Below are 72,089 nucleotides of genomic sequence, written 5' to 3' on the forward strand. Positions count from 1 at the left end.
GCGTACCATTAATTTGAATGTAATTGGTCTAAAGTACCAAAGTTGTTTTTCAATTCAAATATGGTCTGCGTACCATCAAATAGTTGTAATTAGTTATAGCTTATCCTATTTGAAGAAAATGTTGCCTCCCACGGAGATTTTCAAGACGGACTTTGAAGTCAAAGCTTCAAGATGAAGTCGGGCCATACTAGATCACATTTATCTTATGCATGTTTTAAGTTATTTATTGCTTTTAAATATGTCTTAAAATGCATGAGATCAAAAGCTTGATTATGTTGCATGATTAAGGATTTTAGTTCACTTAAAAGCTAACCAACATAGTAAGAGCCTTAAGTTCCAAACTTAAAAATTGAGTTATAAGGTGCCATGCCAAAATATACACTTGCTTGGATATCCTTTACATCAATCTAGTAATAGTTTTCGCTCAGCGAGGTGTTACTTATTGGTCCTAAAGGGGAAAGGTACACAAATAATTGTGAGTACATGTTAGTTTTGGTGAAACTCAACGATATAAGTAAGGAGTCCTTTTATGTCGTGGCAAAATCGATAGGTTTACCTAATAAGTTCTTAGACGTACCTATCAACCAAGAATAGTTTCTAGACTATTAGCAAAAGGCTTTTGCTTACCTAAGATGTTTTAGGATTAAGTCGACAAACTGTGCTTAGTTCTTCAATGATTTTAGGATCTTGGAATCATTTTATTCACACCTGCCGGAACAATAAAATCGAATAAAATGCTAATAACTTGTTTGAATTGCATGGTTGCTTTAATTTCAAGTTATTATTCATGATAAATGTTTAGACTTTGCATGCTTCAATGTATGTTTTAATTATTGTTTATAATTAAATATCTTGCACTGCAATAAATCCTTTTAGAAAGGTAACAGTAAATTTCCTCGATTGGTAGTGAATCCAAGAACGATTCACGGAAATGAGAGAAAGTGAGCAATTTAAAATGTACGTTTCTTTTAGCGACTTTTATGGTTGTTTTCGAATATCAAAGTCGAATGGAAAACCGATTGGTGCTTGTGAATTCAAAATACAATGTAGTTTTGAGATCATAAAGCATTGAGTTTAAACGCTCAGCTTTACCAATGGTTAACAACCTAATATCCTTGTCCATTTAATTCTCGAATGAGTCTAGTCCCTAGACATTCGAATAGATCGATGCTTAGAGAACTTTAGACGCTTCTGTGAGATCATCTAGTTGAAACAAAATATTCAACATAAATTAAAATGGTAAAGAACCTTGTTGGTGACATTGGACATGTCTAACAAAGTATAAAAGTCAACACTAAAGAATTCAATTCTTAAGACTATAAGAAAGGGTACAAGAAATAGGAAAACGAGGAACAAATGAAAGGAATTTACGATTCCGTTTCTACCTATAAGTTTATGTTTAAAGAGAAGTCACCTAGCAATCAAACTTCCTTGGTATCATATACCGCTTGAGGTTCTTACTTCGGTAATAACTCAAACAATGGAAGCTAGGATACACTAATGACCTACAAGTGGGAAATGAAGCATGGCAATGCTACATTAGTTGTAGGGTCATCTAGTTTGTTTTAAGTCCTTTCAAAGGCTGGAACTAAATGGCTATTTTGTTCCATAATCAGCATACCTAAATTTCTGCTTCAAACACAGAAAGACTCACATTCAGAAGAACAAAAACAATGCTTGTTTGTTTGTTTATTTGAATGAAATGGTCATTTACGGAATGAGTCAATATGCTTGATTAAAACAAACAACTCTTTAAAGAACTTTACTAGGTTCAAATCAACCCCTTGATTTGAGTTCCACTAATCTTTGGCATTGTTGCTTAGACCATTATCAACAAGTTAACATTCAAAAGCTCTATTTTAATGGACTTTTGAAAGTTGGTTGATTTCTAGATCAACTTAAGACAAGCTAGTCTTACTTGTTGAAAGTAACAAAAGATATGAACTATTGTTAGAACGCCTAGACGATAGAGTTCAAAGCTAAAGAAAAATTTTATGACTTTATTATTTCATATGGATTTGAGTGAATATAGGTTTATTGACTCAAATGTGATATAAGTTGAATCTGTTTGGGTAGTTCCAAGATTCAGAAGTATAAAATCCACTTGGCAAGAAATCATAAAGATCTAGGTTAGATCATGTTGATGATTACTTGAGACCAAATATGATCATCAATGATTGTGTGTTGTAATTTCACAATCTAGGTCCATAAGATATGGCATATCGTAGTTGGAATAATCGAAGTCAATTAGTACTTGATTCGATCAATGATGAATCATAAAGACTTTTTCCTATAATTTCTAAAACAAAATGCTCAACTACCACCAAACTAAACCAAATTCGTCAAAGCTATTGAAAAGTAATTTCAGGATATCTTTTCAATTATATATATCTAAAGAGTTGCTTAACTCAGTGGGAGCTTAGTGTTTGTTATTCAGCAAACTAAGGCCCAAGTCTAGATATATGTTTCATTGTGATTTATTCAAATGAGACACAAGGGTATTGTTTCTACCACGAATTTTGAGAACATAATGTTTGTTTGCTCGAAATAATGTCCTTTTGGAGATTTGTTTCCAAAATGACAAGTGGGAGAAAATAGACCTCGAAAGTCTTCGAGGCGAACAACAAACATAAACGGACATTCCGGAGGCTTTTCGAAGTGCTTCAGAAAAACCAAACTTATTCTTTAAGGACTTTAGAAGTGGCTTTAAAGAATAGACATCTCTTAGAAGACTTTACAAGTGCTTCAAGGAGAACAGAATATTCAAAGGACTTTCAAGTGGCTATTGATATTCTATTGTTTGATGTTCTATACCCAAGTAGGCATAGAATTCAAGTCACTGAAACTATGAGATTCTTCTATTAGATAGTGAAGAAACATAGAGATCAGGTCAATGAAACTATGAGATTCTTCTATTAAATAGTGAAGAAACCTACAACTTGCAGTCAAACTATTATCATATAGATTAATGAGTTTGTGACTTGTAAGAAAGCTATGACGAAATATAGATTCCCTAAAATGGTTAGAGGCCATATATAGACTATATGTTTAATTGGTTAAAGGCCATAAAACATACTCAATGTTTTGATGACAAAATTGAAATTTTGTTGATTTGCAAGAATAGTTTCACACCTATTGGTTGCAAGTTTGTTTTAAGGATAAAAACCATCAAACATGGAATTGTGTTCACACACAAAGCTAGATTAGTTGCTAAAGGTTACAAGCAAATTCATGGTGTGAATTGTGTTGAAACCTCATGCATAATCGTAATGCTCAAGTCTATAATTCAAGCAATGATTGCATATTGGTACATATAGCAATTGGATGACAAAACGTATTCCTCAATCAAATGTTGGAATAAACTATGTACATGGTATGTCATAGGATTTGTGGATCCAAATAAATGCTTGAAAGAGAAAGCTAGCTTATAAAATCTAAGTACAGATTTAAGCAAGCAATTGGGAATTGGAACTGTATTTTAAGTGAAGCTAATAAGCATTTTAGTTTCATAAAATATACATGATTCTTATAGATATATAAGAAGTTTAGTGGGAGTACTTAAAACTTAATTGGTCCTATGTGTATTACACACATATCTCTCTATTGTGAAATAACATTCAAATGCTAATGACTTAGATTTGAAATTATTCATCAATTATGGACCATGGCGAAACTTAGTACATACTGGGTATTAAGATCTGGTTACAAAGATCTTATAATATTGTTTTAGATTAAGTAATGGAATTTACTAAATCAAACACGAAAGACTCCATTGGAGATATTCGACCCATATGAATAAATCTAAGTAAAGGATGTTTGAACTATGTATAAGCATTTACTAAGTTAAACATCAAAGGATCTAAATAAGATTCTTAACCTATATTATATGTCAAAAGAATTTAGCTGAATTTAGTATCTACTGAAACTAGATAAGCTAAAGTTACATGAATAGAATTCAATTGGGAATTATTCTGCAAAAGAATTTATCATGTATGATATAATATGAGGATCGCCAAAAACGTATCGTATGACTTTAGCCATGACGAACATATACCAATCTCTATTGATCTAAGTAAAGATCAACTAGATTGAGATCAAGAATACTTATGGTACTTGAAAAGGTACATAGGAATAGTTCTTGATTCAAGGAAATAAAGATATGCTAAATATTGATGCTACACGCATAAACACTGGCAAAGGATCAAGCAAGACCCTTTGGAGTAACCATTGATAAGGACGAGCTATAGAGCATCGTGTTTTGAAATGGCAACATGGATTGGAGACCATGAGTTGTTGCGTGGGAAATTAAAATAATAATTTCTATGTTCTAAGATATAGTTGGAGAGTCTTCCACATATCTATGAACTGCTTGGATAGGTAAATCCAAACAAAGCATCACTAGCAACCTATACAGTTGAAGTAAAAGTGATTATTGCCTAAGAAGCAATAAAACAGGGTTGTTTAAAGTTCTTCACTGAACTTGGGTAGATCACCTATCTGTTGGCTTGATGGTTCTTCATTGAAAAATGCGTAGAACCACTCTTGAAGCAAGAAAAACGTCTGCTAACTTGATGGTTCTTCATTGCAAAGTGAGTAAAACCACCATCGAAGTAAGAAAGACTAGATCACATAATAAACAAACTCGAAAAGATCTTATCATCATATCTCGAAGAACATTCGATGAAAAGGATATTAAGATTGGCAAAGCATGATAACTAAACCTATGCAACAAGTGAGAAGCAACACTCACGTTGTAGCACTGGAAATCAAGCATAGCTTTGAATTCCATGAATTGTTTTAGAAGATGGGTTTGAGGCCCATGGTTATAAAACATTGGGGTTGAACATTTATCATATATGAAATGTATTTTCATATTCCATTTAATCTTGGTTTAGTATTAAATGATGAGTCCCTTCAAATTTGACGATATATTCAAGATAGACTGTCAGGACCAGTCCTGTGACTAAGAAATGTCTATCAAGTGAACTTGAATGTCAAAGGTTGAAAATGGTCCCGAGTCGGAGTTATCTATAAAATTGGACGCATAGAAAACGTTAGACGATTAGAATGCAAGATGACTAGTAGTTCTGTTTCTTGAACTATGTGGACATGGCAATGTCATAATCATTTGCATAGATACTTACTTTGGGAAGACTAGTATCGGACAAGACCTATGAAACTTTACTGTAAGAGATGAAAACCTGTCATAAGTAAATTTCATTAAAATTATTAGACACTAAATCCTCAATACCTGAGTGATTTGAGATTACTTGTTTGAGAACTGGTTGCTTTGACGTTGACCAACCGTCGCACCGTAAAAGGAGGCTATAAAGGCAACGCTCAGGTAATCACCTATCAAACGAAGTCTAATCTCAAGATCGCAAGATTGGGATTGTCCTCCCATAAATCGGGATGAGATGCTTAAAAGTTGTACAAGGCCACTCGGAGAGCTAGAAACTGTGAAATGCATGGCCGTGCTCGGATGAATCATAGGCTATGATTATCTGTTTATTTGATCAGTTGAACTCTGAAACCGAGGAACACCTCTGGACATAATAAGGATGACAACTCTTACCTTATGTTCAAGAGCAAGCATCGAGCGACAAAGGAATTAGGAAATGCACACTTGTCCCTAAGGACAAGTGGGAGACTGAGGGAAATAATGCCCTTGGTCCAAGTATGCATTCTATGTTAAGTCTAATAAATGCGGTTCAGTATTAATTAACAAGTTAATAATTCAGTGAGATCAAGTGAGCTGAATGCCTAGCTAGAGGCCGCTTCAGTTCAAGTGGAATTAATGATATTAATCCACAGCTTACTCTTGACTGAACCCATAGGGTCACACAAATAGTACGTAAACGGATCAAGTATTTAATGGCATTAAATACTCCATCTATGGATATTCGGAATCGACGGATCTTGGTTTCGGTGGGAGCTGAGATCGTCACAGGCAAGAAATGAATACTCCGGAAACGATGATATTGCCGGAAACGGAAATATGGATCGTATCGGAAATATAAATATTATCCAAGTCGTAGATGTTGCCGGAAACGGAAACATGGTACGTATCGGAAAATATTATTGGAAATGGAAATATTACCAGAATCGGAAATATTGCCGGAAACGGAAATATTGTCAGAATCGGAAATATTGCCGGAAACGGAAATATTGTCAGAAACGGAAATATTGTCAGAATCGGAAATATTATCGGAATCGGAAAATAATTCCGGAAACGGAAATATTAAATATTTGTTCGAAACGGAAATTGATTCCGGAATCGGAAATATTAAATATTGTTCGTATCGGAAATGAATTCCGAAACCGGGAATTTAATCGGAAGCGTATCGTACGAATAAGCATCGGACGAGGCCTGCCGGACGAGGGCCCAGCTCGAAGCCAGGCCATCGCCCAGCAAGCCAAACGCGCGCCACAAGCCCAGCCAAGGCAGCGCCCAGGCCTACCGCAAGGCAGGCCCAGCGCGCGCCAAGGCCACGGCTGCGTGGGCTGCTGCTCGCACGCACGCGCATGGGCGGCCCATCGAGGCTGCCGTGTGTGTGTGTGTGTGAGTTTGTGTTCATGCACGATTCCTGAAACGTGCAGAGTTCGGTTAATGATTAAATTCCTAATTCTATTTGATAAATTAATTAAATAAGAGTTTTATTATAATTCTAATTTAATTAATTCGTATCCTAATAGGATTCCAATTCTCTTTCCATACCCCTATAAATATGTGGCCTGGGTTCACAATTTATAACGAGTTTTAAAGTATTCAAAGTGAGTTTTTGAGAGAAAAATTCAGTCACACATCTTGCTCAAAAGTGCCGAAAATTCTAGTACCTTAAGGGCGATTCTAGTTGGTCAATCTTAAGGCGGATCCGGACGTGCTGTGGACTATCTACGGAGGGACGACACTTGGAGTCCTAAAGACTTGTTCTTGTTCGGTTCGGGCGCAGCTAGGGAGGGCACGCAACAAAGAGTATGCATCTAAATTATGCTATATGATTATGTGTAAATAATATGTATTCCTGGGTTAATGGTTGTTTCCGCATGATTTATGTAATATCATATGTATCATAACCTAACACATGTATCTTCTTGTACTCTAAACCAAAGGGACACATGAGCTTCTTGGCATAATAGTTCGACCTAGGAAGTTCATTGCCAGCCGGTAACATATCACTTAGCGCCACCAACAACTCAGTGAAACTAATGTCAGTCCATCCTCCGCTTGTCTTGATATTGTAGAGTGTGCACACAGCGGAAAGCTTGCTATACTTTGTACAACCAGGATACAGTGGCGTTTCAGCCGCCTTAGACAAGCACTCAAAAACACGATCGCGAACCTCATCCTCGACCTCGTGTAACATGTCCTCCACACGATCATTATCATCATCAATACTATTTTCAACCTCATCGTCATCCTCAAAACAATCGGATTCCTCTTCCACATAGATAGCTTCTTCTTGTTCATGCACAACATTCTTACTAGAATTACCTACGTACACTCCACTCTCACCATGATAAACCCACACATGGTAATTAGGTCTAAAACCACGCATAAATACATGATCTCTAATCACCAAAACATTATTGACCGTGTTCACATTCTCACAATCGGAACAAGGACAAAAAAACTCTTTGACCCCCGTACTAGCTTGATGTTGCAAAGCACTCATACAGAACTCCGAAACCCCATGCATGAAATCCTTTGTGTCACGTCTACCATACATCCAACTACGATCCATCTCTGGGAACTTCTAAACAAACCAAAACCCCCGTTTAATTGGCATAGAAAAACAAAAACTCTACCACTTTAGCATATGCATACAGAAGTTGATTTATCGAATGAATGCATGCTTCCAAAGGTCCTTATCACTCCAACCTAACCCATCCTTGAACGTCTAACCCCACTAGTGAATGCATGTCAACTATTCAATTCTAAGGAAAATCCGGCAACATTTCCCTACTGTTCACCAAGTACACGATGTAGGTAAGTTATTACCTACATATGTACCCAGAGAACAAAATAGGGAAACGACGAGCCAGTATATTCCTTAGAATCAAAAAAAAGACATACATTCACTTCCTAAGTGAGATTAGACGTCCAAGAACAGTCCCAAACCGGGGACTATTCAAGACTTACTCCTAACGAGTAAGTCTTGAACGGGTATCTAGGCATATGATGATGATGCATTTACTTCTAGCCAATAATGTAAACAGTAAACATATATGCATAAATGCTCGATAATAAAGTGTAAAGGGAGGAAAACTCACCTAAAAAACAATCGACAATTGAATTTTCTACTGAAAAGGGTGGGGAAGCGTCTAGCCTGCACATAGGAGCAAAAAGCTATTAGATTACAAAAAAGTGAATTGTGTTCTTGATAATAAAAAGATTTTAGGCCGCATACAGATGAGATCAACAAATTAAAAACAAGGAATTGTGTTCTTGATAATAAAAACATTTTAGGCCTTATTTTCATAACTCATTTGTTTTCTTCGTTTTTATAAAATTTTAAAGTTTAATTAGTTTAATTAGTTTAGTTTTTAGTTTTCATTATTTATTTATAATTATATTTGTACTTCTATTTGTATTTCTAATTATTTATTTATTTATTTATTATTATTATTATTATTATTATTATTATTATTATTATTATTATTATTATTATTGTTGTTATTGTTATTATTATTATTATTATTATTATTATTATCATTATTAATAATGTTATTATCATTAATGTTATTATTATTATTGTTATTATTTGTTATTATATCAACGTTATTGATGTCTATGCCACGATGCATATGCTCTACCTCCCTCCCACCACCTCCCACCACCACTAAACCATCTCAAGCCACCACCTCCCCCACCACTGAACCGACTGTGCATCTGCCTCACTCGTCCCACTCGTCTCCCTGCATCATCCAACCCCCTCCAACAACCACCGAATCACGACGACCAACTCAACCTCCTCAAGCGCAACCTCCTCCATTTTCGCACAAACCAAGCAAAACAGAGAAAATAAGGGAGTAATTTAACTAAATTATGCAATTACACCATACCTAGGAACATCAACCACCGAAAATGGAGAGAATTGCGTGGTGAGTGAAGAGAATTGCGTGTCTCGTCGCCGGAAAAGAAGGAACAGGAGTCGTAACTGCCGGAATTACTGCGAAGAAGAACACCTCACTGCCGGAACAGGGGCTGCGGCGAAGAAGAAGACCTTACTGGGCCGGAATCTGCGAAGAGGAGGGGCTGCGAATTGAACACATGACTGCTGGAATCTGGAGCCGCGAAGAAGAAAGGTAAATGCGCCGGTTGGAGGTGAAGAAGAACGGAAACACGGTGGTGTTGGTGGTGATGGTGGGCGGTGATGGAGAGAAGAAGAAGGAGAAGAGAGTATGAAGTACGTACGGTTTAGCTCTACGTGACTGCTGCAGGATGGAAATGAAATGTTAGGGTTAAAAGTTGCGCTTGTTTCAGTTGGAGGGAAAATGATTTTCATTTAATTTTTTTTTTTTTTTAACCATCAAAAGTTGCTCTTGTTATTTAAGGGCAACCTTTGATGGGCATCCTATAAGCATTTTTCCTCTAGTGCATCCAGCTAGGTTCGGTACGTAAATTGCATACTGTGGGGGTGGCAAATCGATGCTCCTTTCTTGGTGAACCTCCACGTGGACTGAATTGTTTAGGTCGATGAGCGTTGAGCTTGCGAGTTTTGACAGTGCGTCAGCTTGCGTATTTTTTCCTCGGGGAATGAGGATGACTTCAAAGGATCTTAACTTTGACGTTAAGGATTTGATTTTTGCTAGGTAAGCTGTCACGCTGGGCCACTTGGCCTCATACTCCCCTCGGATCTGGTTGGCTACAAGCTGGGAATCAGTTTTGAGACAAACATGTTCGGCCTCCAGAGATAAGCAAAGCTCTATCCCCGCGATCGCGACCTCATATTCGGCCTCGTTGTTAGTTTCTTTGAAGCCGAACTTCAATGCATACTCTATGCTTTTCCCTGTTGGGGGGATTAATACAACTCCTGCTCCCGAGCTGTTTACTGTGGAAGATCCGTTAGTGAAGACCTCCCAAGTGCTTTTTGTATCATCCAACATCTCTTGGTATGAGCACTCAGCCAAGAAGTCTGCGAGTGCCTGTGCCTTGATGGCTGCCCTCGGCTGATACTTGATGCCGAATTCTAATAGCTCGAAGGCCCATGCATCCAATCTTCCCGACCTCTATATCTTGTCGAGTACTTTCTTGAGCGGTTGGTCGGTCAATACTGTGATCTGATGAGAGTCGAAGTATGGCCTCAGTTTCCGTGCAGCTACCACCACTGCATACGCAACTTTCTCGATGAGTGGGTACCGGGTTTCGGCCCCTGTGAGTGTTCGGCTGGTGAAGTAGATTGGCTATTGCTTTTTCTCTTCTTCCCGAAGGAGTACTGCACTGACGGTCCCGAGGCTGACTGCGACATATAGATATAGGGTTTCCCCTTCTTTTGGTCTGGCCAGTGTCGGCAATTGGGCTAGGTGAGCTCGGAGCCGTTGGAAAGCCTCTTTTTGCTCTTGTTCCCATACCAGCTCGGGATCCACCTTCCTCGGGATGCCCTTTTTCTTGATTGGATCTGCTTCTCCTCCAGGGAGGTATTTTGGTTTTAGCGCTTTGAAGAAAGAAGCTCCTTTGTCCGAGGCTTTTGATATGAACCTTGTCAGTGCGGCTAACCTGCCGGTTAGCCTCTGCACGTCTCTCTTGGTCCTCGGCTCGGGTAGATCCAATGCTGCTTGGACTTTGTCCGGGTTTGCGTCGATTCCTCTCTCGCTTACCATGAATCCGAGGAACTTTCCTGACTTCACCCCGAAGACACACTTTTTCGGGTTCAGTTTCATGTTGTATTTCCTCAGATTTTCGAAGGTCTCGGCCAAGTCTTTGACATGGTCCTCTTCCTTGATGCTTTTCACGATGGAGTCGTCCACATAAACCTCGACGTTCCTCCCCTTCTGATCGGCGAAGACGTGATCAACTAGCCTTTGGTAGGTAGCGCCGACATTTTTCAAGCCGAAGAGCATCATTTTGTAGTTGAACACTCCTGCACTCGTGATGAATGTTGTCTTCGCCCTGTCATCGGGGTGCATGAATACTTGATGGTACCCTGAAAAGGCGTCCATGAAGCTGAGCAGTGTGTGGCCGCTTGTAGAGTCTACCAATTGGTCTATCCTTGGTAGGGGATATATAGCAGTCTTTGGGGCAGGCTCGAATCAGATCTGTGAAATCTACGCACATTCGCCAAGAACCGTTTTCTTTCTTGACCATTACCACGTTGGCCAACTATTTGGGGTACATGCATGGCTCGATGAATCCAGCCTCTTGCAACTTCTTTACCTCTTCGGCGATGGCTTTGTTTTTCTCCGAGGAGTAATTCCTCTTTTTCTGTTTGACTGGTCGAGCTTCAGCGTTGACGTCCAGCTTGTGACAAATCAACTTCGGATCTATCCCTGGCATGTCTGCTGCCGACCATGCAAAAATGTCTTTATGATCCCTGAGCAGTTGGATCATATCGATTTGGAGCCCCGAGCTTAGGCCCTTGCCTATTCGCACGCTCCTGTCTGAATCTTTTTCGAGGAAGATATCCTCCATTTCTTGATCTGGCTCGGGAGATAGGGTTTCGGGACGAGCATCAACCTCTGCGGGAGACAGGCTGCTCGTGCCTGCTTTTCTCCTTTTTGCCTCACTCTCCTCTTTTGGGGAATCTTTCCTTTCTTCCTCAGCCTCGGAACCGTCTCCTAGTTTAGGCTTTCGGATGGCGGTGTGGCAGGTTCTTCTTGCAACCTCTTGATCACCTCTAATTCGTTCGGCAAATCTTGCGTCCGAGACGTATATCATCAGCTGATGGTATGTGTATGGGATTGCTTGCATTTTGTGAATCATGGTTCTCCACATGATGACATTATATACTGAGTCATAATCCATCACTAGGAATTCATCTCGGAGAGTTTTCGTTGCTTGGCCTTCGCCAACCGTAACTGGTAGGGTGATATTTCCCCGAGGAATAGCTGCGGATCCGTTGAATCCGATCAGAGGGTAGCTAACTTTCGTCAGCGATTCTTCTGACTCCTCGAGGATCAGTTGCTCGAAGCAATTTCTGAAGATGATGTTGACGGCGCTTCCTCCGTCAACCAACACTCGGTGCACGTTGTGGTTATTGAGATCCTTGGAAATTACCAAGGGATCGTCATATTTGTACTGGACACCGAAGCAATCATCAGCAGTGAAAGTCATGTTCGGGGGGTTTGGTTGGCTGTCTCCCACGGCGCTGAAGTTCACTCGATGGGAGAGAGCTCTTAGGTGTTTTTTGCTGGCCTGGCCAGACCTCTGCCCTCCGAACACCACCAGGATGTCATTCTTCTTCTGCCCTGCGGCTTCGTAAACCCTTTTCTGGGATTGCTCATGCGGTTTGCCGCTTGCGGCTTTTTCCTTTTCCTCCCTTCAGTCTAACAAGTATTGTTTCAGGTAGCCTCGGCGAACGAGGTCCTCAACGTTATCTTTCATCGAGATGCATTCCTCGGTGTGGTGACCAAAGTCATCGTGAAACTCGCACCATTTGTTCTTGTTTCTCCGAGCTGGGTTGGACTTGAGCTTCCCTGGTAGCTTCCACTTTTCATCATTTCTGGTGAGGCTGAAAATTTCCTTTCGGGGCAGAGCTACTGGAGTGTAGTTAGTATATTTTGGTTGAAGTTCACCCCTTCTCCCGTCTTTCTTCGGGCTCATATCTCTAACTCCCACTTTCTCTTTCCCTTTCCTTGAGCTGCCCTCGGGCTTGCTCTGGTGGTTTTTCGTATCTCTCGGATCTGACGATCCTTTCAACCTTGCAGCAGCTTTGTTGAACTCTTCGGTTCTGATGAATGCATCAGCCATTTGGAGCACGTCGGCTATTTTGGAGGGGTTTTTCATCGACAGTTTGTCACAGAATTTCCCCTCCTGGAGTGCGTGCTTTAAAGCGAAGATGGCCATGTCTGGCTGCAAGTTTGGTATGTTTGTTGATTCTTTCATGAATCTGGCCATGAATTCTCTTAGACTTTTGTCTCTTTCTTGTTGGATGGAGGTTAATTCTGCGGTGGTTCGTTCGGGGCGATTGTTGCTTACGAACTGCGTGCAGAATCTCTTCTTCAACTTCTTCCAGCTTTTGATCGATCCCTTTGGCAGCGATCTGAACCATTCTCCCGCCACTCCGGTTAGCGTGGTTGGGAAATATTTGCACCAACATGCTTCGGAGTAGGGGCTCAAAAACATTTGCTGCTCGTAGGAGATGATGTGATCCCTCTGATCCGTGGTTCCGCTGTATGTCAGGTGTGCTGGCAGTCTGACCTTTGGGATTTCTTCCATGATCAGCTCATCCGAGAAAGGGGATGACGTTGGGGTCATGATTCTTTTCCCGAGTCTAGCCCTGATACCTTCGCTTGTCGGGGTTCTGTGGTTAGAACGCTCGGGCGTACGACGGGGGCTAGGGGTCCGATCATGCCTCCTGTCTCTTCTTCTTTCTCGGCTACTGACCTCGGGCCGTTCGCTGGATCTACTTGATTCGCCTACCCCAAGCCTTGAATGGATCGAAGGTCTTAACCTCGAATGGACCGAGGGCCTCAACCTGCTGAGTACCGAGCTTCAGATCCGAGTGTTAGGAGCAGTCGATCCGCTTTGGAGAGTTGTTGGGTAGGTGTTGGTTTTGCAAAACAATCTGGTTGTTGTTGTGCCCTTTTTTGGGTATCCCACGTGCTTTCCATCCATCTCGGCGTTAGGTGTGTTCCTGTCAAGGGAGGGAGTTCTCGTTCGGGTTTGGACACCTCTACACTGAGCGGCTCGTTCAGCCGTCGCTTGGTCCTTCTCTCCTCTCTGCGGTCCTTTGCCAATCCTTGTTGTTTCTCGTTGAAGAGGAAGTTTTTCATGATGGTCATGGCCGCATTGAGTTCTTCCCTGGATGGAATCGGAGGTCCTGCGGTTGCGGCGGTCGTAGCTCTGCTTGGCTGTGACCTCGCCACCGATTAAGGATGCGCCTCCTCATCAGATTCTGAGTCTGATCGCACTATCATATCGTCATCATTGTTGTTGACAACGTCGTTAACCATTTTGCAGAAAGAGATGGTTCGTGTTTTCAAGGCTTTGAAGTGTTCTTCCCCACAGACGGCGCCAAATTGTTCCGGTGTTGTAAAGGTGGGATCAATGGGCTTCGAATGAAGGCCCTTTTGTGTATATTGAAGATCTTGCTTGCTTGAATGAGTCGAGTCCGAATTCACCTGCACAAGAATAAAGTCACTAGCCTCGGGGGTGTTTCCGAGGAAAGCCCCTCCGATGCCTAAGTAAGAACGATGCTCGGATTCTAGAGAGAAGTTCTCTAGAAGAGTAGTCTTAAGGCGATAAATTGGACGTACCTTGAGGTGTGAGCCTTCGCGGCCTATTTATAATGTTTGCATAATAAATGCCCATAGGTCATTTATTGCTTTTGGGCCGTGGGCCTTGGTTGATGGTTGAATAGCCTTTTTGGAGTGTAGTGGGTTTGATGTTGTTGCTTTGAGCCATTGGGCTTTGGACTTAGTGGCCCAATTGATATTCAATTGGGAGCCCAAACACCTACCATTCTATCATTCCCAATGAGAAAAGAAAACAATCTCGAGTATATCAAATACCAAAAGGTTTTATTTAGCAATAAGAGTAAAATCTTCATTTACACCACAAAAAATAAAAGGTTGAGCTATAATTTAGCAATAAGAACAAAATATTCATTTGCACCCAAAAATAAAAGTTTAGCTAGAATTTGTGTAATTGTGTGTATATAATAAAAACTATAGAATTAATCTCATAGTTAATCATCTTATTAAGTAAATGGAGACAATTATCCATGCCTTAATTCTCTTGAGCGTTGTTGCATCCCATATCATAATTCTATGTCATGCTCAAAACACTACCTTGATCACCCAAACATGCAACCAAACACCAAACTACAACCTTTGTGTTTCAACATTAACCTCGGACCCGAAAACACGTTACGCCAAAGATATGAGGGACTTAGCCATTATCATGGTGCTCCATGCTAATGGTATCGCAACCAAAACTCAAAATCATATCTTCGGTCTTATAAGGAACCGTGGAATCGCCGGACTGGAGAGGCAACTCCTTAACAATTGTTATCAAAATTACTCCACAATCATCACGAAAAGGCTTATAGAAACTGTAGAAGATTTGTCAGCCAAAAAGTACGACTTTGCTCGAGATATGATGAAAGATGTACAACGTAGTGTTAATGTTTGTGAGGGGAGCTTTGAGAAACCCGTCAAATCTCCCATATCGGTAGATAATAAGGCTATGTTTGAGATTTCTGGAGTTGCTTATGCTATTGTTTCTTACCTAAAGTAGTAATAATGTAACATAATATGTATTACGTCTTTTGGTAAACTAGAAGTTATTTGAATAGTATTGCTACGTAGAAAAACAAAGACTTATAGTAATTTGGTTTTCCCAGTTCAAATGAACATGTAAAAAAGAATAAAGTACATTTTCTTTTTGTTTTGTGGTCTCAAGTGAGGGTAACATGGAGAATATTTCATGTTCAAATAAGGAAATAGGACTATAATTATAGGACGTCCGAATTAGAAAAAACATAATTATAATTTTGGGACGGAGGGAGTACGAAATACATTATTCACATATATTACGTATATCACAATCACTAATTATAAATTTCACCCAACAATAGTAGTCCCCAATAGGACAATTCTAATTACAAAATTATGTGGTTAGCCAAATATCTCTTCCACAACTAGATTTATCAATCGGGTCAATTAGGTCGAGTTTGGGTTGAGTATTGGCTCACCTTAGGCCGAGTGCGAGCTATAACGAGTCAAAAGGTGTTTCACATGTACTAATCCAAAGTTTCGGGATTCGATCAACTCAACGGGTTTTGAAAAAATTATTTTTTTTATTTATGTGTACGGTTATATTTTTATTTTCAATTTGAAATGAAAAATGTCATAAAATTAACTCGTTAACAAAGCGTTTGCAGTTGCATGTTTGCCACATATACAAGTACAACAAGGCCCATATCAATTACTCCGTAACAAATAATTCATCCATTTATTTTTAGGTGCAATACCTCTATTTTCACACTTGTTAATGCAGAAATTAAAACATTAATATCTTTAATAACCAATAAATATTGTTTTATAAAATGTTAATACCTTGAAGTGAGTATATATTAAAACTCACGTGACTCTATTTTTCTTAAATATCATCAAAATAGTCAAGATAGTGAGTGTAATACTTACTCCATCTCTTTTTTTTCTTTACGTTTTCCTTTTGGGTGTCCTAAACTGTTCTTTACATTTCATTTTGTATCACATAAATATTTTAATATTCTATCAAAATTTATGTCCAGTGATTATTTTAACCAATTAAATTCATTGGGTCGTTTAATCTCTCACACTTTTTCATTGAGACATTAAAATTTTCTCATTTTCTCAATATCGGAATTTTGATAAAATGAAAATATTATTAATAAACGTAATTGAAGGAAATAGTGCCCTTGGTCCAAGTATGCATTCAATGTTAAGTCTAATAAATGCGGTTCAGTATTAATTAACAAGTTAATAATTCAGTGAGATCAAGTGAGCTGAATGCCTAGCTAGAGGCCGCTTCAGTTCAAGTGGAATTAATGATATTAATCCACAGCTTACTCTTGACTGAACTCGTAGGGTCACACAAATAGTACGTAAACGGATCAAGTATTTAATGGCATTAAATACTCTATATGGATATTCGGAATCGACGGATCTTGGTTTCGGTGGGAGCTGAGATCGTCACAAGCAAGAAATGAATACTCCGGAAACGATGATATTGCCGGAAACGGAAATATGGATCGTATCGGAAATATAAATGTTATCCAAGTCGTAGATGTTGCCGGAAACGGAAACATGGTACGTATCGGTAAATATTATCGGAAATGGAAATATTGCCAGAATCGGAAATATTGCCGGAAACGGAAATATTAAATATTTGTTCGAAGCGGAAATTAATTCTGGAATCGGAAATATTAAATATTGTTCGTATCGAAAATGAATTCTGGAATCAGGAATTTAATCGGAAGCGTATCGTACGAATTAGCATCGGACGAGGCCCAGCACGAAGCCAGGCCATCGCCCAGCGAGCCGCAGGCGCCAACGCACGCCTCGACCAGGCCCAGCGCAAGGCCAGGCCCAGCCAAGGGCACGCGCGCGCGAGAGCACAGCAGCGTGGGCCGAGCGTTGTGCGCCTGGCGTGGGCTGCAAGGCTTGCGCGGGTGCACGGCTCGTGCAACGCTTGTGCGAGAATCCTAATCCTATTGGAATTCGTGCAAAGATTAAATCCTAATCCTAATAGATTGATTTTGTTATTTAGAGTCCTAATAAGATTCTAACTAGCAAATCCACATCCTAGTAGGATTACAATTCCTTTTCCATACCCCTATAAATAGGTGCCTAGGGTCACAATTTATGGGTACGATTGAAGTATTCAAAAGGGTAAGTTTTGAAAGAAAAATTCAGCCACACTCTTGCAAACACATAGCCGAAATTCCTAAGCACCTTAAGGGCGATTCTAGTTGGTCTAACTTGAGGCGGATCCGGACGTACTGTGGACTATCTACGGAGGGACGACATTTGGAGTCCTAAAGACTTGTTCTTGTTCGGTTCGGGCGCAGCTAGGGAAGGCACGCTACAACATGTATGCATCTATTCTATGCTAAATGATTATGTGTAAATAATATGCTTTCCCTGCTTTATGGTTTTTCCGCATGATTTATGTATTGTCATATGTATCATAACCTAACAGTGGTATCACGAGCCTCTTATTATTTTCATAATCTAAATTGCATAAACATGGTTAAATATTACAAATTTGCAAGAATTAAAAGGGGTGATTAATTTTCTTAATTGTTAATTAATTGCAAATTACGTTTATTTAATTATATGTACGCAGTTTTTTCGGCAGAATGTTCGTTACTCAACCAAATCGAGTGATTTTTGTGTCAATTCCGCATGTAAAAGCCATTCTAAAATTTTGACAAAAACATTATTTTTCGCCGAAACCCAGAATTCCCAAATTCGAAGCCTAACTATGACTTTTCAGAGATTTTAGTTTTTCGAACGCAAAATTTTGTAAATTTAAGATGTTAAATTAAATATTTGCAATTCTTGTTGATAAATCTTGAATTTTTTATTGACCTACTGTATATGTTTAACAAGTTTGAATGCCTAGCCTTGTTAATTATGCAATCTAATTTGTAATTATGATTAATTTGTTGAAATTCGAATAATTTAGAATTGATTTGATTTTCATAATTAATTAATAATTTAATTAGATACATATGATTAAAAACCACCATAAAAATTGTTAATTTGTGTTAAAATTTAAATTTTAATGACCTAGATTTGAATCCATGTTAATCGGAAATTAATTAATTAATAAATTTTTTGATTTTTCGCCCTAAAATTATGAAATTAATATGTTTTATTAATTTGTCATTAATTTTGAATTAAAAATTTAAAATTTTTATGCGACTCGCTCATAAAACTTGCACGCACAAAGCAATGGTCGCTACGTGCTACCCTTAAGGGGTGTTGTATAGTGCGGACATGCGACGACGAGCAAGGGAGCTCGTCGCCCATGCGGTACGAATGCAGCGAGCAAGGGCATGGTGCACGAGCACAAGGCAGCAGCCCTGCCTTGTGTCGTGGGCTGTGTGCGATGGGCGAGTGGGCAAAGGCGAAAGCAAGGCACGAGCAGTCGCGTGTGGGCAGCAAGCGAGCTGCGCCACAGCGCGCACTGCCTCGCGCGCAGCGAGCGCGCAGCGAGCGCCTGCTCGCATGCTACTGCCTCGTGCGATGAGCGCAAGCTCGCGTGCGACGAGGGCAGGCGCGCAGCGAGCCAGAGGCCAAGCGTGCCTCGGATGCCTTGCGATGGAATGCAGCAGCAGATGCGACGCAGCGCATGGGCTGCGCGCACATGGCCAGCGATGGCTGCGTGCGTGTGGCCTATGGCTGTGCGTTGCGTGGTGATGTTGCGTCACGATTAGATCGTTCTTAAAATTTTAATTTGAAATTTTCAGTTTACGTAATTTTAATTAATTTTAAAATTAATAATTTAAATTATTTTCTTGGATTTTAAGTTTGAATATTATAATTATAATAAATTTCATTTATTCTACTTATTTTACTAAAATTAAAATCATGAATTAATTTAAATACGACTGAAAATAAAATAAAATTTGTGGATTCAATTATAAATTTATATGAGCTTTAAATTTTAATTAAATTTGTATGTTTCCGGTTAGACTAGAAATACATTTTTATGTTTAAAATTAGTAAAGCATATGAATTTATTGGTTTAAGTGGGAGCCCTTTTAGTCATAAACTCTTGATTAGGTCTACAAATCCTTAAGGTTAAAACAACTTGATTAGAATTAATAAGCACTGAATAATTTGTAGATTATTGGTGCCCTTGATTAATTGCTGCAAATATTTATGTGATGCATAACGTGTTTTACTAACCAGCTATGTGGGCCATTCATGATAATGAATGGGTGAATGGTATATATTGTATATGTACTGTTTTGCAAGTTATGAAGTGACTAGTATGGCCCAAATAGGATAGAAAATATGGTCTGCGTACCATTAATTTGAATGTAATTGGTCTAATGCACCAAATTTGTTTTTCAATTTAAATATGGTCTGCGTACCATCAAATAGTTGTAATTAGTTTAATTATAGCTTATCCTATTTGAAGAAAATGGCGCCTCCCACGGTGAAATTCAAGACGAAGTTTCCATTTTCAAGACGGATTTTGAAGTTGAAGCTTCAAGATGAAGTCTGGCCATACTAGATCACATTTATCTTATGCATGTTTTAAGTTATTTATTGCTTTTAAATATGTCTTAAATATGCATGAGATCAAAGCTTGATTATGTTGCATGATTAAGGATTTTAGTTCACTTAAAATCTAACCAACATAGTAAGAGCCTTAAGTTCCAAACTTAAAAATTGAGTTAAAAGGTGCCATGCCAAAATATACACTTGCTTAGATATCCTTTACATCAATCTAGTAATAGTTTTCGCTCAGCGAGGTGTTACTTATTGGTCCTAAAGGGGCAAGGTACACAAATAATTGTGGGTACATGTTAGTTTTGGTGAAACTCAACGATATAAGTAAGGAGTCCTTTTATGTCGTGGCAAAATCGATAGGTTTACCTAATAAGTTCTTAGACGTACCTATCAACCAAGAGTAGTTTCTAGACTATTAGCAAAAGGTTTTTGCTTACCTAAGATGTTTTAGGATTAAGTCGACAAACTGTGCTTAATTCTTCAATGATTTTAGAATCTTGGAATCATTTTATTCACACCTGCCGGAACACATAACTTGAATAAAATGCTTAATGAACATTGAATTATGCATGTATGCTAGTATTTAAGTTTATTAAGAGAAACTGTGAATGGTTATTTATTTGTTTATTCTTTTCAATTGTAGTTTTAACTATGGCAAACAACAATCAAAACATCATCATGGGTTCTGAGCTTATGGTCAAGCTGAACCTGACAAATTTTCTTGAATGGGAAGCTAAGCTAGTTGAAATAGTCAGACTCAATGGACTTGAGTATGTACTATTACATCCCATGCCAAGCTACTATGCCAGAGACATGACCCCTGAAAGATTTTTCGCCTGGGATGCGGATCTCAAAAAGGTTATGAGTCTCATGCTGAACAATATCCCTGATGAATGGGCTAGAAGGTTTGTAGCTTATGAACCTTTTATGCTCATCAAGAATCTGAGGGATATCTGTCGTGGAAGCACGGAGGACAGGGACCTGAACGTCCATGAGTTGATTGAATCAATGTCTGGTCTAAAGGTTAGTTCTCCCAACAGGTGTTATAGGATGGAAGTCCTAGAAACACATGTTCAGCTCCTTCGCACTAAACAGAGGGTAGGCGTCCCACTAAGGTTCCATGTGGATCTTATGCGTTCATATTTTGATCGCCTAAGTCTACTAGGAACGCCAATAAGCGAAAGGATGGCAGTCTCTATCTTGCTCAATTCACTACACAGTGGGTTTGGTCGCTTCAAGCAACTATACCTAAGTGAACCAAGAGACGAAACAGTTGCAGAATTTGTTCACCTTGTCAGAAAGGCTGAGATAATACTGGACTGTGAAGCCAAAGATTTACTCAAGGCTAGAGGGAGACCGTTCAAGAAAAGTGGAAAGTCCAAGGGCAATGCTAAATCAAAGCAGGACAAGTCCACATCAAGCTGTCTTTATTGTAATGGAATGGGCCATTACAAAAGAGAATCTCCAAAGCTAAAGGAAGATCAGAAGAACGGAACAGTCGTTCCATCTTCAGGTATTTTCGTTATAGATTGTATACTTGCTAATTCAACTTCTTGGGTATTAGATACAGGTTGTGGCTCACACTTATGTTCTAATCCACATGGACTAAGAAGAAGTAGAAAGTTAAGCAAGGGTGAAGTCGACCTACGAGTGGGAAATGGAGCACGGATTGCTGCATTAGCTGTAGGAACTTATTATTTGTCGTTGCCCTCTGGGCTAGTTTTGGAACTGGAAGAGTGTTTCTATGTTCCAAGTCTTACTAAAAGCATCATTTCAGTTTCTTGCTTAGATGCTAAGGGATTTTCCTTTTTAATAAAAGACAATAGTTGCTCGTTTTATTTTAAAGAGATGTTTTATGGATCTGCTAGATTAGTCAATGGACTTTATTTATTAGATCACGACAAACAAGTTTATAACATAAATACCAAAAAGGCCAAAAAGGATGATTCAGATCTCACCTATCTGTGGCATTGTCGATTAGGCCATATTAACTTGAAACGCTTAGAAAGACTTCAAAAGGAAGGAATTCTAGAACCATTTGACTGAGAGGATTATGGTAAATGCGAATCATGTTTACTTGGCAAAATGACAAAGCAACCTTTCTCTAAAGTTGGAGAAAGAGTAAATGAACTATTGGGTTTAATCCATACAGATGTATGTGGACCAATGAGTACAAATGCTAGAGGTAGTTTCAGCTACTTTATCACTTTCACTGATGACTTCAGTAGATATGGTTATGTCTACCTAATGAAGCATAAGTCTGAATCCTTTGACAAATTCAAGGAATTCCAGAGTGAAGTAGAGAATCAATTAGGCAAGAAGATTAAGGCACTGCGGTCTGATAGAGGCGGTGAATATCTGAGCTATGAATTTGATGACCATCTGAAAGAATGTAGAATTCTATCAGAATTGACTCCTCCTGGAACACCACAATGGAACGGTGTGTCGAAACGGAGGAACAGAACCTTGCTAGACATGGTCAGGTCAATGATGGGTCAGGCCGAACTTCCAATAGAATTTTGGGGACATGCACTAAATACAGCTGCACTCACTATAAATAGAGCTCCGTCTAAAGCTGTTGAAAAGACTCCATATGAGTTATGGTTTGGAAAGCCTCCAAATGTGTCTTTTCTTAAGATTTGGGGATGTGAAGTATACGTCAAGCGATTAATTTCAGACAAACTTCATCCAAAATCTGACAAATGTATCCTTGTGGGCTATCCAAAGGAAACAAAGGGGTATTACTTCTACAATACATCTGAGAACAAGGTGTTTGTTGCTCGAGATGGTGTCTTTTTGGAGAAAGATCACATTTCCAAAATGACAAGTGGGAGAAAAGTAGACCTCGAAGAAATTCGAGTCGAACAACATACTCTAGAGAATGCTCAAGATGACATTCAGGATGAAACTCAGAGATCTTTAGAAGTATCTGGTGAGAATCATGGTCAATCTAGAGATGTAACCCCGCGTAGATCGCAAAGATATAGATCTCAACCGGAAAGGTACTTAGGTATTTTGACGAACGAGAGCTATGACGTTCTATTACTTGAAAGTGATGAACCTGCGACTTACAAACAAGCTATGACGAGCCCTAGCTCCAAGCAATGGCAAGAAGCCATGCAATCTGAATTAGACTCCATGTCTGAAAACCAAGTATGGGATTTGGTCGATTTTCCAGATGGCTACCAAGCCATTGGAAGCAAATGGGTTTTCAAACTGAAAAAGGACAAGGATGGAAAACTTGAAGTTTTCAAAGCTAGATTGGTTGCAAAAGGTTACAGGAAAGTCCACGGTGTGGATTATGATGAAACCTTTTCACCAGTTGCAATGCTAAAGTCTATTCGGATAATGTTAGCAATCGCTGCATATTACGATTACGAAATATGGCAGATGGATGTCAAAACTGCTTTCTTAAACGGCGTTTTAACATAAACTGTGTTCATGACACAGCCTGAAGGTTTTGAGGATCCAAAGAATGCTAAAAAGGTATGCAAGCTAAAGAAATCAATCTATGGATTGAAGCAGGCATCAAGGAGCTGGAATATACGTTTTGATGAAGCAGTCAGTGACTTTGGTTTCATCAAGAACGCAGACGAATCTTGTGTATACAAGAAGGTCAGTGGGAGCAAAATTTATTTCCTAGTATTATATGTCGACGACATATTACTTATCGGAAATGACATTCCTATGTTGAACTCTGTCAAGATTTGGCTTGGGAAATGTTTTTCGATGAAGGATCTAGGAGAAGCACAGTACATATTGGGCATCAAGATTTACAGAGATAGATCTAAAAAGATGATTGGACTTAGTCAAAGCACTTATATCAATAAGGTGCTTGATAGGTTCAAGATGGCAGACTCCAAGCGAGGCTACCTACCCATGTCTCATGGAATAACTCTAAGCAAGACTCAGTGCCCAAAAACACTTGATGAGCGTAGACGAATGAATGGGATTTCATATGCATCATTGATTGGTTCAATAATGTATGCTATGATATGTACACGCCCGGATGTTGCGTACGCACTCAGTGCTACGAGCAAATACCAGTCAGACCCAGGAGAGGCGCATTGGACTGCTGCCAAGAATATTCTGAAGTACCTGAAAAGGCACAAAGATGACTTCCTGGTCTATGGTGGAGATGATGAATTAATTGTTAAAGGCTATACGGACGCAAGTTTCCAAACCGACAAAGATGATTTCAGATCACAGTCTGGGTTTGTCTTCTGCCTCAACGGAGGTGCAGTAAGCTGGAAAAGTGCTAAGCAAAGCACCATTGCGGATTCTACAACTGAAGCGGAGTACATTGCTGCACATGAAGCAGCAAAGGAAGCTATATGGCTAAGGAAGTTCATAGGCTAACTTGGTGTAGTCCCCTCCATTAAAGGACCAATAGCCCTGTATTGTGATAATAACGGAGCTATTGCACAGGCAAAGGAGCCTAGACACCACCAGAGAGTCAAGCATGTACTTCGTAGATTTCACCTTCTACGAGAGTTCGTTGAAAGAAAAGAAGTCGAGATAAGCAAGATTGGAACTGATGACAACATATCAAATCCATTGACTAAACCTCTGCCGCAGGCGAAGCACAACTCGCACACTGCAGCTATGGGAATCAAGCATATTGGAGAATGGCTTTGATATCCTTGTTTAATGTTTTAAAGTTTTAGAGTTTAAATCTTTGTAAAACATTATTGGTTAATCATTCACAATAAATGAATAAAATTCATTTTTCCATTTAATTTGTGGTTTATTAAATGATGAGTCCCTTCAATTTGACGATATATTCAAGATAGACTGCCAGGACCAGTCCTGTGACTAAGAAATGTCTATCAAGTGAACTTGAATGTCAAAGGTTGAAAATGGTCCCTAGTCGGAGTTTTCTATAAAATTGGACGCATAGAAAACGTTAGACGACTAGAATGCAAGATGACTAGTAGTTCTGTTTCTTGAACTATGTGGACATGGCAATGTCATAATCATTTGCATAGATACTTACTTTGGGAAGACTAGTATCGGATAGACCTATGAAACTTTACTGTAAGAGATGAAAATCTGTCATAAGTAAATTTCATTAAATTATTAGACACTAAATCCTCAATACCTGAGTGATTTGAGATTACTTGTTTGAGAACTGGTTGCTTTGACGTTGACCAACCGTCGCACCGTAAAAGGAGGCTATAAAGGCAACGCTCAGGTAATCACCTATCAAACGAAGTCTAATCTCAAGATCGCAAGATTGGGATTGTCCTCCCATAAATCGGGATGAGATGCTTAAAAGTTGTACAAGGCCACTCGGAGAGCTAGAAACTGTGAAATGCATGGTCGTGCTCGGATGAATCATAGGCTATACTATGATTATCTGTTTATTTGATCAGTTGAACTCTGAAACCGAGAAACACCTATGGACATAATAAGGATGACAACTCTTACCTTATGTTCAAGAGCAAGCATCGAGCGACAAAGGAATTAGGAAATGCACACTTGTCCCTAAGGACAAGTGAGAGACTGAAGGAAATAGTGCCCTTGGTCCAAGTATGCATTCAATGTTAAGTCTAATAAATGCGGTTCAGTATTAATTAACAAGTTAATAATTCAGTGAGATCAAGTGAGCTGAATGCCTAGCTAGAGGCCGCTTCAGTTCAAGTGGAATTAATGATATTAATCCACACCTTACTCTTGACTGAACCCGTAGGGTCACACAAATAGTACGTAAACGGATCAAGTATTTAATGGCATTAAATACTCTATCTATGGATATTCGGAATCGACGGATCTTGGTTTCGGTGGGAGCTGAGATCGTCACAAGCAAGAAATGAATACTCCGGAAACGATGATATTGCTGGAAACAGAAATATGGATCGTATCGGAAATATAAATATTATCCAAGTCGTAGATGTTGCCGGAAACGGAAACATGGTACGTATCGGAAAATATTATCGGAAATGGAAATATTGCCAGAATCGGAAATATTGCCGGAAACGGAAATATTAAATATTTGTTCGAAACGGAAATTAATTCTGGAATCGGAAATATTAAATATTGTTCGTATCGAAAATGAATTCTGGAATCAGGAATTTAATCGGAAGCGTATCGTACGAATTAGCATCGGACGAGGCCCAGCACGAAGCCAGGCCATCGCCCAGCGAGCCGCAGGCGCCAACGCACGCCTCGACCAGGCCCAGCGCAAGGCCAGGCCCAGCCAAGGGCACGCGCGCGCGAGAGCACAGCAGCGTGGGCCGAGCGTTGTGCGCCTGGCGTGGGCCGCAAGGCTTGCGCGGGTGCACGGCTCGTGCAACGCTTGTGCGAGAATCCTAATCCTATTGGAATTCGTGCAAAGATTAAATCCTAATCCTAATAGATTGATTTTGTTATTTAGAGTCCTAATAAGATTCTAACTAGCAAATCCACATCCTAGTAGGATTACAATTCCTTTTCCATACCCCTATAAATAGGTGCCTAGGGTCACAATTTATGGGTACGATTGAAGTATTCAAAAGGGTAAGTTTTGAAAGAAAAATTCAGCCACACTCTTGCAAACACATAGCCGAAATTCCTAAGCACCTTAAGGGCGATTCTAGTTGGTCTAACTTGAGGCGGATCCGGACGTACTGTGGACTATCTACGGAGGGACGACATTTGGAGTCCTAAAGATTTGTTCTTGTTCGGTTCGGGCGCAGCTAGGGAAGGCACGCTACAACATGTATGCATCTATTCTATGCTAAATGATTATGTGTAAATAATATGCTTTCCTGGCTTTATGGTTTTTCCGCATGATTTATGTATTGTCATATGTATCATATCCTAACAGTAATTTGCCTTGTTTAAATAAAAAATAGAGGACTCTCAATGCACATTAATTAATTGTTAAAACACGTGCAAAATACTAAACGTAAATAACTAAAAGAGACGGGGGTATAGTTATAGTGCTAGATACTCCCTCCGTATTTTAAAAAAGAGATACATTTTCCTTAAATGACCGTATTTTAAAAAGATATACACTTTCCTTTTTTGACATATTTTAGTCTCCACTTCCACTTCCAATTATATTAATATTTCTCTCTTTCTTGTGATCCAACACTTACTCACATTATCTTTTTAGTATAATAAATAATTCACCCACTAACCTACTTTTATCTTATTTTTATAAATTCAACTCACTCTTCTAAAACTATGTACAGATCAAAGTGTATCTCTTTTTAAAACACAGAGGGAGTAATAGATACTGCCTACAATTACTTTGCATTCCGTTGCAACTATAAATGAAAGGAAATACAACACTCTATGAGACTAGCCATACAAGCCTTGAATACAATACTCTATGAAAGAAAATACAATACTCTATGTTGGTGGATTTGGTGGAGAATTCACCTTTGGAGGTCACAGGGTCGAGCCCTTTCAATTGCAAAATGCTTGGAAGTGACTCAAACGAAGACCTGCGTAAGTGGACTGGTTAGACATAACTTGACTTTGTTTAGTAGAAAAATTACACGAAAGTTGACTAGCCATGACTTGGATCATCCAAAATGGGATCAGTTTGTAGTGAACTTTATTAGGAATAACGTGGTAGATACCTCACTAAGCTAGTGGCTATTGCCGTGTACGCTATGCGCTTTGATTCTTCTCTAATCGATCATTCAATCTCTACCATGGAAACTTGGGGAAATCAGAAAAGTCTACAGCCTTTGTAATTATCTTCACTCTCCAATCTTTCTATTCACCATTATCGTGTTTAACTTAAGGTACTTCCTTTCTTTCTGCACTAATTTTGTACTTTTTATTTTAATTTTGATCAATTTTTATTTGGAGTATCCAATTGAATTTCAGTTGTAGTTGGGTGATAGGTAACATGGAAAATCGCACATTCTTCTGCCAAATTTTCTGTTAATTGTTGATTTTAGCTCAAAAATCAGGGAATACCCATTTGAATTAGTTTGCTGCAGTAAATTTTTTACTTGGTATGTGAAAAGTTCTTGATTTTAAGTTCAGATTGATTATTTAATACTCTTTGATAATTAGTTTTCAGCATCAATCGGTAGCAGTGATTTCTTATTTGGTGTATGAATAATTAAAAAAAAGTCATGCTTTTAAGTTCAGATTTATTCTTTGATATATAACATCAATTGGTAATTTGTTGGGTAAATGGGGTTTTTCTTTGTGGCAGTAATTTGGAATATGAGAAAAAGTTCCTGCCTTTAATTTCAGTTTTGTTCTTTGATACCCTTTCTGAGTTATTTTCTAGCATGAATTGGTGTTTTGTTGGGTAAATGGGTTTTGCTAGGATTGGAGTTTCTGGGATAGAATTCATTTTCAAAGTTTGATCATCAACCGTGAATTCATGATTTAGCTTCTGCTTCATGGAATATCTGTAATCAACTTGTGATGATATAGAGCATAATTTTCCAATTCAACCCTCTTTTTATACAGGAACTTCTATGTCCTTCACTCACAGCCACAAAGGCAAACAACTGCCTACATTTATAGCTGACAACTTCAACTCTCTCGATGAGGTTTGCGTTGTTATTCTTTGCTTTTTTGACATTTTTTGCAGTTTAATTTGGTTAAATTTGTATGAAAATTGCTAGCCTACTAGGATTCTGTTCCTTTTCTTCCATCTTCTCTTATTTAGGAGTGGGGTGGAATATGGAGTCATTGTTGTCTATACACATGTTTATGTTACGTATTGAATTTTCGTATTTTGCTTCCAGAAGAATGGTCCTGTCTAAATAAGCTACTACCTTAAAAGTTTGCAAATTAACAGAGTACTCAAGAAGTTATTCCATTAATGTACTTGACACTTATCAGGTTGCCAAAAGTAAAGCCAAGTTCGTTTCCTTGTATCCTGCTGAAATTTGAATTGAGTAACTATACAGCCTATGTAGAAAAGGATCCAAATTTCCATTTCCCCCATCAAGTACGACTTAGGTAGTTGTAAGTTTATAACCTTGTTCCCAGTTTTTCCAACCACCTTCTCCAACCTTTCTATTTCGTCTTGCTAGGCAATTTTTTTTTCCTGTTAGTATATTCAAATAATTTAATCCTACCTTTCAAATCCTGAGAATTCTTGTGCTTCATATCTAAATTCATGTTGACAACTAATTGTTTTGTTGAATGCCTTACTATTATGAAATTACATATAGTCGTAGTTTTGCTAGTAGCATGAACTTATGCTTCCCCTTTCTAATTTGATTTTCTAACATGTATTTCTTAATATGCTTCTAGAATGAAATGAGATGTTATGGTCTGATTTCCAGGTTACAGCGTCTCTCAGAGAAGCTGGCCTCGAGTCATCAAATTTGATACTTGGTATTGATTTCACAAAGAGCAACGAGTGGTCGGGTAATATTCTTATCTAGCCGGATGCTTTTTTTTTTTTTTTACTATTTCAGTGGTTATCTACTTCTAAATGACTTATAATCTTGAATGACTCAAGGGAAGTATTCATTCAATCGGAGAAGTCTTCATGCAGTCGGTCGTGATCCAAATCCTTATGAGAAAGCTATTTCTGTAATTGGCCGAACATTATCTCCTTTTGACGATGACAACTTGATACCTTGTTTTGGATTTGGTGACGGTTGGTTTTCATTATTCAGAGTTGATATATGATTCTTCTATTTTTCTATACATTTCTACGTTTGACTGCTAATTGCTTCTTTTCCTCTAAATTGTCTATTTTTAGCCACAACCCATGATAGAAGTGTATTTAGCTTTTATCCTGATCACCGACCTTGCAATGGTTTTGAGGAGGTGCTCGCACGATACAAAGAAATTGTTCCATACATCAAGTTATCAGGTTTGTCAGGACCTTAATTTCCTTCACATTGTTACCTAATGGTTCTTAAAATGCTGAATAACATAAAAAGAACAGAAATTGAATTCACATTGTGTCCCTTGTCTGATCAAGCTTCCAAAATTGCATCCATTAAAGCAAAGCCAATTTAAATTATGCGGAGTACATTTCTGCTAAAAACTGAAAGTCTGAAACTAAAAAAATGAAATAACCACCATCATGGTCCTCTTTCCAGACCGATCCATCGAATAATGAAGAATACCGTCACGCATTAAAAAGGACCATTTCCCGTCAACTCAATTCTTCCACTAAATAGGACTATTTTCCCTTGCCTTTCGTCGATCTAATGTTAGAGAGACTCACCCAGCATAAGTTTTTTAGTTTTCTTGATGGATACTCCAGTTTTTTCCAAATCCCCATAAACCCGGAGGACCAAGAGAAAACCACTTTCACATGTCCCTATGGTACTTATGCTTATAGGAGGATGCCCTTTGGGCTATACAATGCATCGGGAACCTTCTGAAGGTGCATGATGAGTATATTCGGTGACATGCTTGAGGAGGAGATGGAAGTGTTCATGGATGATTTCTCGGTCGGTGGTGCTTCTTATGATGAGTGGCTCCTCAATTTATCAAAGTGTCTTGAAAGATGAGAGAAGGTTCAATTGATGTTGAATTGAGAAAAGTGTCACTTCATGGTACAAGAGGGAATTGTCCTAAGGCACAAAGTATCCCATCATGGTATTGAGGCGGTCAAGGCAAAAATCGAGGTCTTTTTAAAGCTAACTCCACCAATCAATTTGAAGGGTGTTCAATCTTTCCTTGGGCATGCGAAGTTTTATAGGAGGTTTATCAAGGATTTCTCCTTGATTGCAAGGCCCCTCACTAACCTCCTTCAAAAAGAGTCTGAATTTCACTTTGATGATGCTTTCCACGATGCATTCAACGATGCTTTCCACGATGCATTCAACAAGCTCAAAAGTGCATTGACCTCTACTTCCGTTGTCCAAGCGATTAGTTACTTCCCTTTGAGCTCACGTGCGACGCAAGTGACCAATCCATTGGACAAGAAGCTCCATGTCATCTAGTATATGTCTAAGACCCTCAATTATGCTCAATCAAATTACAGCACTACGGAGAAAGAATTCTTGGCTTGTCCATGCTTTTGAAAAATTCTGAACCTACTTGCTTGGCTCCAAGATAATTGTCTGCACCGATCACGCAACGATCTGTTATCTCATGGCCAAAAAGGAAGCCAAACCTCGGCTCATCCGTTGGATTCTATTGCTTCAAGAATTTGATATTGAAATCCAAGACAACAAAGGGGCGGAGAATGTGGTTGCCGACCACCTTTCTCGTCTTTAGCTTTATGATGGTGCAACGAATGATTTGCCAATTGAAGATGCTTGCGTGATGAGGCTTTGTATATGGTGGAGAGCTCATCCTTACCTTGGTTCGCTGATCTTGTGAATTTCATGGCTTGTGGGGATATCCCCGATGATTTCTCTACTCAACAACGACGGAAGTTGAAGCACGACGCCAAAAAGTACATATGGGATGAGCCCATATTGTACAAAAGAGGGTAGATGGACTTTTGAGGCGGTGTGTTCTCAATGATGAGGTCGGTAGTGTCCTTCATATGTGTCACTCCTCCCCTTGTGGAGGGGACATGGGTGGGGATAAAACCGCCTCTAAGGTTTTGCAAAACATGCTTTGGTGGGCTACTATTTGTCGTTATGCATGAGCCTTCGTTAAATCTTGTGATAGATGTCAACGAACGGGGAACATCTCCAAGCGGCATGAGATGCCTCAAACTCCTATCTTGGAGTTGGAAGTGTTCGATGTTTGGGGCATCGATTTTATGGGACCCTTTTCCCTCTTCTTTTGGGAATCCTTATATTCTTGTGGCCGTTGACTATGTCTCAAAGTGGGCAAAAGTCGTTGCCTCACCCACTAATGATCATAAGGTGGTCCTCAACCTATTCAAGAAGATCATTTTTCCGCGATTTGGGGTTCATAGGGCCTTGATTAGTGATGGAGGATCCCACTTTGGTCATGGGAAGTTCCAAGCCCTTTTGCGGAAATATGATGTGCTTCACAAGGTTGGCTTGGCCTATCATCCTCAAACGAGTGGTCAAGTGGAGGTCACTACTCGTGAGCTCAAGCCTATCCTTGAGAAGACGGTTGCGAAGAACCAGAAAGATTGGACAATCAAGCTTGATGATGCCTTATGGGCATACTAGACGACTTTCAAGACCCCAATAGGGATGACTCCATACAAGTTTCTCTATGGCAAAAATTGTCATTTGCCGATTGAGCTCGAACAGAAGGCCATGTGGGCCATTAAAACTCTGAATTTTGAGCTGACTAGTGCCGGTGAACAACGCCTCCTTGATCTACATGAGCTTGATACAAGCTCCGCATGAATGCTTATGACTCGACTAGCATCTACAAGGCTAGTATCAAGAAGTATCCGGGAGGGGGAAAATGACTTGAATTGGGACTAAATTGATTATTGCCATACGAATTTCCCACATTCCCTTGATAAGCCCCCTTGAGAGCTCCCTAGAAATTGACCTTGACCATATTTATAGCCCCCACCACCTTGATGGGTTGGACTATAATTATCTTGATTGTTGTGAGTTTGATAACCAAAAGTCCAAAACCATATGGTTGACTATAGGAACCTTGGTCTTGAAAGCCTTGACCCTGATAATTACCTCGATTTTGGTAATCAAAGCCACCACCATGGCCTTGATACCCTTGGTTTCAAAAAATTTATCCATGGAGAGCATTATGGGAACCTCTAGGACTTTGTTGACCGCCACCAAATCTACACATTCAAAGCATGCACACATTCCACATCATATTCATTTTCAAAAGAAGTCTCATGCTCCGAATAAGAAACATTATGCAATAAAGGATACATAAATGGAACATGATCATATTCTCTGCACGAATAACAATATGTGGAATTTGAAGGCATGGTGTTATAGGAGATTACCTTGCCCTTCCCCTTGGTGAGAAGGATGACCGACGGAGGAGGGAACGTTGATGGAGATGGAGCTCTTTCAAGCTTCTCAATTGTGTTTGCTTGCTCCAATGCATATGCCGATCCCTTGCCGTCATCATGGCGACCTCTACCATAATACCATGGTGAGGCACTCACGTTGGTACTCCTTGAACCGATCTCACGCCTCAAACAAAGATTCATCCCTCTTTTGCTCAAAGGATTGGATTTTGTTTCTATATTCGGCCGTCTTCCCGTGGGAGTAGAACTTGCTCAAGTACTCGACTACTCGTGACCTCATTCCAAGTCTTGAGTGAGTTTGGTTTGACCTCCTTGTCGAGCCAATCACTTGCTCTTCCTACCAAAGAGAACCGAGATAACTTGAGGCGCACGTACTCCGATGTCACCCCATTGTGGTTGATTGTATCACAATAATATTCGAATTGCTTGAGGTGCTCATGCGGAGACTCATTGGCCTTGCCACAAAACGGGTGGCTTTGAACTAAAGAGATTAAAGCCAGACGAATCTCGAAGTTGTTTGCATTGGTAGTAGGGGCTTGAATGCCACACGTCGCTTCAAAGGCCCCCGATATCCCAAGATTTTTCACCGGTAGTGACATGCTCTCTACGGTAGGACTAGGAGGTTCTTGTTCGTGGGAACTCTCACGTAGAGCCTCAAACCGATTGGTTCTAATTGACCGAGTTCTTATCCTTCTCAAGTTCGTCAAGATCTTCTCAATTTCGTTATCAAACGGAATGAGAGGTCTATGGCGCGCGGCGCGCCCTACCATGATCTTGCATACGCAACTAAGAGAAACATTAGCAATGACTAGCACAAATGAAAACATGAAAGAAAAAGTAAAACTAGACTCGATTTAGAAAGATAGACTCAAAAATCAACTACCGTTCCCCGGCAACGGCGCCATTTCGATAAGGGGTTTTCGTGTCGTTAACCTACGCACTATATTGATTATAGTGGTAAGAATAGGGTCGTCCCAAGAGAACGGAGGATCGAGTTTAACAAACTAATTATGAGTTGCTGTATTGACTCGCCTCGTTTTCTCTCCCATGCTTCCCAAAAAAGCTCCTCGGATTTTGTCAAGAAATTCTGGAATTTTAATTTTCTGGAAAACTAATACATCACCTTTTCGGTGGAAACAGTTTGAGTGGCGTTATTTGTGCCAAAAATAAGGCATTAGAATTTATAGGAGTCACAGGTTTCGTCTCTCTGACTTGGAGAATAATTCCCACTTTGAAGATATCCATAGTTGAGGGGTCTTTTCTTAAGGTTGAAGTTGATAATGCTGCTTACTGTGATAAGAAAAGTAGGTAATAGATGGAGGTTTTGTGATAATTTTGCTTTGGTAAGAATTCGACGCTTGTTTTTAGGGGGTGGAGTGAACAGATTTAATAGCCAACACATAGATGGAGGTTTTGTGATAAATAGGAATTTGACGCATTTGTTTTCAGGGGTGGAGTGAACAGCTTTAGTAGCCAACACAATCTCCTACTGTGATGTAGGGTGAGAAGAGACTCAAGAAAGGGGTCTTATGGTGTCTTTAATTTTTCTCTAGAATAGCCGTAAAAGATCTCCAACACAGTCCCGTTGCAATTGGCCTAGACCGCATATGACATGTTGAGCTATAACACATAATAAATTTCCCGGAGTGTAGAGGGGAAGAGATATATCAAGGAGGAGTGTGCAATGAGAGCTATTAAGAAGAGTCAAGCAGGACTGTTTTATTCACCTTAAATAATACTCAGGTCTACCAAAATCAGATACGGGTTATTAAGCAGGTTTTAAAATAGTTTGGATTAGTTCAGAGAAGAGACTAATAAGTTTAGATGAGTTCAGACTAGGTCTATATATTTAGATTAGTTCTGTCCATTTGAGATAAGTTAAAGGTGAAAACTGAAAGCCATAGCAGGTTCCTGCTGTATGTAATTACCAGAGTGAAACTTTTAAAGTATAGTGTACCTCTTTATCTGTTCTTGGAGTTCTAGTTCTAGGCTTCTTGGAAAACATGAGTACTGGACAATAACAGGAATATGATCTTGGTTCTCATGTAAATGCATTTTCTTTGCAGGCCCAACCTCATTTTCCCCCATAATAGATGCAGCAGTTGACATAGTTCAAGGCAGCAACATGCAATATCATGCCCTGGTCATCATCGCAGACGGGCAGGTCTTTACCAGATTTTGCCTTGAATCAGTATTTTGAGAACGTATTCTGGCGCCTCTCACTTTTCTCTTTAATAATATTATCGTGGACATAGGTAACCAGGACCAATGATTTACCACCTGGAAAGCTTAGTCCTCAAGAACAAGCAACAGTCAATTCCATTGTCGTTGCCAGGTAAAAATTCTGATATCTGAGTATCTGACCACAACCAACCAAATGGGATCCATAAAAATTAGCCTGCCTAACTGTTCCAATGGTATTATGATCAGCAATTATCCACTTTCCATTGTGCTGGTTGGTGTGGGTGATGGACCCTGGGATGCCATGCAGAAGTTTGATGACAATATTCCTCAGCGGGCTTTTGACAATTTTCAGGTATCCAAATTGTGAATTTCTTTGCAGATTATCAGATTACTTGGCATGTACATTGAACCAATGTTTTGAATAATGAGTAATTTAGGTTTCCTTGAATAACTGGTGATCGATTGTTTCAGGCATCTTAAAATCTCCCCTCGGGTTGTGGGTTCAATTTTTCCCTTCTCTGTGGAAAGTGGGTGTGGGGTGTTGCAATTGTCTGCGATACTTCTCTTGTTTTTATTTATTTAGACATCTGATATGAGCTGCCAAATTAGCAGTTGAAATTCGGCTAGCAACAATAACGTAAGTGTGCACCCAGTGCCCAACTGTAGAAACACAAAACATATAATTTATACTGAGAAGTTACATTGAAACAAAAAGTATCATCTTGAGAGGTAAAGAAGTAATATTCTGTATGATGCTAGGAAATGGTAACTACAAGACTTCCGTGCATAAGCCAATATAGGCAGATAGATGAATAAAAACCAAACACAAAAATGAGATAGAGAAGTTACAAACATGTCAATATTTTGGACAACTCTTCACCTTAAACTAATTACTCGTTCTAGTTTGAATCCAGTCAGATGAGGCTCACAAGAGCAAACCAAGAAGATCCAGTTTTTATCTATCAGGTCGGGGAAACAGGGCCAGTCCGGTTTTACTAGGTTATGACTACTCCTTTCCCCTTCAAAAATCTTCAATATAGGCATAGATAGAGGTAGCAAATGGGAGAATTCTTGGGACATGAGTCGGGTCCTTTTGGGTTGGGTAAGAAGTCATTCAGTTTGGGTTTGGGTTTGGGTTTGGGTTGAGGGGTTGACTCGCTTCTAGGTATATTGCCAATTAGCTTATTATCAATTTCATTCATATGCATTTTCAAGTTGGGTTAGGTCTTTCGGGTCACGTTGTTTCGATCATTTGGGCCGGGTCAGTTAGCCAAATCTAAATATAGCTCACTAGCTTAGTCATCTCCCTTCTCATTTCTTTGATTTGTGTATGCTCAAAGTTCTACTTCTGACTATCTTATTTTCTGACGGAAAGTAAGAAAATATGCATGTCTTGTATGTTGACAATCTCCCCCTAATATCTGCTATCATGTTATGTAGTTTGTCAACTTCACTAAGATCATGTCAGAGAACAAGGATTTGTCAAAGAAAGAAGCAGCTTTTGCTCTTGCTGCATTAATGGAAATCCCATTTCAGTACAGAGCTACTCAACAGCTTGAATTTAACAAGTACGACTTAAAACTTTATCTTCTTAATGTTTGTTAACAACATTCAAAACAAGAACATGCCCCAAAGTCTGAAACTTTGTTTGCAGTAAAACTGTAAGCGGTGGGCCTCTAAGTAGGCCACTTCCTCCTCCACGTGAAGTGATAGATCATGATAATTCCGTTAAACAAGTTGTTGCAGACATGAGAAGTTCTTCCTCTGTTGAACCACCGGATTCCAATATTCCCTTCGATCAGGTATGCAAAATAATCTCATACGTAAAATCTTCATTAGAATTTTATCTGTATGTTGACTTGCGTGAAGTTTACTCAGACCTATGTTTTTCCTTTAGTGTTGTCCGATTTGCTTGACAAATCCAAGAAACATGGCATTTGGATGTGGTCACCTGGTATGCATTTGCTTCTACCTCTTTTATGTAAAACTTCACATATTGCTAGCAGTGGCGGTTCTTCATTCTGGCCTGGGTGGGCCCGGCCCTCCAGGCGAAAAATTCCGTAGTGTATTTTTAGTCTCGGCTCCTCCTAAAATTTGAATATAACTGTATAACTTTCATACTATATTGTTTAACTATTCTACCGGCCCCTTTAGTAAAACAGGTCAAGATCCGCTACTGATTCCTAGCATTTTCTTTCTTGTTGATTTTTTCTTGTTTTGGGGTATCATTGACTTGATTTTTCATTGTTTCTAGACATGCAAGGATTGTGGAGAAACACTCCCGCTATGTCCTCTGTGTAGGAAGCCCATTACAACACGCGTGAGACTGTATAGTTAAGAATTCTCATCAAAGTGTGCTAGAGTTCATCGCGATAATGCCACAATATGGTATTTATCTGTAATATTTGTAGTAATGATGCAAGGAAACAATGTCATGTTTGTTGTGATCAATGAAATTGTTGGTATGTCAACACCAATTTACATTGTAATGCCGAGGCTTCAATGCAGCTCGCAGCTTAGAGTGCTTCCCATACAAATATTCATGTACATGTCTCTCTGTTATTTGTCTAGCATGCTAGTATTGCACCAGCTTCATCTTCACGTAGCTCTGACATGGCCTTGAACTTCGGGGAAGGATGGGCTGGATACCCGAACCAATAACATCAGATCGGGTAACCGTTAACCCATACTTCGGGTAACCAAACTTTTGGATCGGATACCGGGTATGTGTTATGATATCCAATTGGTAAAGATAGACTTTATAACTAGATTATTGTATTATCATTCATCACTAAATACCAACTTTAGCACATTTAGGATTTTAAACTCTTGGGCAAAAATATTTAAATTGGAAAATACTTTAAAAAATGGCTTATCGAATAGTTATCGGATACCCGTTATTTGTAAAACAATATCTGCAAGACCGCAACCATACCCAGTACCCGAATTTCATAACACTTGCCCAAACCAATATCAGGTGTCCACTCTTCCGGATTGGATACCGAATCAGGTTTTGGGTTTTTCGGATAGTTTGAATTGGGATAACGCAGCGAAAAAGGCAGGAAACAAATGGTACTCAATACTCATGTAAGATGCTATAAATCTACTATTCCAAAACCTAGCAGTTATACAAGCTCAAAAATCTGGAGCATTTTATTTTACACGAAAAGACAGCCTGCATTACAAAGGTAGCGGCTTCAGGCTTGACATTAATTGTTCAATTAATCAACTGCCCCCTAAACATATAGCTACAGACCTACATTCCTACACAGCTCTAATAATCCAGATATCAATACATCATATACAAAAGAAAACAGCAGTTTCCTCGAAGCAGGGATATTAGTTCTCATATGAATACCAGTTACTGAATTTCAAACCCCTTCCCAACTCAGAAAATAGCAAACTGGTGTTGGATGTTACATTGAACAGGATGCCAAAAGAGGTGCTTCAGTTTCATTCAAGGACTGTAGAACTTCAACACATACAACCAGTGAAATCTGTGGCAATCTGAAACAACTTAATCAATTTCCAGTTGATGCAAAGCAATCTTCATTTGAACTGCTCCAACAAACATTGTTCATGTTTCTTCCCGTACACAGCCATAAAACTCAACACAGCCTCACAAAGTTTACATTCAGGAAAGCTAACTGTACAGACTACAGAGTTGCAAACACTCCTGTTTCAAAAGCTCCACCTATCTAACTGAACCTTGGCTTCACGCATGTCTTTTTGCGCTTTCTTTCTCCGATAAAATATCGGGCAATCACGACTGGAAGGAGAAAAAAAAAGGAAAAGGTAAGATGAGGAATGCTATAAAATAATGCATTTTTACTTTTAAGGTATAGGGAACATCGGCAAGACAGTCAAGAGAACCGTTAGAGCAACGTGTCATCCTCTTGAAATCCCTTTTTTATAAAAATAACATGAGAAAGCAGTATGATATGGAATTTTCCGGTAAAGTCTTTCACAACGTTCCCTGAATTTATAACCAAAAAAACCTTTACCATTCTTAACATCCCGATTCATCGATAATCCAAAATTTGTAAATTGTCCCTTCAACTTCGATACCAACATCCAATTCTTTAATGTATTAAAAAATAATACTTGCGCATCACGCAGGCCAAAAACTAGTCCTTAGTGTTTTCCAAGTGATGAGGCTTCAATGGAAAGAGAATCATGGGGGGTCGGGGAGGCGGGTAGGGGAGGGGAGGGGAGGGGGGTAGGGGGGAAGAAGGAGAAAGTTGAAAGCATCAGAGGCACAACAGCTCAGACCTTGTACAAAGCACATCCTGGTGAAGGGAACCCTGGCACTCCTGGCATTGTGTCCACAGCTTCCCAAATAGTGTTTCCAAATCGGATACTGTAAGGAGTTGATATTTTCTGACAGTGAGAAACCTAAAGTTAAAAACTGCATGTTTAATGGAGGGTTGAGATACCTTACATACCATTAGCTACTGTGTTGCAATAAATTTCAGCTTCTCTTCTCTTGCAGTATGAGCAAATGGTTTTCTCGGAGTCGCTAATTCAATACCAAAATAAATATGTCAAGGAAATCAATAGACTGAAGTTCCCACAAGAAAAGACAAAAAAGGATGAGTTCATGAATTCAGAAACAAAAGTAAAAAAATGAAGGTCGAACACGCTAAACAATGTGAAGATACACTTTTGACGAAAATGTCAAAAAAGAATATAGAGGTTCTGGGTAAATAACATCACGCAGTTGGGCATGCCTGGTTAGGTTAGAAACACATTTACCACAAGGCAGAAAGTTGAAGTTAAGAGTGAGCATGTTTGCAACTACTGTTAGCCTACACAACCGCTTTCAGACAATGCTTTATACGGAGTATTCAAATTATGGCTGAAACCACCTAACTACCTAAGTGATCAGCACCTTGTAGGATAGAAAATTTCAGTAACACTATAAGTTTGCCTATGCATCCATTTCCCATCTTGCAGAATAATAGGAAGAATTGAGATTCCAATCAATACCAAGTATCCTAATGTCTTCATTTCAGCTATTGAGACTGGATATAAACCACTGTAGACTAAAATCACTGCTACACAAAAGACACTTGATGGAGCTAGCTGACATAGCCCCACGTAGTCTACAGTTCTATACTATCCTAACCAGTATGTAGGGATGGCAATGGGTCCAAGACCCGATCCCGATCCAGATCCAGTTGGACCCGGTCCATTTTTAAGGGTCTGGGTCCAAAAAAATTAGACCCTGTGGATCTGGGGCGGATCTGGGTCTTTGTTCAATGGGGCGGGTCTGGGTCCGGGTCCAAGAATTAAAGATCCAGATCCGGTCCAGATCCGACCCACAGACCCATATATATAATTTTTTTTAAAAAAATATTAAAATTTAAATATAATTCAATCTTTACGTGCTAAACTTTATTAAGTTCTTATGATACTAAACTATTTAAAAATTGTTTGACGTGACATATACATAATAATATTAGAAACTTTAAATACTTATTGTATTAGAGGGCTAATATGATTTTTTTTCATAAACAAAATTAACGAATATTCCATATTTAGTGGTTTTATTAAAGCAACGTTACGTTTACATACAAAAAATGGGAGAAAAAATTACGTAATATAAGAAAAATGAGGGACAAATTTTTTTTTGAAAAGAAATACGCTTAGACCCATTTAGGATCCAGATCCGACCCTAGACCCATTAGACCCAGTGGATCTGGGTCTGGATCTGATTTTTTTGGACCCAGCGGATCTGGGTCGGATCTGGATCCACCTCTTAAAAAGCGGGTCTGGGTCTGGATCTTGTCGGACCCGGTCCAGATCCGACCCATTGCCATCCCTACCAGTATGTGACCCACATCAAATACAGAGAAACAGAGGAATTCTTCTATATACCGAGTAACAGGGGAAGTGGGCTAATCTGTAATTTTGTTAGATTCTTTGGTCACTTTGCCCTCTTCCTGTATTACCTCATCTAAGTTCTAATAAATTATTCTGGAGAAGGATAAACAGGATGCGGCAAAAAACACTACCTAAGCACTGCTTTGCAGCCAAGGCACGTAAGTCGTTTCTTGGTAAAGTTCACGATGCCACCAGTTGAAGGAGTAGAGATGGAAATGGATCTCGTGTGATCTCCATGAAGCAACTCTCTGCTTGCATTTTTCAAAATTGGTTCAAAGATCCTCAATATGGGCTACAACATCAGCACATCCATCAGAAGCAAGTTCACGAAATAAATAAATTTGTCAAGGAAATAAAATCAAGCTGAAGCATAACTTACTTTGGCAATTTGATTATCAAGGTAATAATTTGGGTCTATTGGTATATTATTTTCCAGCACATAGATTGGATCCTCTGATTTTTCATATGCCTGTCAATAATAATTCATCAATTTTTGAAACGCTGCAATTTAGAGCCTACAATCTATATAAACAACTTAGGAGAACACAGTTACCTTGGCACCTCTGGCAGCTTTGACTATGACATAAGGTACTCTATCACCAACATTGGGAGCAGTGGCAGCATCTCGCTGTCAAATTTAGGGAAAAAAAGATTAGCTAATTCATAACTTTCATTATAAAATTTGTATCCTAAAAAGATGAACCATTCTCAGCTTGACTTATATCAGAAATCAGAAGAAACAAACAAGACTGGTAAATTGTTACTCAGTATTCAGAAGAAACGAATGCATGTATTACTCACATATACAAGTCCCTCGATAGTGTATAAGCTTGGCAAATTATTAACATGGACAAACGGTAATGTGATGTACAGACTGAAGCACTGAACCATCATATTTTTCCCAGCTGAGAATCTCAACTGTATTCCCATTTTTTTTTTATTTGAGGGAACAACTGTATTCCCATTTTCAGTCAACCATAACAGAGAAGGATGCTCTTGTTCTAGATATTTGGCAACTAGCTTTAAACCCATGCAATGCACAGGGTAAAAGAATGAAGAATAAAAGTACTAACATGACATCATTTCTCTTAAAAATCTCAATTGTATACAGTAAGTTATGTAAGTACTTGTATGCGATAAATTTATCTTATTTTAAAGCATATTTCAAGTTCTTTTCAATAGTATGAGTATTAAAAAAAAAATTACATAGTAACACTTAATTTACATATTATTATCATCCTTCAGTCTTTTGTCCAAAAGCTTCATAAACTCCATATATTTACTTTTATCAATTCTCTAAAGAATTTATTTTATTTTGTAAACCATAAATGTCTATTTATTTCGGAATGTTTCCTAAACTGTGTTTTTTTTTAAAATATATTAGCCTCGTTTATTAAACGATTGAAGTCTTCAGAGGCTAGTTTTTATCTACTATTGTCCTGAATCATTTTCCAAGGCCAACAGAATTCCTAATAGTATATGTGCAAGTATGCAACTATGATGACTTTCCCCAAGAACTTAGCTTAAATTATTTCCAAATACTGAAAAAAGTACTCCGTACACAAGGCCCCTATACTCGGGAAAATAGAGTAATATAATACAGTAAATATTAACAAACAAACTGTCTAACCAATTAGCACGTATCGTAAATAAATATAGGTTAACCAAGTATAGAAATAACAAATAATCAATCAACTACAGACAAATAGACAATATTACAAAAGCAATTATGGAATTGAAATCAATTACATGATCCCAAACACTCCTAAGGTTATTTGTTTGGATATTAAACTTGAATCACAAATATTCTACATGTTTCTTATTGATTATACCAAGAAGGATATAATTCAAATGAAGTGATTTACGAGGCAGGTTTGTCATCTATAAAGGGAGGTAAAAATGTAAGATGAAACCGAGATGGTTAAAGCACGTTGAAAGAGGGAATTTAATGCCACGCGGAGTAGGACAAGGTGGTAAGAAATTAGAATGAGGGATTCTGAGAGAATAAGGTCTATGGGATAAACTTGGATCCGCACACTTTCTTCTTCTAGCCCCTTCCACCAATCAGTACTGGTTACATCTCACATGAATGGCTCTTCATTCATCTTAACATTCATGTATCTCAATAACCGCGGAACTCGTACTGCATTTTGTTGCCATCAATTATTATAAATAGCTAATACAAATGTAATAACATAAAAGTTCATCAGGATGCTAAGTCACTAACCAAAACTTTATGGCATCCATGAGGACAAATCATAGACTTGCACAATGTAACAATTTAAGGCTAAGGTGTGAAACTTAGATTGATAATTGTAACAGAAAACACACCTTGCGCATACGTTCAGCAAGTTCAACATGAGCTGCTTTTACTTCATAATTTTCTCCTGTTTTAGTCAGACCCTAAAAGAAACGGATATCAGCTTAACCGTACAGAGTAAGCAAGCTTCATGGAAAAAGTTATAAAAAGTCCCTGTCGAATCATGCCTTCCCACCTTTGTAATGACCAATAATGACAGGTCTAGACGGTTTCTTAAAAGATCTGAAATGGTATTCTTGACATACTGGATAGCTCCTGGGACATCTCTATCTATAAGTATCTTATGCAAGCAATCAGTTACCAAGTTTTTGACCAGTAAGCAATTGTCTCTCCTGACTGTTTCAATACCTGTCAATGACAAATTGTGCAATGAGGATAAGATATAAAGACAAAGTAGAACCAAAAGTAGGAAACTTCAAGACAGACTACATAGAAAGTTCCAGTTTTCACCTTTAGTATCCATTTTGTCATATTTTTCAGGGTTTGTCCAGTAGAGGCCAGCGTATCTCTTCTTACTAATCAGCAAATATGGAAAATAAACCTTCTCAAACTCTAGCTTAATGGGCTGCAAGTAACCCAAAAAAACACCTTAAGAACAAAAGGTAATACGAGAGAGAAAACGGCAACAAATCACAGGGGTGAGCCGATGAAGTCAATTTAAAACACAAGTATCTAACATTCTCAAGCTTCAGCAAACCACCAAAAAATATGTACTCCATCTATTTCACCATACATCATTTTGACTTTCACGCTTGACGACGAAACAACTGTGACCAGTAATCACCTCAAGTATATATTTGAACATATGATTACCTCAATTTAAGGTTACTGGAAGACTGGGGACATCGCAAAAAGGACAACAAATAGATCTTTGGGGACAGAGGGAGACAGGGCTTACTATATGTAAATCATCATGATTTCCATACGTCCAAAGAATACAAAGACTGTATTTAGAAAACCGACACTATGCATGGAGAATTCTTAATTAGTATGAACATAGACTTACCTTTGTGAAAGTGCAGCTTATATATTCAGCTGCTTCCCTTCCCAATTTCATTGCTTCTTCAACAGTAGAAGCACCAAATTGTACCATAACTGAATCTGTGTCTCCGTAGATAATCTGAATTGACGAATCAACCAAATAACATCACAAAATGGAAAACGAAAGAAGTCCGATAAACAACATACGAGCTTGAATTTTTTTCTAAATCACAAGCAAAACCATACTATTAATCACAGGACCAGAAGCTTTGACAAAGAAAAACTGTGGCATAATCTGTGATGTAAATTTAGAGAACAATTCATCGCTCACACATGCTGTTTCGAAATATAGGGTATTAAAGGTTGTAGAGTATAAATTAAGAAGCAGTTGGATTAGAAATAGAAAGTATAAATGCCTCGTGAAATGTCCAGATTTTATAGCTTAGCCTTCTCACATCAGTCACATGAGCGTTCTTACCTAACATGTTATGAACTATAGATGTATGACTCATATTTATTCTCCCATGATAGTGATTACAGAAAAAAAGACTTCAGGAAGATGTATAATTACCTCAGCATTATGCTCATATCCTCCAACAACAGTAAATTTATCTTCCACGAGCTTCTTAGTATGTTCGATCATTTGGCGACCTTTATAATGGAAGACACTTCATAAGCACATATAAATGAGTAATAAGTTCCTATAACGTACACAATAAAAAAAAAATATATATATATAAAAAGGAAATCAACAGAAACACAACATCTACTTTGCAAAATAACAATTCAGAAAAATAGAATAAAACTAGCTCTTATGGATTTGTATTCTAGCCCTATGTCCTTTCAGTCCCAGAGGCAGGCCCCCTTTGGTTCTGTCACCAATTTTTTCTAGCTTCAACGTCCAGAAAGAAAAGCCACGAAGACAGAAGGGAAGTAAGTTTACAGCAAGAAAAAAAAAAAGAGAATCCAAAAAATGATTGAAATTGGTTCTCACAGCATGTCAGTCATCAATAACATCACAAGTACATTCTCAAAACAGGTACAAGATTCTCTATTCAGCATGTTGCTCAGTTATTAAAAGAATAAATGAGATGTTGACCAATCGTTCTCCCATTAGTTGTTCGCTTGTTGCTGAGAAGCTACATAGTCTTTACATCTCCAAACTCCAATAGCAGCCAACTGGTACAACCTCTATGACATTGCAAGGGTAAGGCCTACGACAGGGTATATTTCTAACCACTTCGTAACACTCTTACGTGCCCCCTAGAAAAAACTAGGTCACAATATGGCATGATATGCTACATTATATTTTTGATAAGGGGAAAAAAAGGCATCTTCAAGCCTTCTCCTTCAAATGCCATAATTACAAAATCATTTCTATGAATCTGTGATACTGAATTTCCATTTCTCATTTAAATACCTAAATGAAACAACATGATAAACACAAGATCATGCATAAATAATTTACCATAGCTTGTGACACTCGAAGAAATCTCTAAACATGGTAACTGGCCAACAGAGGCTCCTGTAAACCCATAAACTGAATTCGCACTTATCTGAAAGGAAACAATACGAAGCTTAGAAAGGGAAAATAAGAGACGGAATTTCTTTTCACAAAAAATGAAGGCCTGAAAGCTGCAAAAACTGGAAAGATTTAAAAAAATAAAATATAACAAAAGTTACAAAACTACAAACGGCGCCATAATTTCGCAGCAGTTAATCAAAGAAGCATGAATACCAATAGCATAGATATTATCAGAAGGAAAGGCATACCTTCAAGGCCAGCTGACGACCATCTAGGACAGCCTTCACCATAGGATCTTTAGCTTCCTTTGGTCGGACAACATGATCATTAATGAACAGAAAGAAATTGCATAAGCATTTATCAGAGTTAATAAACAAAAAAGAGTTTCAATCAAGTTTAAAGAAGAGGGACACCTTTAAATCTGCTTTAGCCCTTTTGCGAGCTGTTATGAGCTCTTCAAGAATTTCTGGAAGTATTCCCTGATAGAAAAATGAAATATTTATCAGATTTTAATGCCTATATAATGTGAAGTATTTACAGGTCAAAACAGAAGACAAAATCAAGGACAGTTAAAGCGTAAGAAAACAAAATGCACCTTCTGGAGCTCTGGCTTGACAAAGGTTTCACCAGAAGGAGTCTTGTTAACTTGGTCTGGAGATATTTTTTGATTGCGGATGTCCTCCGGTGTTACCTTAACAAGCACATGTAAAAAACTCAAGTTCAAAAAGCAAGTTGAAATCAGAATATAGATGTTTTAAATAATGAAAAAAGCAATGTCTGATGACAGAATCAATGGTGTGGATGCCTGATTTCCAGACAAGAAAAATTACCAGTGTACAATAGCACAAATTATATGCCATCATAATAGATGGATATAGTGAAGCAAAATCCAACGTTGCAATTGGCTTCTCATAATACCCTGCTCTGGCCTCTAACACCTGCATCACATACAAATAGAACATTTATTGAGTGAGACAACTGAAGCAATATTTCCAGTGGTATTTTTCAAAGATCCAATCAAGTAGCAGGCTTTTCAAGATAACTACAGCTGGAGGGGGGGAAAATCAAAATTACATATTCCTATCCCAAAAAACGTGTGATGTTCCTGAAATTTACTCATATTCTATTTTGTAAATTCAATGATGCAAAATGAAACTAGCTCATTTGTTGTTTTCAAGACAAAAAAGTATCTCGTAAATGTATTGTATATTCTATCCAGTTAGATCAAGGTGGAATCAAATAATCACAGGGATTAAGAATGCTTTCTAAAGGTCAAACTTACAGTTGCCCCTTCATAAGTTCCTTGCTCAGATCCAGGATGTTTGGCATTCGGTATAACAAGGTTCTTTTGTTTTGCCTTCCTCAAAAGTTGAGAAAGAACCTGCAGAACAATGATACATAAACTTAACTCTGGCATGAGAATAGACAAAATTGTTTGGCAAAAAGCTTTAAGCATATAACCTTAATACTTTGCCCCCTGGAGAGGAGAAATGATATAGGAACTCCAGTCACTCTTGCCATTTCAACGTAATTGTAAATGAACATCAACTTGTCCATCAACCGCTGAGGAAGGTATGCATCCTGAAAATGTTAAAGATAGCATATTTACCATGTTAAGGAATCTGTTGCCTAGCAATCTCTACATAATAGCTATACCGACAAATCAAGAAACTTCGGGATAAGCTTGTGCAATGTCCCAGCATACAGAGTGAAGAAAGATAAAAACCATCTAACCATGCTTGGGTTTCAGAAAAACACAAAGTTCGGAAGTAGTTAATTAGTTAAACTGTTTGGGAACCAAACTTTTATGAGGGCATATGGGTAAAATTCCTTAGTTTTAGGCTTTTAGCAACGGTTGTTGGAAAGGAAAGTTATGGAAAAGTTAAACTGAGCAAATACAAGTAAATCTCTTATTAACATTTTTCCTGATGTGTTACCAACAATTTTCCCTCAAAAATGGCGGAAAAAATAGAAAACTAAGCAGGTCAAAATCTCAATTTGGTAATACCTTATTTTCCATGGATTTCTGTAGTAACAAACCAAAAGAAGATAATTCTCCATAGTTTTCTATAAATTTTCTTTTATAGTTTTAATCTTCCTCCCACATTTGGTTCTTAAGCGGAAAGAAAGTTAGATTCCAGACGGCATATAATTTAGTATACGACGTTTAGAAAATGAATAATGGCATCTAGCACTAAACCCTGAGCCATGCCTAACTATGTTGGATCAAAATATAACCAATTTCCCAACCATGTAGGCAAAGCCTGCGTCCTAAGAAATGATGAATTTTTTAGTATGTAAATATTACAGCAGCTTCCGTAGCCTCTGTCAGAAAATAGGAGTCGTAAGACCCATACATGGATTTCTACTTGTCGTTTGTTGAATTCTTTTTGCACATTTATTTGTTTCTGCATCTCTTCCAGCTTTTACTAGTTTAGTGTCAGTTAAATCAAGTGATTTTGACCTGGCATGCTTATTATTGCACTGAGATCGACAACTTTTTCTTCTCTCTTTAGTTAAATAAACTCCACTCATGATTGAAGATAAAGTCCACCAATGGTACATTGGCGTAATCGGGTTCAGAGTATGCTCAAAGTTAAACAGAAGATCCCCACATGAAGATGAAGGCACAATTCTGAGGATAATACTAATTAATGTCTGCGGTCAGAAATTTGTTTCAAGAATCTGATCAGCTTTCGCAGTCCTGATTGTTAAATCAGTTTGCTTCCTGCACCTTGACTAAATTACTCATCAGGAGAATGCCGAATTCATCATTGATTTACCTATGCCACCTCATTCTCTTGCCAAACCAACAGTAACTTCCAAACAAACACACCACTACAATTCTACAAAATTGCTTCTTAAGCTCAATCTATCCTATCTATGCATGTTTGGTCAACAGAAAATTTCAAGTAGAGCCTTAATTCTAATAAATCAAAAGTCACATATGCACACATACCTTCCCATATATGTGTCTGCAAACATGCACACGGACACAGATTCAAACAAGTAGAAAACTTTAAAATCAGTTACATCCTTCTGGCTTCTCCATTATCAAATATTTTTTTTCCTTTGAATAACCAAATTAAAATTGTGTACCTTTAAACAGTAAACAGCAAGACGCCTCCTAGTTTCTGCATTACCATTTTGTAGATCAGATATTATTGAATGGTGAACATCCTCTTTCTGCAAAGAAAATGATGCCGGATATATTATTTGAAAGTATATGGTAATTCACAAAGACAAAAAGAATCCGAAGTTTATTCGTCTCTGATGCTGCAACCAACGGTTTTTGAAAAGCACTAAATAAATCACAAAAAAGGAGGAAGTAAGACTTAGGGACATCCCAGCATACATAATTAGCAACTGATGAGAAAAGTTAAAAGAATCAAAGAATTCAGCTTCAAAGGAAATCAAAATGGTATGAACATAAATCATCCCAGCTTCTAAGAAAAACTAACTTCCTTCTACCTCCATGAGTCATAAGGAAAACCATAGTTCCACCTTAAATTAACATCACATTTACAAAATATCAGCATTTAAAAAAATCTAATGTTTACGATATAACTTCATTGGTAAATCTTTAATGAACAACGGTACAGCACAGTGACCTTGAAAAACTGTATCTACACTATCATTCAGACTGTGAGTTTGATGTGGCAAAGAACATAACCAAACGTTAAGAACTTGTGTGTTTTTAACTTTTTAACATAGGATCCAGTTGAGTAATACAATAAGGATAAAAGAGAGATTATCTTCTTTGCATCAATTTTGATCAAACTACGCAGCAATAGAAAGTAATAACAGCGGAAGATTCAAAAATGAGGACAGGAAGATGAATGTATCAATAACAAACACCACTAGCTCTGTGACAAGTTGGTAACACATGCAAGGAAAGAAGACACACCATGATACCATGATAAAACCAACTCTAACAGACGTAAAATGTTTACTTGTCAGATCTTTGATACAAGCGACATTTATATTTCATAAGTTCTATGTGTTGTGTCTCTCCAAGTCAAAGGACCCAATCTATTGCTTGAAATGTCAATTTTAATGATGCAAATGCAATATTTTTGTGATTCTACAAAGAAATATCAATGCTTGTAGAACAAGTTAAAAGTTCTCATATGCATCTTTTAAAATATGAAAAATGCTAACGTAGCCCCAAGCCCCTAAGGGCAACAAATGAGAAGCTAGAAGTAGAAATACTGAAATACTAAACATTTTATAACACCAAATGAAGCATAATTAAAATAAATTCACAACTTAATACTCCATAGTCAGGACCATTCTGGGAAATATATGTAATACCTATCAATAGCCCTTAACATTTGAACTGTATAGCAAATTCTTTAACATAAATATTCAGCATTTTACCTGCTCGCCAAGGAAATGTGCTGATACAGAATTTAGCGAATATGAACTTAGTTTATATTCTCTTTGCATAGCCTGCAGCAAAAGGTATTGACATGAATACATGAATATACTACTCAAGCAAGTGTCAAACTCGGTAGACAATGACAAAGAAAAACCTGAAGCAAATCAAATTGTAGTCTCCCCTCAATTGCAACTTCCTTACTTTCCCTTGTTCCATACTGCCTGTGAAAACAACAAAGTGTCCTTGAAAGTATGAAGAAGGTCATCTCAGCAGAATAAGAGCAGATGATATGTAATTACAATGCGATGACCTCAGAGTCTCAAACTAACATTTTGAAGGTGGTGCCTTGGCAGTGTTTTACTTGGCAAGAAGCTAATTCATCAAATCACACACGGATTATATAGTCAGTGAATCTTCCATCACAATAAGATGTAGAAAGAACAAAGCGACTCTTCTATTCCAGATCAATTTTATCACCCTGTTGGCCTTGATATTAGATTATTCATGACATTTTCTTCTTATAACCCTGCTGCTCAATGCTTCCTTGTGAGCAAAAGCGGAAGTCAAAAATTTTAATTTACCAGCTAGGGACCAAAGAAAACCTCTCTCAATAGGGTGGGCTACTTGAAACGAAGATGGAGATCAAATTCTTTTACCTTCCTTTCATTTGGTCAGATCATTATCCTGCAAACTTTTGTGCTCTTTGAACTATAATACATAAGGAACAAAACTATACAACGATTCCCCCTATGTAGTATGACAAGGTTTCCAAGTAAAAGACCTTAAGAGTGTAAACCAAATTTTAACTCAACTTCAAGAGCTGTTTTATTTCCGGTGATTCTAAGCCAGATAATACCCTGCCACCCTGGTACTATACCACAGTAGATGCTGAAAGTAAATGCTGGAAACATAGAGGTCACCTACTGATAATATCTCCGTACCATGCACTTTTAACACTACTTGAATGTGGAGAATCATATAGTCATATACTCTAAGTCAATTCCAGTCCCCACAACTTGCAAAATAGCAGGACTTCTGATAATATAAATACAAATACTTCCTCCATTTCTTAGTGTTTGCAGTTTTGCACTATAGTTTGAATTCTTTAAGATTAATTATTAGTCAAATTTTGGAACATGCCCAAATAGAATAACATGCAAAATTGCAAACAATAAAAAGTAATATGACAGAAAAATACATGAATTCTTAAAACAGAATATTCACCTTGAAGAAAATGTTGCATCTTTGACACGAACCCTGCTGCTCCTTATGCGGCCAAGGATAGGAAACTCGGAAATTCCCAATGTAGTTGCTCTCTGTCATTAAAAGATGGTCATGCATTTAATAAAAGGCCTTACACAAACATGGGTAGCTGGGGAATGCAAGAAAATTCCAAAGCTTTATGGAGTCTCCTATGACATCAAATGCACACTGATGGTGTCTGTATGTCCATCAAAACATCCATCTGTCTGTTATACAAGAGAACTCGCAGAGGAGGAAAGAGATTTACCTGGATAAGATATGGTAAATCAAAATTGCAGATGTTGTATCCAATAATTATGTCAGGATCTACTTCTCGAACTAAATCCTGCAGATAGAATATCGAACACTGAAATCATGTAGCAAAGAACTTGGGATGTAATAATATTGACACATTATGCCCTTTCAAACTAAAACAGCAAGTGTAAGTACAATATTAGCTACCACTATAAAAACATTTACAACACAGCAGTGTATGAAAAAGCGCGCTGAAGCGCTAAGCGCTAGGGCAAAGCGCTTAATTAGTCCTAGGCGAAACGTTCTGGAAGAAATGCATCGAAGAGCATGAAACATGCTTTTCTGCGCTTCATTGAAATTCTTTTTTCTGTTTATATTTTATGTTCGAATCTTCCCTTTTATATGTTGTTACTGTGTACTGGACCATACCCTATTAATCCTTAACAATAGAAAGTGGGCCAAGAGTCCAAAAGAAAAGGAAAAGAAAGAATAGAAGAAGACAGCACCCAGCGATGTTTATAGTATATTCGTTTCCTAGTGGATAGTGCATGATAGACACTATGTTATGCGCTTTATTTTTGTTAAAACAAAGAGTAATAAGGAAGAAAATCTGATGATCATATATTTTTGTGGTTTAAATACTCTATTTTATTCAGATATACATGCATAATAGTAAAGAAACCTTTAATTTTTTAAAAGTGTGCTTCACTTCAATGAGGTGTGCGCCTTTCGCTTGCGCTTAGGCTCTAGGACTCTTATCGCTTTAGTGCGCCTTGCGCTTTTCATACATAGCGACACAGGTTACCCTCATAAAACGCACTTATAAATCCACGCTTTCTTTCCCACGTCAAGCAGTAATGTACACCAATTAAGAAAAAGAATCCAGATTAGTTCAAATCAGATATACCTCACAATACAAAACTACCAACACAAACTAGTAAAATGTAAGTCACATTTAGCTAACCCCGTCATTCACAGCTCATGTCACTCGTACCCTTCAAAAGTGTGACACTTTTTAGAAGTACCTCACATGGATGCCTAAACTCTTTTGTGTTTCCCATAAAAAACAATCGTTTACAAAGCATCTAAATTATCATGTCTAATAACAGAGTTTAAAGATAAAAGAGGATCTTTTATGCCTTCGACCATTTTGGATTTGTGGGGGTTGAGGACAGGGATATTTGTGTAGGCTGACGTATCAAGAATCTGTCGTTAATTTATAGATCTACTAAGATGATATCTAGTAAATGAAGACTATATATTGACAGATGACAAATAATGCAACCCCAAATTCATAGAGAACAAAATATGTACTTTAAAAAATTTACCCTCCAAGCAAGCAACACTTCTTTCTCACTGTCAAAAGACATGACATCAACGCCAACAATGGGGGCACATGACTTAAGGGTCATGACATTTCGAACAAGTGGCTTATCTTCTCCTTGAACTGTTACCAAATTGGCCACCTGCCAATGGAAATAAAACTCTTGAGTTAGCTTACATAATGGGCATGATCAAGCCACCAACTTCACTGATTCTAGAATTCAGGTTAGCAAGTGAATACAGTGTTTCACCTGGATTACAGGATCATGAGTGGGCTCAGGAAAAAGACCTTTGCGACCGGCACACTCGATGTCAAAACTTAGAATGCGAAATGGAGCCATTTTTGAAAATTCTCCTTCCGGGACATGGCTAATCAAGTCTGTATATCTAATAGCACAATCAAGGAAATCCACGAAAAAAAGAAGGAAACAATTCTGCCTTTGTTACCACATACTATGTTCCCCTATATCAAGTGAGAAGGCAGTTGTTATCCAAACCAAAAGTATCAGATACCCACAAGTGGAAAAAAACAAATTTAAGGATACAAGCAATCAAACTCCAGCTGGCAAGAGGACAAGTTCTTGCCTGTGGTCTTGTATTTTCCAACAGGAACCTCAATCCAGTTCCCACCGACAACGTTACAATCAACCATGAAGCGCAGAGCAAAGAGGACATTGCTTTCATATGTCATGAAAGTCTTGGTTCCAACGCCATCAATCTGTATGCCCCGATCAAGAATCCCTGGCATTTGAAACACGACACTAATTAGGCTACACATGACCCTAAACTTGTAGAAGTATACTAGAAAAAGGGTATTGACATCACTAAAACAAGAAGCCGGACCCTAATAAGATAGACAGTCAGCCCGCACCAAAAGCTATTATTTTCTCTATCTACATGCATTGTTTTTTCTCCATTCTCCTTCTAGCTCTTTTTCTTTCTTTCATTCACAATTTTTTCCTAAGGGGACAGTAAGAGACAGTTGAAAATACTCGATATTTACCACGACAAGTAGCAACCATAGAAGGTAATGCAACCACAATTTTCAGAAAAGGATGAGAACTTTCTTCTTGATAATACATTATGCTCCTTTTTCGCACCAACTCAATAGATCGAACAAATTTGGGAACCTTAGTGTTCCTATTTGCCTCCCTCATTCGCCCCTGAAACACAAAAAACAGATGAGTCAAAATTAACCATCATGGCTGTATAGAGTCACTGGATTCATGTGCCATCCCACACAACTCCCAGGAGAAAAAAATTAAAGCCACTAGAAAAGGCAAAACATATTATTACCTCCAGGATTTGGTGAAAACGGGATATATCGTTTGTATCCATCCATGAAGGGCAACTTATGTAGAAGTAGGGTTCAAACCCATGAACCTTGCAGCAAACGCTGTGACCTATTTTGCAGGATAAATTGATATAAAATTAGACTTTTCAGGGAATTCAACTGAATCTAGGAACCATATAAGAAACAAAAATTCCACATAATATAAATCAATAACTTCCCAATTTCAATCATTTCCAAGCAATAAATTTAATAGCAATGAGCCCAACAAGTAAAGGGTAATTCACTTGGAAGCAATGTGAATTGCCATGGTTCAGTACAAAGGAACCCAAAACTTAACTTTAATGAAATCTAAAACAAAATGCAATTTCTATAATGGAAAAATTCCAACAGCAAGTAGTCCTAAATCGAAGTACACAGTAAGTAATTTTCTACATAGACTTTCTCGACTAATTCAATATGAAATACATCACAAGGCAGTAAATTTATTGAAATGAGAAAACCACTTGAGAGCTTTCATATATTAGAAGATAACATGTTGCGTTACATACTTACGCATCATATTTTGTTTTCTTCATCATTTTTAAGTCCAGATAAGAGTTTTACGGTATGCTCATTTAAAAGAAAAAGGAGAACGAATTTAGTAGTCCCTTTCTGTGACCCAAAGTGGAAACGTATGACCCATAGATCAACACAGAAACAAACAAAAGTGCAACTGTCTACTCAAATCTTCATCTACTTCGCATATGTTACACGACCAGTTTTGTAAGTAATCGTACCCTAAAAAATATTCATTTTTCCTTAGATGTTGAAATTGAGTTCTTAATTTCCAATCTTATGAAATCTTCTGCTTTCGGTCACTTTAGACAGATTCTTCATTTCTCCTTCGATACCCTTATTTGATTGTTCAGAAGGTGATCGCGGAGTCACAGAATGTCAGAGGCACGGAAATGGATATGACACTTGACCATAAAGATTCAAACTTCGGAAAAATGGTGGGTTTTCTAATATATTTAGGAGAAAGTTTTTCAATATATAAGGCAGTTCCCTTTGTGTAATTTATAATGTTGTAGCAAGTCTGATACGTGAAAGCTTAAAAAAAGACCAATTTTGCAGTTTTTAAAAAAAAAACTAAGACCATTTTTGCAGTTGTATCAGTGTTTTCAGTGAAAAAGAAAATAAATAAAAACACTGTATTTGCAAGCCACGTATAAATGGGTGATCCTTCAACTAAAATTCGCTCGAAATGAACAAGAGAGCAAAGCTTAACCTTCACGAGTAACCCCGAAAATCCGAATAATCGCAGCAGAACCACCCCTATTAGCCAAAATCTCTTTGTGGCTATCTCCAATAACATAATCAATCTCCAATTGCTGAAAAACTGCAAATTCACAAACCCTAAAAATCAATTCGACCCCCAAAATGACAAAAATATAAACCCTAGAATTTCAAGTAAGGAGAACTGTACCGATACTCTGGGACTGTGATTTGTAGGAGGGAGAAAGATGAGGACGGGCCCACTTAGTGAGGCGAGCAAGGTGAGCAGAACGTTCATCGAGGTCGCGAAGAATTTGAGAGTCTTCGTCAATGAGATCGTCTGGTAAGTAAACATCTTCGTCAAAATCCTCTTCTTCCATAGTGGCATGGTGCTTCGGTGGCGCAGGTGACGGATTTTGCGACGGTGCTTGACGCTTCCTTGAGTTTCCGCCGTTCATGGCTGCAACTGTAGAGAGAGACTGTGAGAGAGATGGAAGATTTTCCCGCCAATTATTGTAAGGTTTTAAGCGCCAGGTTTTTGTAAGTTGGGTTTCCGCATATATACCGGTCACGACTCACGAAGTCACGAACCCTGTCCATGTTTTTATTTTTACATGCTCCTCGTTCGAGGAGGGGTATTTTTGTAATATTTTTTAATGAGGAAATAAAATTAGGTGGGTCTCTATTATAGACCAACCTAACTCATTCTTTATCGGATGATCCTTTGAGATGGGGATGTTAGATTATGGGTTCAATCTAACTTCAATCCAAAAACAGTGTTGGGCTTTAGCTCGAAAATTATTGTACCATTTTATTTGTTTTGAAATTTGGAAACAAAGAAATAACCTCATTATCAAGCTTATCTCTCATCAAGACCCTACAATCTTCCTTACCAAAGCAAAAAATCGGGCGTGGGAGTTTTATGTCTCCCTACCAATTGACACACATGTCCAGCAGTCAACTATAGAAACTCAATCAACAATAGCAGGCCATGAGTTAGTCCATGTGTATGTTGATGCGTCGTTTGTAAATTAATTTTGGAAGTAAGTATTGCAGGTGTATGTCGGGATTTCAAAGGCATATGGTTGGTGGGTTTCCATCAGAAAACTTATGCAATTAATTCTTCATGCGGAGCTTCACAACATAATGGAAGGAATGCATTGCACAAAAAGGGAATGACGTGACAAAGTTATCATTTACACATATTGCAAGAGAGATATGGAGTTATGCCAACAGGACATTATTCATACTGATATTTACTTGGATGTCTTACAATAAATGCAGGGTGATATACCAGTGTTTTCAAGAGATTAAAATCATCTACATTCCGAGGGAGGCGAACCAGTTAGCAGATTGCTTGGCCAAGAAAGCAAGAAGCTCTACTTTTGAAGTTAACATAACTAGGCATCTTCCCCAATCCCCTAGTTATTGTATGAACTTTTATGTTGCAGATTGTAATAGGCTTAACACCACAACTTAACTTTTAATATATTCATTCCTTTTTCACCAACAAAAAAAGAACAAATAATTCGAAGATGTGAATAAATAAAGCATAGAGGGTGATTATGGTCGTAGTTATTCATGAAATCTGCCGCTTGATTTGCCTCTCGTTAGCAATGGTGGAAGGTAACCGTCTCAAAATGTAGGATATCTCTCTCGGCATCCACGGTGATGTTGTGAATTGGCCAAGGAATCTTCCATTGACGTTTTAATTGCACTAATGATGCAAAAACTACCCCCCCCCCTCAATTATTATTTTCTTAACACCAAGAAAAATGCCCCATGTGATGCCTTCACGAAGCGCCAAGGCCTCTACAAGAAGGTTTCGCGAGTTGAAGCCAATGAACTTTGAAGCCACCAAATTGAGTGCACCAGAATGGTCTCTAGTTGCAAATTCTAAGGCCGAGCTTCTGTTAGAATAATAGGATCCATCAAAATTAATTTGAAAAAAGTAGGAATAAAGGGAAGTTGGATTTTTTTTAATTTTTTTTGGCAGTAATTACAAACAGAAGAAAAAAGAAGCTACATATGCCCATGTTTTCTAGCATCAGTAGCCAGATTATGAGCTTCTCTAACCTTATCCCTATTACATTTCATTACAATACATCCTTCAAACTTATCAGCTAAAGATATGATGTCATTACAAATTGTCGCAAGCTCCAGTCTGCAATAAGGGTAATCTCTCAAAGAAGTGACAATTAATTAAAGTTTATAGATTGCATGCACAAAATTTCAGATTTATTAATTAATTGATTTATGCATGTTTGAAACCCTAAAGCATAGTTTTTTTAATGTTTTAATTGCATGAATTGCCTAGAATTTTGACCATGGTAACTAATCAAGATTAAAATAGGTGTATTATGGTTTTTAATGACTTTCAAAGTATTAAATGTTTGCTGGAATTTTATTGAAGTATGAATAATAATTGATTTGTTATTTTAGGAGGATGCTTTGATTAATTAAGTTGTTGAGCAAAGTGACACCTTTGAGAACATATTCAAGGTGCGTATATGTGTAGACTATGCTTATGTACTGTGTGTATATCATGCATATGATGTTTATTTTAATCATGTAGCATCATGTCATATGTGAATGTGGTAGTTACTTGATTCAAGAAGTTTGTGGTTCATATTTATTATGCAATCATTTAGTAGAGCATGTTTGTCATTATTTAATTATACAAGTATGTAGTGGGAATTGTGCAAGAGTCTCATTCATGCTAAGAAGAGAATTTTATTATTTACATGTGAGTCGTAGTACCCATGTAAAATCAAAAGAAGTTTATTAATGCATGTGTGTCAAGGTACCCATGCATGTAAAGAAGAAAAGTTTGTTATTAATTCTGGAATTTCATATTCCATCAAGATAAAGAATAGAATTTATCTAGTAGTAGTAAAGTTAAGAGTAAAGTCAAGAGTAAAACTCAATATAAAGTCAAGAGTATTGTTACTCATTCAATTATGCGTTGCATGTTGGAATATCAAGTAGTAGTTGTTAGTGATAATTTCAGTTGTCAAGTTGAGCATGTTTAGTTGCATTTCTATTTCATATAAGTATTTAGCTTTGTTGATTCGTGCTTTCTTGATTGTCTTGGTCATGGCATGTGCCTTAATGACCCTGTGAAAATCCATTGTTTACAATTGTGATTATGGTGAGCAGTTCACGGGTTTTCTAAGTGACGAAGCATTCCAGTTTATTATTTTCATTCAGGTTGATGTGAGTGATTTGTTTATGCTTCGAACAATTTTATTTAAAGTATTTTAATTCAAGTATTTAATTCAATCATTTAAAGATTTTTAAGGATTTTGAATTGATGGTTTGTGGGCCTTTAATGGTTCCAAGTTGTATGGACTTTAATTCCATATAAGACTTCTCATAATATTTCTATCTTATTTTATTCAACTTAATTTTTATTTATCATATATTTTATCTTTTATAATTCGATGTTGTTAATCGAATACGTGCATATTACGTGATTAATTTATTAGTGCAAATAATCATATTAATAATAGGAATAGAATATAATTACACCTTAATACACTTTCAATAAAAATCAATTTCTATAATGAATGAAAGTACATGAAGCTAAAAAATAAAAAGATTAAAACAAATTACAAGAAATTTGTTTCCCTTCAAATTTAATTATGGTCTCTTCCAAAACGTCGAAATAAATGTTCAATCAATTCATGTTGCAATTGATGATATATTGCTCGATATCGAAGTCGCCGTTGATTTTCAAAGTATCTTTCACGATTAGCGTACTAATTTGGAAGGAGACTATGTCAAACTTCAAGTCTTTTTTTATTCCTACCTTTGTCATGTTGAACTTCATTGGACAAAGAAAGATCTCTTCTTTCATCTTCAATGGTCATATTATGTAATATGATGCATGCTTGCATGACATTTCTAACCTCACATATATCCCAAAGACGTGCGGGATGGAAACAATTGTGAATCTATTCTGTAGAACCCCAAATGCTCATTAAATATATTTTCGTGCACCTTCATGACGACGAACGAATAATGAAATAACACAAATTCTTATTTACAAGTGGTTAGAGTTACCCTTATATGTGTAAAAAATTTCTATTTTTTAGTGATGAAATTTTCATTATAATAAATATCATTTCTTCAAAATCACTAATAATATATAAAATTAATTATTTAACCCTTTAAAATGTTTATATAGTTACAAAAAACTAGGTCAAAGTTATAAAAGTTGTACACCTTGTGCGTTCAAGATCTTTTGTTAAAATAATTATCTACCTATTACATTATATTAAAACAGACACCGGTAATGACACATGTCACTTCATGGTGCAAAATTTTTCCTCCAGAAACATATTTCCAAAAAAATCCTTACTTTATTTATTATTTTTATTTACCGTTAAGTATGAATAATTTATTTGTTTCTAGATGGAAATATTATTGTAATACCCCTCATGATTGCTTAATGGAATTTAATATACTACATACTCATAGCAACAAAATGCATATTTATTTTAGGGAGCTCATATGCTAAGCAACTCCACAGTTAAGCGTGCTTGGCTAAGAGTAGTCTTAGGAAGGGTGACCTCCTAGGAAGTTTTCCAAGGTGCGCATGAGTGAAGACAAAATGTGTAGGTACTACATAATATTTTAGTCAAATAGCTATGTAACACCCCGACAATTCTCTCTTTTCTAAAATAACTTTTTAACATAAAACGTAGAGAATTATCAAGGCATTATCGCCCGTGTGAAAACGTAACGGCTTATTCAGAATTTTGCAGCGGAAAACATAAAACTAACTTTTAGGTTTATAAATAATTAATTACATATTAAATCCAAAAACCAATTAACGAAAATAAGGAAATATAAATAGTATGACAAGTTTCAAGTCTAAATTAACAAACCAAGTCACTTAGCAAAACAAAAATAAATACAGCTCTCTAATCCCGATCCCAATGATGCATCATCTTCAAACCTGTAGATGGGCAACGCTTATTGATCCTTAGAGACTGCTCACCAAAGATGGGTCATCACAGGATCAAGGCATAGCCATGATCAACACACACAAACAAAGCACGTAATCAGCAAAGCTGAATACTACATACTAAAAGCGATGATCCTAACATGATACTATCAAACGAACCATCCTATCATGATACTAATAAACATAAATAAGGGCAGACAGAACATGATAATTTGACGACCATACTTAACTAGACTAGGCTAGACGGGACTAGATTTTTATAACAATAATATTATTTTAATTGAAATAGACAATGGACCGAGTTGTCCGTCCAACAGTCTTCACTAAGGAAGACGAGGTACGGGCGCGACTCCGTAACCTCACTGACCTGCGATATCGAGGAACGTTTGAATAAAAATAGAACACGGTGATCAATCCGGTCCCAGAAAAGGCCATGGGCTACCACCATGAACCCCAACTCCTGTTTGTCCGTCACTTTAGACGTGCACAGTCTAAAGTTATTGCTACTCAGTTTCACTTTACATGATTTACAAATTGAGACTCTGTTATGACTCAACAATCACATAAGGCATACAATCCACATTTGTTCACAACTGTTTTTATCTTGGAATTAAGTAAGTGATCATAAAGGCATCAATCAAAACTCATTCCAATTTATCCAACCTTTCCTTTAACCATGATCAACCCCTGTATATGGGTGTAAAGTTTCAACTTACTAAACAAGGTCCACCGCCCTCATATAGTAGTGAAAAGCTAAAAAGGAACAACGATCGATCGATCCAAACCAACATATATAGAATAATCTAGTGTTCCCAACCAACATGTTTGTATCAATCATCCATACTAACATGTTATAATTCTCATAATGCAATCTAGGTTCAATATGTCCATCCAACAGTATTAAACATGAAATTTCAACCTGACCAAGTTCATCAATAATATCAACATAACCAAGTTCATCAACAATCTCAACATAACCAAGTTCATCAACAATTTCAACATGGTTTCAACAAATAGCACGAATTCCAAGCACACAGGTATGTACGTACCTTGTGTAAACAAACTGATAGGCCACTTTAACACTTTCAAAAGTCGCCTAAAGAGAATTCTCCGCCTAAAACAACCAACAAATAATCCCAATCAATTTCTAATCATTGACAACCATAAATAAGCATTCTAAATGCATCCTAAGCATATTTAGAACCTTCCCCAATATCGAAACTTAAACATTTGATTTCCTAGCATCATAATTATTGAATTAGTGATTGAATTTCGTTGAAAAACTTTTGCAAACATCGTACTTTAAATTTTCAGCAATATAAATTCATTTAAAAGCTTCACCAAGGCCAATCTACGTTCTTAGAACATCGAAACAATAATTTTAATAATCCACAATCATCCTACCATGATTTAAAACCATCAAAAGCTTAAAATTTATGTTTTAAATAATTAAAAATCATTATTTCAATGCAATTACATAATCTGAAAATTATATTATTATTTAAACATAACATGTAATCTGAAAATTCTAACTAAATCATAAAAACGTATAATTTAAATTCAAGAACATAATTTAAATTATTAAAACTTAATTAAATTCATTAATTAGTTTAGGGTTTAAAGAAATAACCAAAATGGAGAGAGGTAAAGGCGCCGCCCGGGGGGAGGAACGACGGCGGTAGTGCGGTGCACAGTAGTTGGCGGCGGCGCTGCAGAACAGTGGTCGGAGGGAGGCTGCAGCGACGTGAGGAAGGGAAGGCAATCACCAAGAGGAGAAAGAGAATAAAAGGAACGAGAGGGAGAAAAGAATAGCGCCGGTCTGACTGGGACGCGGCGACTGTTGGTGTAGGTGACGGACGGCGGCGGTGCAGCAAGGTAGCGCAGCAACAAAGCCGACCGGTGGTGGTGGTGATGGTGCCTTGCGAGAGAAGCAAGGGAAAGGAGAAACAAAGAGGAGGAGAAGAAGGCACGACGAGTACCGACGGCGGAGGAGGACTGGTGGCAGGAGGTCGACGGCCACGATGGTGGTCCAGTGTGGCGGCTGGCTGACGGTTGAGCAAAGGGAGGAGTGCAGATTTTGTGTGTTAGAGGGTTCACGTGAAAGGGTAGGAAATTAGGAGTACGTAGTTTTCAATTATCTTTTTTTTCCTTTTTGGTTGTGGGTTTGAGAGGAGAGAGAAATAACTTTGAGTAACTTTTGGATTTGGGGTTTATTTGGGCCTAGGTATTTTAATTAGTCCAAGATTAGGATTCCTTTTCTAATTTTAAAAGTGTTCGAGTCCAAACCCGAATAGAAATACTTTTCTAAAACCGAATTGTTTCTATGTTTCAAATCGTTTTCGAATTATGATTCTAAAAATGTTTGATTTCATAAATCGTTAAAATGTTTGAAATGCATTTAAATAAAATAAATATACATTCAATATATATATATATATTACTAAAATTCACAAATTTAATTTAAATATAATTAACTAAACGTTAAAATATATTAATAACTCTATAAATTTACGGGGGATTACAAGCTATATTACTAATATATGTAATATACCTAGGTATTCCTATACTAGCAGGGAGATCAAAGAAAATGGTGTTCGGTGCTCTTATGGCTAGAATTTGGAAAAAGTTGCAGTGTTGGAAGGAGAAGCTACTATCGAGGAAAAGGAAGGAGGTTCTACTTAAACCCGTCATTCAAGCCATACCAACATATCTCATGGGAGTATATATATTTCTAAGTGTCCGTGGTTCAAAACATCCAATCGGCCATGGCTCGATTTTTCTGGGGATAAAAAGATAACCAACGGAAGATTCACTTGCGAAGTTGGAGTATAATGTGTGAGCCGAAATGTTTGGGTGGGATGGGTTTCAAGGACTTGAATGTTTTTAATGAGGCTCTTCTTGGACGTCAGGCTTGGAGGCTAGTAAATGAGTCAAATTCACTGCTATGCAAAGTCATGAATGCTTAGTATTACCCCAACTCTTCTTTCTTGGAGTCTTATTTGAGGTACGCGCCTAGCTTTTTATGGAGTAGTGTTTGGGGATTAAAATATCTGGTGAACGAATGTACTATATGGCGGGTTGGAAAGGGTTTGTTAATTAATAATTGGAGGGATATGTGGGTGGCAGACGAGGAAGGAAGATTTGTTACTAGCAGCCACTACTACAAAAAATGGCAAAGAGACCCTTCCAAAATGGCTTAAGAGATCTCCTTTCAAGGGGTCTCTATCTCACAGGTCTCTTTGATAAAGAGACCCCCTCATCGAGAGGGGGTCTGTTTGTTAAAATCTAGAGACCCCCCACGTAAGAAAGAGGGTCTCTTATGTAAAAGCGGGTGAAAATAATTCAAAAGGGAAAGAGACCCCTTATTAGAGATGGGAGATCTGTTTTTTAAATTGTTCAGACCCCATAAGTAGGATAGGAGGTCTCTTTGAATATTTTTATTTTTGTTTATTAAAGCAGTTAAGACCTCATATATAGATAAGGGGTCTCTTTGTTATTATTATTTTTTTTTTCAAACTAAGACCTAATATCTTAGATATGGGGTCTCTTTGAATTTTTTATTATTATAACTAGAGAGCCTTTATTACACCTGACGGGTCTATTTGCAACCCTTTTTTTTTAAAAAAAAAACGATAATAGCAGAATAATACCGCTGGTCGATCAGCGATATATTCAGAACTAATTAATATACCTATTCAACTTGCGTTTACACCTCTAAAATACCGGCCAACAGGCACCGCATTAATATACACATTACACTTGCGTTTTCACCTCTATAAATACCGGTCAGTCGGCATCAAAGCACAAAACCACACCTGCTATAATAAATAATTTGTAATAATTCGAGAACAACTCCATAATCCATCCCAAAAAAAATATTTCCAACAAGTGATCCTCAAAACGCAAGCTTTACATAAACTGTGATTTGCATAAGCGTCAAACTTTACATCGAATTTCCAAAAACGTAAAACAAAAATCAATTCCAAAATATAATCATTCACACCAATTTACCAACAATTGGAACCGAAACTCATGGAGTTATTTCCATACCATCAATTTTGTTTTCTTGATCCGCTTTTTGCTTGAGCAAATACTCGACCCACATGTCTCTAACCTCATCCACATTTTCCGATGAATAAGTTTCTTCAGAAAACTGTAATAAGTAGCATAATTATTAATTAGTAGTTAAACAAAGCATAATTTAAAAAAATCGGCATTACAGCGCAATAAGTTTGAAGACATTGTATGAACAAAATAAGGGCAACCAACAATATATTAAGGGCAATTAATTGGTTTGAAGACACTGTATGCAGACTATTGTCATGCTTAAGGTTGAATTATGTAAACCATGACAATATGTATCTTACCAGATGAAAATATCCTAAAGATACAATGGAAACCATGATGCAGACTATGCTTAAGGTTGAAGCATAGTTTACAATTATGTAAACCATTATCTCCTAAAAATACAAGTAAAATACATGATTAAAGAGCTGAGACACATCATTTACAGCAATGCAAGAACCATAAATTGCAGGGGGGAACTTTGTTTCTGCACTAAGTGTGAACCTTGGCCACTGTAATGCTATTAAGGCAGAGTGGATGGCTCTAATCTGAGGTTTGGAATTAGCAAGCAGGTTGGGTATCACTAAGCTACTAGTCCAAGTTGATAACTTGTCCTGCGTTCAAACGCTGCAATCAAATATGGATGACAGAGGGGAGTTCACGCATCTGATTAACAGGTGCTTTGCTTTGATCAATGATACACACTGGACTATCAAAATCACTCATGTTTACAGGGAAGGAAACCGCGCGGCGGATTGGCTAGCTAATCAAGGAGTCGCTCAATCAACTAATATCTCATTCCTAGACTACACTCCTTCTGAATTACTGAGTATTAAAGCACCAAGAAAACTCCAAAAAAAAAAAACAGCAGGAGATAATACAAAACCAACACTCTAGAAGACATCATTTAGCAATCACCACCAGGAGTAGTGACTTAGTATTTAGAACCCATGGACACCACAATATATCATCAACAATACGCCTAAACCCAACAATGCAACGAAGCAAACAGGGATGTTACAGAAAAAATCTGACAGTTTGTTACCAGTACATCCAACAACACCAACCAACTGAAATTCGGCAAGCAAGTAATCTGGGAATAAAAGCAAGAAGTGCCCCGAACATCAGCGGTCAACAATGGATTAAAGATTGGTTATTATACATTTGTGGTGAATAGAGTTTGTGGTGGATGGGAACAACAACAGCAGGGGAATAGAGTTTGTGGTGGTTCTATGGGCACTATGGATACATAGAAATAATATCAGCCCTACGAGAAGCCCCAAACTGCAAGTTTTAGTTACTAAGTGTTCTAGAGATAGGGTACATAGAGCTCATAATCTAGCTATTAGTGCTAGGGTCAATGTGTAGTTAGTTTTTGTTGGTTATATGTTTGAATCTACTGTCAAAAAAAAAAAAAAAAAACCATCTGAAATTCTAACAGGACTGCAATCCCACTGATCCACAACAAAAAAAACACCACCAGAGGCCTATTGCATGCAGCAGCAAACCCACATAACATCACTTCATACCCCATTCGCAACTCATAGAACAAACTGGATGTCGATTTTTCTGTTTTCAGAGCCTGGTTTTGAGGTTCATAATTGGACTGTTGGTGGTCAAAACAATTGATGCTTGTTACAAATTATCGAGGATCAGTGGATAAAAGTTAACTTTCCAAAGAACAAATTTATTTCACAGGAAGTCATATTGAACGAGCAACATGGATATCTTGTTCATTCACCAGACACTAATTCACATAGAATGGTATACAACAAATAACATAATCTTTCTACTCCCACAATATCGTATCAGGATTCAAGACTCGGGAGATAATATTGCAGAAATCTGACAGTTATAATACCAAGCACTCTCTTTTCACAAGCTTTCAATACCCCGAGTAGCTTGCACTATTAAAAGTTCTATACTTCAGTTACTGTATCCAAGTAAGAATGACAGATAAGGAGTAGAATTACAACAACAATGTAAGATTTAAGATGTACTTGTTTGCAATTCTGTAATAAAAGACAAACCTTTATGAACATGGACGGTGAACTTATTAGAAACAGAAAAGTTTTGGATTCAAAATTATGCAGCAACTATTAAAAGAAAATCAGCTAAAACTCAGGAATTAGGGCAACACATGAACAATACCCAAAGATCTTGCAGATTAATTAATCCTCCAACTCTATTTATTCCTAGTCCACCACCTATTCTTTGAGGCCGCTAGTTATGAAAAGTTCTTCCACGCTCCACCATCCATCAGAACCCTCCTTAGTTCCCTCAAATTTACTTCCATCAACTTGTTTAAACGCATCAAAAGTTACAAAAGATATGTCACATAAGTCATATAAGTCACATAAGAAAAGTTAAAGGAACTTTATTCCACATAATAACCAGCTAGCAACAAACCTTTCATGTCCCTTGTATGCAAAATTATATTAAATCATAGCCTCTTGGTTTGTTTCTCTCCTGTCATAGACCATTTTATCTGAAAGACACAATGGAGAAAGAACTATAAGGACAAATTAACAGACAAAAGAAGCATGCTAGAAGAATTTAAGAACATTTGCTTATCATCTACAACAGTGAATTCCTTAACGGCAGGACAACAAGGTGCTATGCCGCACACCTTTAATCAATAAAGCTACACATGTGAGAGGACCGCCATTACAAAAGTTGTAGAAATACTGCCGTAAGTGCCAATTTACCAGCCCTTGAACCAACTAAGGAAAATTTATAGATAAAACTGACCCACTTACCAGGGAACCTTTCAATATAGTGTACAAAATTAGAAATCCCGGGATCATTACTTGACAACTGGGAAGTTTTGAGTAATCGAGAGTCCTTTGGATGAACAAATGAGCTTAGTAAAGAATTGCATGTGGTGATATATTTTTTAAAACAAAGGGAGAAATTCTACTCCCGATTTTTCTTTTACAGAGTGCAGCTAAAGTGTGGAATTGCATATAAACTGATTATTGTAAGGAATTCAGTTACACGCGTACATATTATCCATAATCACCAATATGAAAATCATACGACAAGACGATTGGTAGTTTTAGAACATGTGAAGATAATGCAGTACTAGGAAGAAGAATGCAGTAGGATCATAACCAGTTCTAAGAAGAAGAAAGTTGTGGCATACTAATATTGCAAAGATCACAGGTACACATCTCTATATTCTGTATCAATTCAGAAATATGAATATAAACAATTAATGCAAAAATTGATATCAGAAGTTAAGGAAAATGAAAGAACTCCGGTTTAAAACATACTCTATAGTCTATACTCTCTGTATTATTTCAGAAAATCGGAATATAAACAAGTAATGCAAAAATTGATATCAAAAGCTAAGGAAAATGAAAGTAATACACAATGCATATAGACTTTTCGTAGTTCATTTTGAGTTGTACAAGGGGGGAGAATACAGAAAGTAATACACAATGCATATAGACTTAGCTGAAGATTATGGAAAAGTAACAAATGAAGTTAAATAAAAAATATGACAAAGTATCTCAGAATATATACCTCATCTAAAGCCTTTTCCTTCAGCACTTGAGTTGCTCGTAAGGCCTCAATCTCATTCGTGCACCACCTATCTCATTATCTTTCTCTGAAGCCATGTTTAAAACCCTAAATAAATTGTTGGAAATCAGACATAGCTAACCAAATCCATTGTCTTAAAGGAAGGATAGAATAAGTTCTTAATTATATAATTTGTCGAGAGCTAAATTTTTAACTATGCTAAAATTGTGGAACTCTAAGCTACTACACTCAGTTTAAGGACATATAATGAGGCATATAACCAAACATCTTTGGCTTAATTCATATTATTCAAATTCGACTAAAGCCACCATTTCACACAGTCAATTAGAAATTTGCAGAACCTCAGAAAAGAAAAAACCTAACTTTGTAGTTGAAATTGAATTTGAAAAATTCAGAAAAAAAACCTAACTTTGTAACAACAATTACAAATTAAAATCGCAAATCGAAAATCCCACATGAAAATAACAATTACTAATTTCGCAGAACACACAAACTTAGCCGCAATTCTCCATTTTCCGATTTATTACCTAGATTGCGTTTACACCCACGAAACTTTTAACCAATCTGAAATCCTAATTCCCCTCAAATCCTCCCGAAGAACGATCCCTAAAAACCCTAATCTCACAAAACATAACCGTGCAAGTAAAAAACCTTAAATTCCGTGAAATCCAGAACAAATAAGAAAAAAAGGCAACACAATTGCAACTAAATCAACATGAACTTAATTCAAATGAAATCAACAAAACATCACAAAATCGGATATTGAAACTAAAAAATTACAGACCTGGAAAAGGTTCTTCCATTTTGGATCTGCGAGAGTGTAGCTTGCTGAACTCTGGATGCTCGCTTCCAGGTTCTTTCAAGTAATGAGGCGCCATTATCGCAGATTATTTTCTCAATCGGGTTTCCAGATCTAGAGGGGAAGTGCAGAGGAAGAGATGGAAGGAAAAGCTCTGGGTTTCACTTTTTTTTCTAATGGAACAAGTTTGTTGGAAGATGTGAAAGAAGGAAACGAAAGAGACCCGGTATCAAATAAGGGCTCTCCTGCTTTTCTCGTAAATTGGCTTTGTGGGCCCAGGGTACACAGGAGACCCGTTATCTAAACTAACGGGTCTCACATTTTCCCTTTTGATTTTCTGTACGAAAAATGTGGGCCCTTTGATAAATTAGAGACCCGTTATTTAAAATAAGGGGTCTCTCGTTTTTTCCATCTTATTTTTCGCAGATAATTGTGGGTAATTTCTGTAATTAGAGACCCGTTATCTTTAATATTGGGTTTCTTATATTAAAGAGACCCGTTATCTCAACCAATGGATCTTTTCTTAAGGGTCCCTTTGCCCATTTTTGTAGTAGTGAGCGAAGTTGACGGTGTGACTCATGTGAGTGATTTAATCGACTTGCATTGTATGGAGTGGAATGTAGAGATGATTGCTCGCATCTTTAATGAACGAGATCAACGATGCATCATGTCCACCCCCTCAGTTGGCGAGGTCCCAATGATACCCTAACTTAGGCCTATTCAAATGACGTTATGTACTCGGTTATGACGTCTTACATGTTAGGGAAAGGCTGCAATTTTGACTTACTTCACCCAACTTGAGGGGTAATATGGGGGCTTGATGTTTCGCCCAAAGTACGACATTGTTTGTGAAGGATGTGTACAGGTACTTTGTCAACCCGAGGCTTGCTCCATGATCGTCATATTATAGAGGAAGCTTGTTGTCCATGATGCAATGGAGAAGAGACGACATCCCACATAATCTTCCAATTTCATCGTGTTACTGAGTTGTGGCAAGAGAGTGGCTGTCTTGAGCTAGTGCGGGATGTGCATTCGTGCAACTTGAGCGACCTTATAGCACGCTGGAAGGAAATAAATGGGAAGCCGAGGCAACGTGCGGGCTACCTACTGTGGTGCATATGGACAGAGCGTAACCTATAGGTCTTACGAAGGTAAGACGACCACCAACGCTATAATCATGGATAGAGTGAGTAGACTAGTAGAGGATCATGGAAAGTATAGTGCGCAGATTTACATCAGGCCTGAAGGGGCTAAGACTTTGAGTGCTAGAGTGTGGTAAGCTCCTCCTATTGGGGTTGTTAAAATAAATGCGGATGCGTCTCTTCGGAGGAGGGGTGGATTGGATTAGGTGTTGTAGCTAGGAGGCATAATGGTAGCGTTATTTTCGCTGCAACCAGGAGATTGAGGGCGACATGGCTAGTTGAAGTAGCCGAGGGCAAGACCATAATGTTGACGATCAAACTGGGCAAGAGGTATGGTCTCAAGGATATAATTGTGGATCAAATTGCCAGATGGTCGTGTCCCGCCTTTCAAGTGCAATCATCTATTTATCTGATCTAGACACCGTATTGGAGGATATAATTTCTTTGAGTAGTTTCTTTGATTTTGTCACTTGGTCTCATGTACGAAGGGATGAAAATGTTGTCGCCCATCACCTTGCTAAGCTAGTAGCCTAGTACCACTTGGTGTTGAACAAGTGTGGGAGAATCATTGTCCTACGAAGATCTTCTCGTATGTACTCATGAACTCTTTGTCCCTTGATTAATATACCAATTTACGTTCACCCTCAAAAAAATTAAAAAAAATTCCAGTTAAATACATTATAAAAAAACTAGTCAAATAATTTTAAAATACACGTGCATGCAAGGGACCTGATCTTGTACTCTCTCCATCTCTTTTTGTTCTTTACGTTTTCCTTTTTGGGTGACCCAAAATGTTATTTACATTTCTTTTTACATTATCACATAAATGCTTTAATTGTCTATCAAAATTTATGTCCAATTATTATTTTAACCAATTAAATTTATTTGCTCATTTAATCTCTCACACTTTTCCATTGAGACAATAAAATTTTCTCATTTTCAAAATTTTGGTAAAAGTAAAAACATTATAGATAAACGTAATTCGCCTTGTTTAAATAAAAGAATAGAGGAATGTCAATGAAAATTAATTAATCGTTAAAACGCGTGCAAAATACCAAACGTAAACAAAATAAAAGGGTATAATTATTTAGACACTAGATTTTAGCCGGTGCGATGCACGGATTTTATAAAATTGCTAAATTAAAATAAAATACCAACGGCTATGTTTTATATATTGGATTAAATTATTATTTTTTATTTTAGACTAATTGTTAGAGTGTTTGATTTTGGATGAAGTTGTATTTGCGTAATATTAGTAATTAATTAATAAACATATCTACATGTCACCTAATTATTTATCTACATGACACTCGACTTTTTTAATTCAAAAATAATTCCGATATCTTATTTTTCATTGGCCGAAACCATTAGATTTTTTACGTGGCGCTCTAATATTCGATTCGTGTTTGATTTTGGATTGAATTTTATTTTAGATTAGTGTTTGATTTTAATTGGATGAATTTTTAGATTTTTTTTTTTAATTATTAGAGTGTTTGATTTTGGATAGAGTTGTATATATTAGTAATTAAAATATCCATGTGACACCTAATTAATTATCTACGCAGCATTCAATTTTTTTAATTCAAAAATAAATTAGAAATCTTATTTTTCATTGGCCGAAACCATTAGTAATCCTAGGTGGCGCTCTAATAATTTTAGCCCGTGCGATGCATATATTCTATTTAATTGTTATGTTTAAATAGAACTCCTATGTATATACCGATTTTATATATTAGATTAGATTAGTTTTTTTTATTTTGCATTGAATTTTATTTTAAATTTATTTTTTTAATTATGAGCGTTGTTTGTTTTTGGATGAAATTGTACATGCGTTATTATTAATAATTAATTAATAAAAATATCTACGTGACACTTAATTATTTATCTATGTGGCACTCAACTTTTTTAATTCAAAATTAATTTTGAAATCTTATTTTTCATTGGCCGAAACCATTAATTTCCTACGCGGCGCTCTAATATTGGATTAATGTTTGATTTTAAATTGAATTTTATTTATTTTATTTTAGATTAGTATTTGATTTTGGATGAATTTTATTTTAGATTTATTTTTTAATTATATTATTAGAGTGTTTGATTTTCGATGGAGTTGTATATATTAGTAATTAATTAATTAAAATATCTACGTGGCACCCAATTAATTATCTACGTGGCAAACGATTTTTTAAATTCAAAAATAAATTAGAAAT

General features: G+C 37.4%; 3 protein-coding genes and 1 non-coding gene across 5 annotated transcripts; 3 read left to right on the forward strand and 1 right to left on the reverse strand.

Annotated features, from left to right (window-relative positions):
- Positions 1–14,834: 14,834 nt before the first annotated feature.
- LOC130459516 (cell wall / vacuolar inhibitor of fructosidase 1-like) lies at positions 14,835–15,549 on the forward strand. The gene has a single exon (XM_056826940.1). The coding sequence runs from the start codon at positions 14,870–14,872 to the stop codon at positions 15,398–15,400; it is 531 nt and encodes a 176-aa protein (XP_056682918.1). The 5' UTR covers positions 14,835–14,869; the 3' UTR covers positions 15,401–15,549.
- Positions 15,550–26,441: 10,892 nt separating this feature from the next.
- On the forward strand, positions 26,442–37,492 carry LOC110800999 (E3 ubiquitin-protein ligase RGLG3). Of its 2 annotated transcripts, none has more exons than XM_056843721.1 (12): positions 26,442–26,596; positions 28,321–28,403; positions 29,148–29,232; positions 29,327–29,467; positions 29,573–29,686; positions 34,780–34,877; positions 34,969–35,048; positions 35,144–35,249; positions 36,338–36,465; positions 36,552–36,699; positions 36,795–36,851; positions 37,152–37,492. In XM_056843721.1, exons 2-12 carry the CDS (start codon positions 28,329–28,331, stop codon positions 37,233–37,235), a joined length of 1,116 nt encoding a protein of 371 aa, XP_056699699.1. In that variant the 5' UTR covers positions 26,442–26,596; positions 28,321–28,328; the 3' UTR covers positions 37,236–37,492. The 2 variants fall into 2 exon arrangements, with proteins under 2 accessions (XP_056699699.1, XP_021862004.1); XM_022006312.2 differs by lacking the exon at positions 26,442–26,596 and adding an exon at positions 27,406–27,635.
- On the forward strand, positions 32,831–32,936 carry LOC130460403 (small nucleolar RNA R71). Its single transcript, XR_008920279.1, has one exon. It is a non-coding gene; the product is annotated as a small nucleolar RNA R71 (small nucleolar RNA).
- Positions 37,493–37,983: 491 nt separating the features above from the next.
- LOC110801005 (DNA polymerase delta catalytic subunit) lies at positions 37,984–55,912 on the reverse strand. The gene is made up of 30 exons (XM_022006316.2): positions 55,570–55,912; positions 55,372–55,482; positions 54,107–54,213; positions 53,814–53,973; positions 53,356–53,551; positions 53,062–53,197; positions 52,816–52,953; positions 51,501–51,578; positions 51,215–51,306; positions 50,145–50,211; positions 49,990–50,061; positions 48,709–48,795; positions 47,071–47,190; positions 46,892–46,990; positions 46,440–46,547; positions 46,205–46,300; positions 46,023–46,088; positions 45,858–45,914; positions 45,553–45,640; positions 44,656–44,735; positions 44,110–44,223; positions 43,554–43,668; positions 43,279–43,451; positions 43,115–43,186; positions 41,337–41,411; positions 41,163–41,252; positions 40,915–41,075; positions 39,343–39,416; positions 39,170–39,257; positions 37,984–38,666 (listed from the first exon to the last, which is right to left on the reverse strand). The coding sequence occupies exons 1-30, from the start codon at positions 55,814–55,816 to the stop codon at positions 38,579–38,581; spliced, it is 3,255 nt and encodes a 1,084-aa protein (XP_021862008.1). The 5' UTR covers positions 55,817–55,912; the 3' UTR covers positions 37,984–38,578.
- Between the last annotated feature and the right edge of the window lie 16,177 nt (positions 55,913–72,089).

This window comes from Spinacia oleracea, chromosome 4 (genome assembly GCF_020520425.1).
Source record: "Spinacia oleracea cultivar Varoflay chromosome 4, BTI_SOV_V1, whole genome shotgun sequence".
Classification (NCBI taxonomy): domain Eukaryota; kingdom Viridiplantae; phylum Streptophyta; class Magnoliopsida; order Caryophyllales; family Amaranthaceae; genus Spinacia; species Spinacia oleracea.

Bases quoted from the DNA above. Each gene is read 5' to 3' on its own strand.
- LOC130459516 (XM_056826940.1), top strand. From the start codon at position 14,870: ATGGAGACAATTATCCATGCCTTAATTCTCTTGAGCGTTGTTGCATCC.
- LOC110800999 (XM_056843721.1), top strand. From the start codon at position 28,329: ATGTCCTTCACTCACAGCCACAAAGGCAAACAACTGCCTACATTTATA. The intron at 34,878-34,968 runs GTCTTTACCAGA...TCGTGGACATAG, and splicing joins TCATCATCGCAGACGGGCAG to GTAACCAGGACCAATGATTT. The intron at 36,700-36,794 runs GTATGCAAAATA...TTTTTCCTTTAG, and splicing joins CCAATATTCCCTTCGATCAG to TGTTGTCCGATTTGCTTGAC.
- LOC110801005 (XM_022006316.2), bottom strand. From the start codon at position 55,816: ATGAACGGCGGAAACTCAAGGAAGCGTCAAGCACCGTCGCAAAATCCG. The intron at 51,579-52,815 runs GTAAATTTTTTA...TTCTATCTGCAG, and splicing joins AAGTGTTGCTTGCTTGGAGG to GATTTAGTTCGAGAAGTAGA. The intron at 44,736-45,552 runs GTAAATTATTTA...TCCATTATAAAG, and splicing joins TTCGAGTGTCACAAGCTATG to GTCGCCAAATGATCGAACAT.